At 55.6% G+C, this 67,586-nt stretch overlaps 5 protein-coding genes across 9 annotated transcripts in view; 2 read left to right on the top strand and 3 right to left on the bottom strand.

Annotated features, from left to right (window-relative positions):
* LOC308235862 (T-cell-interacting, activating receptor on myeloid cells protein 1-like) overlaps window positions 1–19,441 on the bottom strand; it is a 20,531-nt gene extending 1,090 nt beyond the window's left edge. The window contains exons 1-10 of the mRNA XM_080645039.1: window positions 19,274–19,441; window positions 12,186–12,218; window positions 11,760–12,065; window positions 11,146–11,442; window positions 4,696–4,806; window positions 2,777–2,815; window positions 2,288–2,371; window positions 2,152–2,179; window positions 1,691–1,728; window positions 1,209–1,246 (exon numbers count right to left, since the gene is read on the bottom strand). Coding sequence (XP_080501165.1) covers window positions 1,209–1,246; window positions 1,691–1,728; window positions 2,152–2,179; window positions 2,288–2,371; window positions 2,777–2,815; window positions 4,696–4,806; window positions 11,146–11,442; window positions 11,760–12,065; window positions 12,186–12,218; window positions 19,274–19,307 — 1,008 coding nt within the window. The 5' untranslated portion in view covers window positions 19,308–19,441. The remainder of the gene's footprint in view (window positions 1–1,208; window positions 1,247–1,690; window positions 1,729–2,151; window positions 2,180–2,287; window positions 2,372–2,776; window positions 2,816–4,695; window positions 4,807–11,145; window positions 11,443–11,759; window positions 12,066–12,185; window positions 12,219–19,273) is intronic.
* Window positions 19,442–35,113: 15,672 nt separating this feature from the next.
* OSCAR (osteoclast associated Ig-like receptor) lies at window positions 35,114–44,068 on the bottom strand. 2 transcript variants are annotated; one of them, XM_080644737.1, is made up of 5 exons: window positions 43,951–44,068; window positions 43,231–43,263; window positions 38,141–38,665; window positions 37,184–37,462; window positions 35,114–36,309 (listed from the first exon to the last, which is right to left on the bottom strand). In XM_080644737.1, exons 1-5 carry the CDS (start codon window positions 43,988–43,990, stop codon window positions 36,149–36,151), a joined length of 1,038 nt encoding a protein of 345 aa, XP_080500863.1. In that variant the 5' UTR covers window positions 43,991–44,068; the 3' UTR covers window positions 35,114–36,148. The 2 variants fall into 2 exon arrangements, with proteins under 2 accessions (XP_080500863.1, XP_080500864.1); XM_080644738.1 differs by having other exon boundaries at window positions 35,493–36,309; window positions 43,982–44,060.
* Window positions 44,069–44,802: 734 nt separating this feature from the next.
* On the top strand, window positions 44,803–47,885 carry NDUFA3 (NADH:ubiquinone oxidoreductase subunit A3). Its single transcript, XM_080645349.1, has 4 exons — window positions 44,803–44,927; window positions 45,143–45,217; window positions 47,446–47,523; window positions 47,731–47,885. Exons 1-4 carry the CDS (start codon window positions 44,918–44,920, stop codon window positions 47,820–47,822), a joined length of 255 nt encoding a protein of 84 aa, XP_080501475.1. The 5' UTR covers window positions 44,803–44,917; the 3' UTR covers window positions 47,823–47,885.
* Window positions 47,886–47,932: 47 nt separating this feature from the next.
* Window positions 47,933–52,270, bottom strand: TFPT (TCF3 fusion partner). The gene is made up of 6 exons (XM_080645348.1): window positions 51,871–52,270; window positions 51,221–51,479; window positions 50,790–50,860; window positions 48,680–48,749; window positions 48,387–48,605; window positions 47,933–48,086 (listed from the first exon to the last, which is right to left on the bottom strand). The coding sequence occupies exons 1-6, from the start codon at window positions 51,891–51,893 to the stop codon at window positions 47,967–47,969; spliced, it is 762 nt and encodes a 253-aa protein (XP_080501474.1). The 5' UTR covers window positions 51,894–52,270; the 3' UTR covers window positions 47,933–47,966.
* A 43-nt stretch (window positions 52,271–52,313) lies between these two features.
* On the top strand, window positions 52,314–67,238 carry PRPF31 (pre-mRNA processing factor 31). Of its 4 annotated transcripts, none has more exons than XM_080645344.1 (14): window positions 52,314–52,436; window positions 56,094–56,281; window positions 56,376–56,436; window positions 58,401–58,484; window positions 59,291–59,388; window positions 60,136–60,242; window positions 60,790–60,959; window positions 62,345–62,502; window positions 63,782–63,871; window positions 65,521–65,648; window positions 65,727–65,799; window positions 66,404–66,532; window positions 66,631–66,729; window positions 66,859–67,238. In XM_080645344.1, the coding sequence occupies exons 2-14, from the start codon at window positions 56,105–56,107 to the stop codon at window positions 66,982–66,984; spliced, it is 1,500 nt and encodes a 499-aa protein (XP_080501470.1). In that variant the 5' UTR covers window positions 52,314–52,436; window positions 56,094–56,104; the 3' UTR covers window positions 66,985–67,238. The 4 variants fall into 4 exon arrangements, with proteins under 4 accessions (XP_080501470.1, XP_080501471.1, XP_080501472.1 ...); XM_080645345.1 differs by having other exon boundaries at window positions 52,320–52,436; window positions 56,097–56,281; XM_080645346.1 differs by having other exon boundaries at window positions 52,418–52,539; window positions 56,097–56,281.
* Window positions 67,239–67,586: the final 348 nt, after the last annotated feature.

The raw sequence follows: 67,586 nt of genomic DNA, 5'->3' as shown, positions 1-67,586 counted from the left end.
ACATCTATCAAAGGAATGCAGGAAAAAAAAAAAAAGTACACCCAAATGACGGGATGTTATGGCAAAGATGAGCGAAGGAAGGACTGTGCCTTCTCTCATGCCCACTTCTCTGCTGTCCCTGGCTGTCCCAGGCTCGCTCATGCTGATGAAGCCAGCTTCCACGTGAGGAGCTGCCCTACGGAGAGCCCCCACGGCCAGCGTGGCCTCTGGCCAACAGCCAGCAAGGAAGTGAATCCTGGCAACAACCACCTGGGTGAGCGTGAAAGCACAACCTCTCCTGGCGAAGCCCCCATTCAGCCCTGGCCTCACAGCTCTGTGACCCCGAGGGAGACCCGGCTCAGCCGCTCCAGGTCCTCGCCACAGGGAGGTGGATCGATGGTGCTTTAAGCCGGTACGTTCAGGGATGACTGTTACGTAGCAATAGATCATTTATACAAACAGTTACCAAAATGAGTGTTAGTAGGAAACCCTCAGGATCGTAAATCCATAGGGACAGAGCAGGTTAGTTACTGCCAGGGGCTGGGGAGGGGAGGAGGGAATGAGGCGTGAATGCCCCAAGGGCATGGGGGTCCTTTGGGGGAAAATGTCTGGAACTAGATAATGGTGATGTGGCACAACATTGCGAGCTTACCAAATGTCGCTGAATCGTACACGTTACAACAGTGAATTTTCTGTTATGTGCATTTTGACAGTTTTTTAAAAATTGAATTATAAAGGGGAAAAAAATAAGGGTTACTTCTAATATTGCTACTGATAACTGATGCAGGGTCTGCTCTGTGGAGTAGTGTGGCAAGTGCTTTACACAGGGATCTTACCATATTTTCATCCAGAGGTGGCATTAGCCCTGGCTGGTTTGGCTCAGTGAGTAGAGCATCAGCCCACAGACTGAAGGGTCCTGGGTTCAATCCCTGTCAAGGGCATGTACCTGGGTTGCAGGTTCACCCCCACACTGTGAGCTCATTTAACCATCCCGTTAATCCTGTGAGGAAGTGCACCTCATTTAGGGACTGGGAAGTGTCCTCCCAAAGGCATCATGGGATGAGGGTCCGTCCCATGGCCAGAGTCGCATAGATGAGTTCAGACCCGGTTCTCCTGGAATGTAGAGGAAGGGCTGGGGCAGATGAGAGCAAAGGCCCAGACCGTTGACAAAACTAAAGGGGGTGGCGATGGAGAGCCTGGACTGAGCGAGGGGCTGATGGGAAACTCACCAGGGCAGGAGAGCAGCTCTTCATAGCTGGAGACACATCTGGAAGGGAGAAGATTCTACCATTTGTTCACTTCCAGTTCCAGGGTTCATGTCTACACACACATGCGCACAGCTACACATGTACTAGTATACTCACATAATGCACATGTGTGCACACACTAATGCAGGTATGCATGCAATATTCACATATACACACTCATACTTATATGCACACAAATATCCAATCTACTCGTGCACAAACAACATACAAACCACACAGATACACACATGCATACTCACACAAAGAGTGCACACATTGTACTCGTTCTGAATGTGTACATGTATGTGTTCACGTGAATATGTACCCAGTTACATGTGCAGACACGTGCACACAGCAACCATGTGTGCACACACCACATGCCTGCATCCCATACTCCTATACACATTTACAAACAGAACACACGGACCACCCCCCACCACCATTTTCTTTCCCGGGTTGATTACCTGTCACCACTTCTTCAGCTTTCTTAGAAGAATGGGAGCTGATAGAGAGAAACAGTTAAGTATTGGAGATCAAGGAAGCTGAGGGGAGAAATCAAGATCCTGTGTGGGAGGAGGTGAGACGCAAAGAAAGTCACCCGTCTCTCCACCTCCTCCCAGCTCAGACGCTCCCCCCCCCCCCCCCCGCCCCCGCCAAGGTCTCCAAGTCCTCACATGCTCAGGAAGGTCTTGAGAGCCAAGGAGAAGGAGGTGGTTGGGGACAGCACGGCCATGAGGAAAGAAGCCAAGGAAAGGCCATTGAGTGAGAAGTGGAGGGTGGTAGTAAGGAGAGAGAACATGGAGATTCGGGGTGGTCGTGGGAGCTGGTCTGAGGCACATAAAAGGTTGAAGTCACAAAGAAGAAGTAGCCCAGGGAGCGAGGGAGGACCAGTGACGTGCTGGCTGATGGGATTTGAGTGGCCTACCTTTTGGTCATCTTTTTAGGAGCTGCCCCTGGGGATGAAAAAAGAGAGAGAAGGGGAGGATGAACCCTGTGGTGGTAGCTTTGTCGTTAAGTTTCCCCCACTGCCCCCGGAAGACTCAGCCACTGTTCTGACTCACCACAGCAGGTGTATTTGCAGATGAGGAAGGCTGCGAGGAGGAAGAGCAGGGGTAAGATGACAGTGAGGATGATTTCAGTGGTCCCTGTGAGGGGAGAGCAGGGGAGAGGCCCAGTTGGTTTCCCGAGACCTGCTCTGATGCCTAACTATGTCTACCATTGATTGTGTTCCTGGGACATGCTGGGAACTCGCTACACCTCTCTCATACTCACAAGTATCCCGGAAGAGAGAAAGAATGATGCCCATTTTACAGAGGCACAACTGAGGGTCGGAGAGCTGAAAGGTTTCCAAAGGCACCCAACTACTGAGTACCCACAGCTGGGACTCCAACCCCACCCACCTCGAAAGACGTTGCATTGAACCACAATCTTCTGGCATCACCAGAATATAGAGGAGCATCCACGAGGACGTTCCCAGCAATAGAGAGCTCTCTGGGGGCCTCATCCCGTGTTTGAAGGACTCTGTATCTCAGGAGGGTCTCTTCTCTTACCTAGTGTCACTCCTGCTCTCTTGGGAGACTCCGTTTCACCTAGAAGACAGAACTCAAGTAGCAGAACAACCATCGCAGTATACCATTGGTGTGTAATTTTTAGAAGTCTATATCGCAGAGGTGTACCTATAATGTAAGCGTATTAAAAACATGCGCACAGCCGAAACCGGTTTGGCTCAGTGGATAGAGCGTCAGCCTGTGGACTGAAGGGTCCCAGGTTCGATTCCGGTCAAGGGCATGTACCTTGGTTGCGGGCACATCCCCAGTGGGGGGTGTGCAGGAGGCGGCTGATCAATGTTTCTCTCTCATCGATGTTTCTAACTCTCTATCCCTCTCCCTTCCTCTCTGTAAAAAATCAATAAAATATATTAAAAAAAAATAAAAATAAATAAAATATATTTAAAAAAAAACATGCACACAAATGGTAACACCAAGGTCAGGGTGGACGTTTCCACTGGAGGGGGCGAGATCACAGGCATGGTGTGGGGAGGAAAAGAGGACTTCATTTGTGGGAAGAAAGCAACTTGTAGCAAATATGACTAAATGGGACAAGTGTCATTCTGGGTGGTGATGCATGACTATCTGTTATCTTATTATTTCTATTCTGTTAGGTAATATTTTTCAAATTTCCAAAAGGAAACAAATATATATAGTATATTATTATATATAGGATATATGGTATATATTACAATAATTATAATTGAGATAATCTCTCTGTATGTGTACACTGATTGGCCAGATTATTATGATCTCTGAACACATAATAATCTGGCCACTCAGTGTACTTCTCTTGAGTACCTCATTTATTTGATATCAAAGATACTATAAATCGTGCACCTGATCAACTTTCCCCTTTGCACTGGCTGATAGAAAGCTCAGGGCAAATAGATGGTTGATCTCCAGCAGAAGTCTAGAATACTTTTGGTACCCATTTGAGATACAAATATACTGAGTTGACGGATTATTATGCATTCAGAGATCATCATAATCTGGCCACTCAGTGTATATGTACATATAATATATATAATAGCCCTGGCCAGTTAGCTCAGTTGGTTAAAGCACATCCCAATATGCCAAGGTTGTGGGTTTAGTCCCCAGTCAGGGCACATATAAGAATCAACCAGTGAATGCATGAGTGAGTGAAACAACAAATCAATGTTGCACTCTCTCCTTTCCTCTCTCAAATCAATAAATAAATTTTAAAAATTTTAACCATATATATACATATATATATATAAAACCCTAATATATATATATATATATATATATATATATATATATGGTGCAATTCAGCTGACCAACGGGCGCCAGACACTGGGCTCATGGCTGGCGAGCGCAGCTGCAGCAGGAGCCTCTCCTGACGCCGACACCACCACAGCAGCAGCCCTACCAGGGAGCAGCAGGCACAATGGGGCCAGGATGAGCAGAGCAGAGCAGCACGGCGCCCAGCCTGGGCTCAGGCTCCTCCCCGGGCTGCCTGCCACTTCACACACTATGACATCCCCTGAGGGGTCCCAGATTGTGAGAGGGTGCAGGCCAGGCTGAGGGACCCCACTGGTGCATGAATTTGTGCACTGGGCCTCTATATATGACACATGTTAATTGGTAATATTTCTCTGGAGAACCCAGGATAACACAGCTGGACAGAATTCTCTTACATCAGATGCAGCTGTGGTTCCAGGACAAACGGAGTCTCTCGCCCATTTTCTATCGTGCTTCTGAGGACAAAATAGTAAGAACCCAACCTAGTGTGTTTTGATTGCCTCCTCACATACCCAACATTTCTTCTTCCCCACAGCCACATGGCTGTTCTGTAACCCAACCACGGAGAGGTTAGAACAGAGGAAGCGTGGGCTTGGTTTTTTATCGATGAGCAAACCAAAGCTCCAAGAGGTTACTTGAGCTGCACCAGGTCACACCTGTGAGTAGCGGAGTGTGGCTGGAGCCACATTCCGACGTTGCTAGCTCTGCGTATGTGACACTCTTCGTTGCTTCATCATCCACGGTTGTGGTGTCCATGCCGTGGGTGCCTTGGAGTTGACAAAATAGAAGAAAATGGACCTGAGATCCCGGGAGCGCCCCTCCTTCAGTTCGTGCTTCCAAAGGAGTGGCCACAGGAAGCTCACCGTTTCCTCGCGACCTTCCTCGCGACCGTCCCACCACACATTTCCTCTCTTCCCCACGCTCCCGCCTCAGGGCCTTCACTTCTCTACCTCACCAGGCTTAGCTTCCTTCTCAGAGCACCGCCAGGAAGCGGGGTGCTAGTCATCATAACTCCTCCTGTGCACTCAGCCCTCCCCACCTGCTGTGCCCCGCTTTCTGCAGAGCCAGAGGCGGCATTGAAGTCGCTCAAGTTCAGAAGGAATGAATAACTGAGAAACTGTGGAGACAGATCGAACTTCGGAAGAAGGGAGAGAAACACACAAGTGACCTTAAAGACGGATGGTGCCAATTTAGGTGACAAATATTTCCTGAACAGCCACTGGTTTGGGACACACATTTTAAGAAATGAGAGGCTCCAGGGACCGGAGGAGAGTATGTTGTTGTCCCCAAAGTCCCTGCCAAGAACATAGGTATCTCACTGGAAACTATAGACGATGGGTTTACAGCAGGATTTCTCAACTTTTGCACTGTTGACATGTGGGACTGGATAATTCTTTATAGGGAGGGGGTCCTGTGCATCGTAAGGTACTTTACAGCATCTCTGGTCTCTGCCTCCTAGATGCCCCAGTTGTGACCTCCAAAAATGTCACCAGACATTGCCCTGTGTCACTGGGTTGAGAACCAATAGTCTACGGAAAACGAGGGATGAGGTTAAGGTCAGTTTCCTTTCTTCTCTTCTGTCGAGATTACTGTCACCCACCTTGCTCGGCCTCCCGCCTGGGCCAATCAGGTGACCCTCACATCTCCACAAGTTCAACGTGCTGGTGGGGAAGCAGGTCAGGGTTCTGGTCCCACAACAGCTGCGTAAAACTCAGGGGCTTATGAAAGGCCCTGGGGAAACCCCAAGGGGAACCCTTGGCCTGTTTCAGTAATATACCCCTGCACCTGCCCCCAGTCTTCTCCCCTCCAAGCACACCCCCACCGACATCCTCCTCTTCCCTCAGTGTGACCCCTGGTGACACTTTTCAGGACTTGGGCAGCAGCTGGAAGGTGTAGGTTGAGCTTGACAACAGCTGCCTCAGCCATTCCAGGTCGCCTTTTATATCGGCATCTGCATGTCAGACGCAGCAATAGTTATGAGCATCGAGTAAGACACTCACAAGGTTCCTCATATGCCAGAATAAATGCAGGAATTGAAAAAACGATTACAGTTGTTGAATAACCAAAAGTATTTAAAAGTTCCTCCTCCTGTGGAGAGCAGACCCAACGTATTATGTCTTTCTTCCCATTTTGCTTCTTTAATTTCAGAGAGGAAGCGAGAGGGAGAGAGATAGAAACATCAGTGATGAGAGAGAATCATTGATCGGCTGCCTCCTGCATGATCCCACTAGGATCAAGCCCACAACCCAGGCAGGTGCCCTGACCAGGAATCCAACCATGACCTCCTGGTTCATAAGTTGACGCTCAACCACGGAGCCACGCTGGATGGGATTTCCTCTCTGTTTTGTCACCCCTTTTGGAAAAGACCATCTCATCTGTGCTTAAGCTTGTCACATACGATTGAACTGAGTTAAAGAGACAGTCACTCACCTCTGACCTTTGTAGAACCTGGAAGACCTTAAACATCATATAATTTCCCACCGATCTTCCTAATTAATAGTAATGATGAGAACATTTACCATTATTATGAGAGGGAGACACATGTTCTCTGGCCTCCTGTTTTCTGGGAAGTCTTTCATTAGGAAAGTATTCCACCGAAACCGGTTTGGCTCAGTGGATAGAGCGTCGGCCTGTGGACTGAGGGGTCCCGGGTTCGATTCCGGTCAAGGGCATGTACCTTGGTTGCGGGAACATCCCCGGTGGGAGCTGTGCAGGAGGCAACTGATCGATGTTTCTCTCTCTCATCGATGTTTCTAGCTCTCTGTCCCTCTCCCTTCCTCTCTGTGAAATATCAATAAAATATATTAAAAAAAAAAAAAAGGAAAGTATTCCTTAATAAGACTCAGAATTCAGAGGAAGAAGTTTTGGATGTTCATGATGTTAATAACAGCCAATATTGGTATGGCATTTGCTATGGAAAGCATTCAGGTAAAATGACTCATCAGAGTCTGGCCATGAGTCCATCATGTTAGGTGCTACTGTCAACCCCATTTAACAGATGAGAAGACAGAGACAGGCTAAGTAATCTGGGAAAATGGGTTATTCGTTAATAGGCCCCAACTAAAACCCAAATGGTTATTATAATTATTTGCAAAACAAAACTCCCTTCACACCATTCCCAACCATGGGGCCATTTACCCAGGTGATGTGTGCTCGTTTCAAATGGTTCTGGTTGTTTGAATGTTTCCCCCCCAAATATCTATCCCTGGAAGGAACATTGACTATCTTTCCTATTGGCCTAGAAAACAGATGGGGGTAAATGGACCATAGAGCAGGAAAGGTGTCCCAACAACCAGGATTTGCTGCCTCACCTTGGGCTCCAGGGCCCCAACATGGGGTAGAGAGAACAGTTCTCCCTTTTGTCACTAGTCTCCACACCAGCATTAGTGCCCTGAGTTTCCTCCTATGGCTAGGGGTCTGTGACTCTGTGGCAAGCACCTTTGCTGAGCACAAGTCCCCCTCGTTAGATGCTCCAGTCCATCAGGCTACCATAACCACATACCTCAGGCTAGGCAACTTATAAACATCAGGCATTGTCCAATCACAGTGCTGGAGGTTGGAAGTCAGAGGTCAGGGTGACTTCCGGGAGGCAGACTTTATCTGTCCTCACATGGCACAATTGGACAGGGAGCTAGCTCTCTGGGGGGTCTCTTCTATAAGGGCACTAATACCATTCACGAGGGCTCCATCCTCATGACCTGAGCACCTCCCAGAGGCCGTACCTCCAAATACCATCACATTGGGGCACTAGGATTTCAACACATGGATGTGGGGAGACACAGACATTCAGATCATAGCACCCGAGAATAGCACCCTTCTTTCTCTTTGGAACTGCTCATCCCCCCCTGGATGGAGTGGGGGTTTTTCCTGCCTCACCCTCCAGTGAGCGCGTCCCCACGGTTGAGCCAGAGGCTGAACTGACCAGGACCATTCACAGTCCCTCCCCAGCTCTTCGAATGGGCTCTGGGACAGAGGGTCCGTCCCCTCTCCAAGGATAGAACTTGGGAGCTACAGAACTCATTTCTTGAAAGCCATGCTCTCTGCCCAACAGAGGAAGCTAGTCCAGATTCAAAGAGTGAGACCGACACAGTAGGAACACACGTGTCAGGAAAAGAATCAGGCAGAATGTCAGTCTTTGCTTCTGGTTCCTGAAGCCCACGCATCTCCCATAATTCACTAGTTCATTATCCTGTGGTTTCCAACCAGGTGTGATGTGGCCTCCCAGGGAGCATCTGGCAATGTCTAGAGACATTTTGGTTGTCACAAGTGGCAAGGGAGACATGTAGTGGGTAGGGCCCCAAAGAATTATCCAGCTCAATAAATATGTCAGCAGTGCCAGGTCGGACACTGAATGATCCCATTAATTCTGTGGTCCATGTATTAGCCTCCCCTGCCACACTTTTTCTAGGCTACTTCCAAGTAGATTTTTGTCACTTTGCAATGAAGTGGGTTTTTTTTGTTCTTGTTGTTAATCTTCACCTGAGGATATTTTTCCATTGATTTTTAAAGAAAGTGGAAGGGAGGGAGGAGAGAAACATCGATGTGAGAGAGAGACATCGATTGGTTGCCTCCCGCACGCACCCTGACCAGGGCCAGGGATTGAACCTGCAAGCGAGGTACATGCTCTTGACTGGAATCAAACTCGGGACCCTTCAGTCTGCGGGCCCACGCTCTATCCTCTGAGCCAAACCGGCTAGGGCAGTGGTCGGCAAACTGCGGCTTGCGAGCCACATGCGGCTCTTTGGCCCCTTGAGTTTTTAGCAAAGGCCAGCTTAGGAGTACCCTAATTAAGTTAATAATGTACCTACCTATATAGTTTAAGGTTAAAAAATTTGGCTCTCAAAAGAAATTTCAGTCATTGTACTGTTGATATTTGGCTCTGTTGACTAACAAGTTTGCCAACCACTGGGCTAGGGCAAAAATACAAATACTGTATGATTCCACTTATATGAGGTGTTCATACTAGTCAAATTCATAGAGACAGGAAGTAGAATGTGGGTGCCAGGGACTGAGGGAGGGAGACTGGGGAGGAGTTGTTTAATGGGGACAGAGTTTCAGTTTTGATTGGTGTGTGGTGGGGGGCGCAATCGGGCGTGGGGCTGCAGGCGGATGGCAGGCCAGCCCCACCCCCTGGTCAAACTTCTGGTCGAATTCCTGGTTGAGGGGACAATTTGCATATTAGCCTTTTATTATATAGGATAGCCAAAATATGGAAACAACCTAGGTGTTCATCAATATATGAATGGATAAAGCGGATGCAGAAATGTACGTGTGTGTGTGCGCATGCACGTGCACAGTGGATTATTATTCAACCATGAAAAAGATTGGAATCCTGCCACTTGTAACAACATGAATAGACCTAGGTGGTATTATGCTAAGTGAAATAAGTCAGAGAAAGACAAACACCATATCATTTCACTTATGTGTGAACTAAACAAAGGAACAAACTAAACAAACACACAGACTCATAAGATACAGAAACACTGATAGTTGTCAGAGGGTTGGGTGATGGGAGTATGGGCAAAAGGGTGAAGGGGATTAAGAGGTGCAAACTTGTAGTTATCATATAAGTAAGTCATGGGGATGTAAAGTACAGCATAGGAAATACAGCCAATAATCCTATATAATAAAAGGCTAATATGCAAATTGTCCCCTCGGGAGTTCGACCGCCCGCTATGACGTGCACAGACCACCAGGGGGTGGTGCAGAACGAAAGAAGACCCTGGCCGGCGGCCAGCAGCCGGCAGCCGTGGGAAGGAAGGCCCCGATTGGCCCTGATTGCCAGCCAGGCCTAGGGACCCTACCCATGCACAAATTTCGTGCACCAGGCCTCTAGTATCATAGTAACTGTGTATGGTGACAGATGAATAGTGGACTTTCTGTGGTGATCACTTTGTAAGGCATATAAATGTGAAATCACCCTGTGTTGTACACTTGAAACTAATATATTGTATATCAAGTATACTTTAATTTAAAAGAGCTTTACAGCAGTAGCCAGTTGGCAGGTGGTTAGAGCATCAGCCCGAGGACTAAAGGTCCCAGGTTTGATTCCAGTCAAGAGCAAGTACCTCGGTTGCAGGCTCAATCCCCGGCCCTGCCTGGTCGGAGTGTGTGCTGGAGGCAACCAATCAATGTGTCTCTCACATCGATGTTTCTCTCTCTGTGTTCCCCTCTGCCTTCCACTCACTCTAAAAATCAATGGAGGAAAATATCCTTGGGTGAGGCTTAACAAAAAAAAAACTTTTTAAATAAAAATAAAAGAGCTTGCCGAAACTGGTTTGGCTCAGTGCATAGAGCGTCAGCCTGCGGACTGAAAGGTCCCGGGTTCGATTCCGGTCAAGGTCATGTACCTTGGTTGCGGGCACATCCCCAGTGGGAGGTGTGCAGGAGGCAGCTGATTGATGTTTCTCTCTCATCGATATTTCTAGCTCTCTATCCCTCTCCCTTCCTCTCTGTAAAATATCAATAAAATCTATTTAAAAAATAAAAATAAAAGAGCTTTACATTCCAGAATTTTTAAAAGTGGTTAAAATGGTAACTTTCATATTATGCATTTTTACCACAATTTTTTTAAAAAATCATCCCTTTAAAGAACAGTCCAGGCAGGAAAAGAAAACTTCCACTTGGCTGAGCTAAAAGGCATGAATGGTAAATAATGAAAATGAAACGCATCTTTCTGGAGGCCCCTGAGTATGTCTGGGAAAGGTATTTCCCAGGCCCTTTCCTATTCTCCCTCCTCCTCTACCTTCTTTCTAGAACCTTCTACTGTATAACTCTAGGCGGTGTCATGCACACTTCAGTCTAAATGAGTGGTGCCCTGCCGGGCAGGGACTTTGTGGTTAGATCTTGTTTTCCTGGTGGGGCCGGGTATCACAGACCCCCCCAGCCTCCTGTCTTGTCATTCTCCACCACGCACACTCCCTCTGTTAGCGGAAGATCCTGTCCATTCCTCCACAGGATCCTGGCCCTGACTTCCTTTCCCCCACGTGACTTTCCCAAGCTCCAGAGGCCTGTAGGGACGGAGCCTCGCTCCGATGTACTCCAGGCGGCAGAACGTTCGCTGGCAGATAACCTAGCCATCGTCCCCCTGATGGTCAAAACCTTACCTGTCACCGAGATGGCGAGCTGATCACTGGGCTCTGAGGCGCGGAAAGGAGCCCCTGTTTGGAAGTACACACAGCTGTAGTTCCCAGTGTCACTGCCTGTCACACGGGGAAGGGAGAAGTCTGTCTCCATTCTTATTGGACCCTGGACCTTTATGGGTATTGACGTTCCTTCCTTCAGTAGAGCAAACGTGTGAGATTCGATCACATGCCTGGGCTGCTGGCACTGCAGACTCACGGTTTCTCCTGCAGTCACCTCACCCCTTTGGTGGGCGTGGAGGGAAGGTTTAGGTAATTCTCCTGCAAGAGAAGGAAGCTCAGAAGCCATGGGCAGAAGCCTTGGGTCCCTGTCAGGCTTGTTGTCCCGGCAGGTTCCCAGGGAGTGTGGGAAGTGACAGACACCTGACCTCACCCTCTTTCTGCTCCGACTCCGGGAAGGAGATGTCCCCCCTACAAGCCCTGGATGAAGGCAGGGTCCTCAGCTCTGTTCCTGTCCTTCCCCATCTCACCTCCCCATCTACACTGGAGGTGAGACCCCTGCTCCACTCTCATTCTCTGGATCCTCCCTCATCCCTGTCCCAGGGAGATGGTGTGTCAATCTGAGCACCCGTCCTCACCTGTCACCAGTAGGAGAAGGACATCACTGGGCGGTGACCTTCTTTGGGGGCTCCCACTTCTGTAATACTCACAGGTGTACTCTCCAGCGTCACTGGTTTTTAGGTCAGGGAGGTGAAACTCTGCCAGGCCCTCTGGGGAATCAGGAGATGGCCAGGACTCCAAAGGAGCATTGTTCTTTCTGAGAGCAAACTTGATGTCCCTGAAGTCTACCTCCCCAGTAGGAGTGGAGCATCGCAGTGTCAGATGACTGTTGGCAGGAAGCACCCAGCTGGGCCAGGCACGGATGGAGGGCCTGGGAAGTGATGCTGGAAGGAAGCAGAGTCCAGAGCTGGATTAGATTTACTCACCTGCTCTTCTGAAGAAAGAGAAGGGTGAGGGGAATTTGGAGTGAAGGAGAAGTAAGGTTTTACTTCAGAAACACTCACCATTTCTTCTTAGGTCTAGGCCAGCACACAGCCCTGCAAAGGAATCGTCCATGAGACAGAAGCTCCTATGTGGAACCCACATCATCACCCTGACCTGGTCCCTGAGGGACTACCCAGGACTTTTGCTGCGAATGGACCCCTCATCACCCTATTCCCCATCAGTTCCAATTCCCTCCCCGAGAACCCAACTGGCATCACAGTCTATTCGCAGCTTCTGTTAGTGGCCTAGGGCTGGTCTAACAAATTACACAGAGTCTGGCTTATCACAACAGTGTCTCATCCTGCCATTCGGTCCGTGTGAGAAATCCAGCATCGTGGTCTCACTGGCCAAAATCAAGATGTCAGCAGGATTGCATTCCTTCTGGAGGCTCGAGGGGAGAATCCATCCCTTGCCTTCCTTAGTTTCTAGACGTGCTTGCATTGGCTTGTGGCCTCTTCCCCCATCTTCTTTTATTTTTATTTTTTATTTTTATTTTTATTTTTATTCTCACCTGAGGATATTTTTCCATTGATTTTAGAGGGAAATATCCATGTGAGAGAAGCACATCAATTGGTTGCCTCCTGCATGTGCCCTGACCAGGCCCCGGGCCGAGGAGGAGCCTGCAACTGAGGTACATGCCCTTGACCAGAATCGAACCCAGAACCCTTCGATCCACAGGCCAACACTCTATCCACTGAACCAAACTGGCTAGGGTGTCTCTTCCCCCATCTTTGCACCCAGCAAAGGTTGGTCGAGTCTGACTTCCTCTTCTGCCCCGACATTGGGACCAACCAGATAATTCAGGATCCTCTCTCAGGTCAGCTGCTTAGCAACTTTGGGTCCATCTGCCACCTTAGTTCTCCTTTGCCACCAAAGGAGACATATTCACAGATTCCGGGAATCAGGACGCGGACAACTTGGGGGAGCCTACTACACAGTGTCTCTACCTTTCTCACTCGTCCCACTTCTCCTCTCACAATGCCCTCATGATGTTGGTGGCCTTTCTATTTTCCTTCAGAACTGACCCACTTCTTCCCATCATTCATCCTTTCTTATTGAATTTATTGGGGTCACATCCTATATAATGAAGAGATAATTTGCTAATTAGACCAGATGGCAAAACAACCTTCCTGAAGGACCAGTGGGCGGGGCCGTGGAGCCGTGAAGCAGCCAGGGGCACGAGGGCCGAGCGCCTTGCACAAATTTCGTGCATCGGGCCTCTAGTCTGATGATAATAAAAGGGTAATATGCTAATTAGACTGGACATCTTCCAGATGTCATTCCGGATGTCCTTTCTGACCATGCTGGGGCCTGAGGGAAGCCAGCCCGGGTCCTGGGTGCCTGCCGGCAGCCAGAGGAAGGAAGCGCGTGTCCCAGGTGCCGAAGGGAAGCTGGTCCGCAGCCTAGGGGGAGGAAGGCCTACTCTTGCATGAATTTTTGTGCATCGGGCCTCTAGTTGGTTAATAAAATTATATAGGTTTCAGGGGCACAATTTTATAATACATCGTCAGTATATCGTATTGTGTGTTCATCACCTCAAGTCAAGTCTCCTTCCACCACCACTCATTCCCCCTTTACCCTCTCCTACCTTCCCTCACCCCCGCTTCCCTCTGGCCCATCATCCATCCTTTACCTATCTTTTTTTAAAAATATATTTTATTGATTTTTTACAGAGAAGAAGGGAGAGGGATAGAGAGTTAGAAACATTGATGAGAGAGAAACATCGATCAGCTGCCTTCTACACACACTCTACTGGGGGTGTGCCCGCAACCAAGGTACATGCCCTTGACCAGAATCGAACCTGGGACCCTTGAGTCTACAGGCCGACACTCTATCCACTGAGCCAAACCAGTCAGGGCCATCCTTTGCCCATCCTCTTCTACCATATTCTGCCATGTTGTCTCTAGATTTCATGGTGGAGGAGACTAAGAGACACGACCACCTCTGAATGTCTCTATCACCCCAAGTGGTCACTGTGGTGTCTCCTGATGTGTCAACATTGTAGAGGTCAAAGGACCCCTCCCCTCCCCTGGTGCTGTCGATTCTAGACCGAGAGAGACATCAATGGTGACAAAAGCCATTTGGAAAAGACACCTCGGTTTTAATGACACCTGTTATTTCTCATGCCCTGGGGAAAGTTTCTATCTGGAGTCACTAGAACTTGCGCCCCTCGAGGGCAGAGAATATATCCTCGGTGCCTGGGACAGCGCCTAGGTTTCTGCAAAGGTTCGATAATTTCGTGTTGACTGAGTTGAAGCTTTATGAGCAGTGGGGGGAGGGTCATTTGCAAAGATTTTTGATGAACAGAAATAGCAATGATCTCCCCAAACCCCCTCTCAGCACAACACCATACCCACCCACAGCAACTGAGAGGGAGAAGGAGGTGGGGAGACCCCAAGCCTGTGGCAAGGGCACCGGCTGCTGAAGACCCGGTCCTTTGCCCTGGGGTGCTCCTTCCTGCTCTGGGAGGATACCTACGTGTCTCTGGCTCTACCCTGGGCCGTGGGTAACCTCCTTGGTGCTCCAGAGCAAATCTCGAAAATCCAAAGTCCATCTGACTCGGAGGAGTGACGCTGTGTCCCCCACCTTTCCCATCTGGTGGCTGTCCTTACAGCTCTAGACCAAACTGGCCCCAGGAAGTGTGCCTTTAGACACCAAGGTAGGTGGTCTCATTTGATTAGCTGGAACAGTGATTCTCTACAGGGGACATTGGGCCACATCCTAGCAACTTGCAAATACACAATACAGTATCGTTAACTCTAGTCACCATGCTGGTATAACAGACCCCCCAGAACTTACTCACGTTATAGCTGGAAGTTTGTACCCTTTGACCAACATCTCCCATTTCTCTCACACACTCCCAGCCCCTGGTAACCACCATTCCTCTCTTTGTATGAGTTCGGCATTTTTAGATTCCACATATGAATGAGAACATGCAGTATTTGTTCTCTTAGTCTGACTTATCTCACTTAGCATAATACCACCAAGGTCCATCCACATTGTTGCAAATGACAGAATTCCTCTTTCTCACGGCTGAACAATATTACGTTATCTAGCTACATGGCAGGTGGATAGAGAGATGACAGATCTCCTTTAGCCACTCATCTATTGATGGACACAAGTTTTTTTGTGTTTTCGCTATTGTAAATAACGCTGCGATGAACATAGGGGTGCAGATATCTCTGTGAGGTCGTGTTTTCACGCCCCTCAGATATACACCGAATGGCCAGATTATGATGACCACCTGACATTTGTAGGCAAATTAGCCGTACGCTGCATTGTATGGGATATGGAAGCCGAGGGCCTGTTCGAACACCTTTGCTGTTTGCAGTTACCAAGATAAAACGTCTCCAATTCACACAGGAACACAGGATTGGACAGCTGAGCATTGGAAAAAAGTCATGCGGTCCGATGAATCACGTTTCCAGTGCATCATGCAGATGGCAGAGTGAGAATTTCGAGGGAACAGCATGAAAGCATGCACCCCACATGCATGAGTACAACCCTTCAACTGGTGGGGGCAGTGTTATGGTTTGGGGCATGTTTTCCTGGCATGATTTGGGCCCTTTAATTCATGTGGAACAATGTCTGAATAGCACAACATACCTAAGTATCGTTGCTGATCAAGTTCATCCTATCATGGTGATGGTATATCCCAGTGGTCGGCAAACTCATTAGTCAGCAGAGCAAAATATCAACAGTACAATAATTGAAATTTCTTTTGAGAGCCAAATTTTTTAAACTTAAACAACTTCTAACGCCACTTCTTCAAAATAGACTCGCCCAGGCCGTGGCATTTTGTGGAAGAGCCACACTCAAGGGGCCAAAGAGCCGCATGTGGCTCGCGAGCCGCAGTTTGCCAACCACGGGTGTATCCCAATGGAGATGGATTCTTCCAACAATGGAGCAAGGCAATGCTCCATGCCACGGTTGCTCATACTTTGCACGAGTGGTTTCAAGAACATGAGGGAGACTTGACCTTGCTTAGGTGGCCCCCACCATCACCAGATCTCAATCCAAGGGAGCATTTGTGGGGCGAAGTTAAAAGAGCCATCAGGCAGCTGGTTCCACCACCATCCAATCTCACAGAACTGGACAGTGCTATTCATCAGGCATGGGGTCAGATTCCTCGCATCACCTTTCAACATCTCGTGGAGTCAATGCCAAGAATCACCGCAGTATTGAAGGCAAAAGGTGGCCCAACGAAGTACTGCTGGGGTGGTCATAATAATCTGGCCACTCGGTGTATATGCCCAGAAGCAAATTGCTGGGTCATGTGGCAATCCTATTTTTAATTTTTGGAGGAACTTACATTTCCACCAGCAGTTCCCTTTTCTTCACCCCTCTCCCAACAGGGATCGCATCTCCTCGGCAGTGGATCTCATCTCCTTTCACCAGGTGGTGAGTGGTTGTACAGAGCCCTCGTGGCCCACAGAGCCGCTGCCACTCGGGCCTCTACACAAAAAGCTTGCCAGCACCTACTGAGCTCATCGGATCCTCTGTCACTTCCCTGCTGTAGGTTTTCCCAGCCGTGGCTCCCTTCATGCACCCTCCAAATCTTTCCACCGCGAGCTGTCACCTTTTATTCTTATTCTTTGGGCACCTTTATACGTTTATTGATTTGAGAGAGAGAAACATCGACTGATTGCCCCTGCATGTGTCCCGACCAGGGGTCAAACCTGAAACCGGGGTATGTGGCCCGACCGGAAATCAAACTGGAGACCTTTTGGTGCATTGGACAGCGCTCCAATCACCTGAGCCGCACTGGCCAGGGCAGATCATGACCTTTTACGTTCCTCAGCCTGGTCCAGTGGGAACGTGCTGTCTTTGGAACCGTGCAGACCCGAATTTGAATTGAACTTCTCCATTTAGTAGCCAAGTGGCTTTCTGTGTCACATCTGTTGTCAGCCTCAGATGCCTCACAGGCAATATGGGGATGTGACTCTTCTGCAGAATTCTTCTAAGACCCATAACATGAGGTCATACAAAGACACAGATTGACATTGACTCTGTGTGAGAAAGCTGTTCTCATTCTATCTCTGTCTTTTCATCCTCACCTGAGGATATGTGTTTATTGATTTTTTAGAAAGAGAGAAAACACATTGATGTGAGAGAGAAACATTGATTGGTTGCCCCCCATACGCACCCTGACTGGGGATCGAACCCGCAACCTGGGAATGTGCCCTGACTGGGAAACCAGAAACCTTCTTGGTGTGTGGGTCAACGCTCCAGCCACCTGAGCCACCCAGCCAGGGCCTGGTCTCTGTCTTGATCACAGAAGAATACCACAGCTGGATACGAATTTCCAACCCATTTTCCTCTTTTTTAATTTTTATTTATTGTTTTAAGAGAGAGAGAGAGAGAAACAGCAATCTGTTGTTCCACTTATCTGTGCATTCATTGGTTGGTTCTTGTATGTGCCCTGACCAGTGAGCAAACCCACAACCTTGGCGTATCAGGGTGATGCTCTAACCACCTGAGCCACCTGGCCAAGGCTCCAACCCAGCCGTGGGCAAACTACGGCCCGCGGGCTGGATCCGGCCCGTTCAGCTGTTCTATCCGGCCCGCGGAGCCGAAAGAGCGGAGGGTTCTCTTGCTCTCCCCTCCGCTCCTTTACTTTGAATTTATATTAGTTCACACAAACACTCCATCCATGCTTTTGTTCCGGCCCTCCGGTCCAGTTTAAGAACCCATTGTGGCCCTCGAGTCAGAAAGTTTGCCCACCCCTGCTCCAACCCATTTGTGTGTTCACTCCTATCTCCTAGAAAAAATGACGGGGATTGTGGCCTAGTGTCTACAGTCAGGAGCAGTAGCTATTAAAACTTACTTGTACTGTTTCCCCCATTGACTATATACTGACAACTATATTCTGTTTTTGATGAAAGATACTGATTTTCCATTAATAGAAGTGTTTTACAAATCTTTAAAATAGCTTTGAGCATAAAAATAATATATGACCTGGCCGGTGGCTCAGTAGAGCATCGTCCCAATATGCCAAGGTTCGAGCCCTGGTCAGGGCACATACAACAGTCAACCAATGGATGCATAAATAAGTGGAACAACAGATTTCCCTCTCTCTCTCCCTCTTTCTCCCTCTCTCTCCCCCTTTCTTTCTCTCTGAAATAAATCAATGGCCCGGCCTTTGAGCGACAACCCATGAACCAGGAGGTCATGGTTCAATCCCTGGTCATGGCACAATCCCAGGTTGCCAGCTTGATCCCCAGTAGGGGGCGTGCAGGAGGCAGCCGGTCAATGATTCCCTCTGATCACTCATGTTTCTCTCTCTCCCTCTCCCTTCCTCTCTGAAATAAAATATATTTTAAAATCAATAAAAATTTGAAGAATAAAAACCTGAAGCAATTTGAAGAAGAATATCACTTATGAAAGAACAGACATGTGCCCCTACTGGTGTGGTTCAGTGGTTAGCAGGGGTGGTCAAACTTTTTGACTCGATGGCCACAATGGGTTCTTAAACTGGACCGGAGGGCCGGAACAAAAGCATGGATGGAGTGTTTGTGTGAACTAATATAAATTCAAAGTAAAGGAGCGGAGGGGAGAGCAAGAGAACCCTCCGCTCTTTCGGCTCCGCGGGCCGGATAGAACAGCCGAACGGGCCGTTTGCCCACGGCTGAAACCTGTCAGTCCGAGAATTGAAGGGTCTCAGGTTTGATTTATGAACCTGGGTTGCAGGTTCAATCCCCAGCTGGGTCTGGGTATGTGTAGGGGGCAGCCTGTCGATGTGTCTCTCTCACATCAATGTTTCTCTTTCTCCCCAGCCTCCCCTCCTTTCCACGTGCTCTAAAAATCAATGGGAAAAAATATTCTCGGGTGAGGATTAACAACAAAAAGTTATACAGGCTTGTGACATGCATCTGGCAAAATGCTATTGGGAAGTTCAGGAGTAACTGAGTTGGGGAAACACACAGAGGAAAATGTGTATAAAGCACCTGGCACATTCCTCGTATGTAACACGTATTCAGGAAATGAAAGTGTCTGCTCCTTGCATACCCGTCCAACCCCATTACCTACCTCCACAAGTCGCCCCAAGTCCAGTTGCCTCCATAGCCCAACTCATCACCACCCTCAATGGCCTTCCCCTGCCCCTTACCAACACAGAGCAGAGCCAGGAATGGGAGGGTCATGGTGGCCCCGAAGCCTCCTTCAAGGATCTTGCTTGAGTTTTGCTGTTTGTCAAAATGGGTCTCTTGACTCCTGCATGTGCAAAAACAGCGCCGCTCTTAATGCTTCACTGATACGTACCCCCCGTTTCTGCCTCGCAGTCAAAATCAGGAAGTTAGGGCTATTTATTGCAACACATTCTCAAGCCACTTCCCACAGGCTTGACTCACAGAGACCCTGGCGGCAGAGGCCAGCTAGCCCAACGTTAAGGCACATTCACAAGTGTGAGAACCTGCTCGCCGGGTTATTTTATAGCCCTCGTCCCCTTATACATAGCGACAGAATTCAGCTGGACCTATGGCAGCCAGAATAGCAACGCCGTGTCTCTCTGGTCAGCAGGACTTGCATGGATGTGACATGTACAAGTTCAGAGTTAGGCCTCTCTGAATGTCAGAGGGCTGGAGCTGGGCCAGAGCTGATAACAAAGAGAGGAGACATTGTGGTGGCATGGGGAGGGAGGGGGAAGCCGGGAGGATGAGAAAACGGAGCCTGTAAAGGAAAGCTAAGAAAAAATATTCCTTGCCCGGCCAGTGAGGCTCAGTGGTTGAGCATCGAGCTATGTACCAGGAGGTCAGGGTTCAGTCCCCGGTCAGGGCACATAACAAGAAGCAACCAGGGAATGCATAAGTGAGTGGAACAACAAGCCCATGTGCTTCTGTGGAAGCGCTGGGGACTTCCTGACCTGGGAGCAGCCCTTCAGCAACATCGGCCACGAGTGGACATATAAATACCTCAGCCCCTTTGACTGTTGGGAAATAACTGTGAAGTGTGTGTTCCTTGCTAGCCCCTAAAGCTCAATCAGTACTAAGTACCACAATATTAGGTACCAGCCATACTGAGCCCCAGCGGGATCGGTACCGGCAGCGCTGAGCCCCAGCAGGATCGGTACCGGCAGCGCTGAGCCCCAGCAGGATCGGTACCGGCAGCGCTGAGCCCCAGCAGGATCGGTACCGGAAGCACTGAGCCCCAGCAGGATCGGTACCAGCAGCGCTGAGCCCCAGCAGGATCGGTACCGGAAGCACTGAGCCCCAGCAGGATCGGTACCGGCAGCGCTGAGCCCCAGCAGGATCGGTACCGGCAGCGCTGAGCCCCAGCAGGATCGGTACCGGAAGCACTGAGCCCCAGCAGGATCGGTACCGGAAGCGCTGAGCCCCAGCAGGATCGGTACCAGCAGCGCTGAGCCCCAGCAGGATCGGTACCGGCAGCGCTGAGCCCCAGCACGATCGGTACCGGCAGCGCTGAGCCCCAGCAGGATCGGTACCGGAAGTGCTGAGCCCCAGCAGGATCGGTACCGGAACCCCTGAGCCCCAGCAGGATCGGTACTGGAACCCCTGAGCCCCAGCAGGATCGGTACCGGCAGCACTGAGCCCCAGCAGGATCGGTACTGGAACCCCTGAGCCCCAGCAGGATCGGTACCGGAAGCACTGAGCCCCAGCAGGATCGGTACCGGAAGCACAGCCCCAGCAGGATCGGTACCGGAAGCACAGCCCCAGCAGGATCGGTACCGGAAGCACTGAGCCCCAGCAGGATCGGTACCGGAAGCACAGCCCCAGCAGGATTGCTACCGGAAGCGCTGAGCCCCAGCAGGATCGGTACCGGCAGCGCTGAGCCCCAGCAGGATCGGTACCGGAAGCACAGCCCCAGCAGGATCGGTACGGGAAGCACAGCCCCAGCAGGATCGGTACCGGAAGCACTGAGCCCCAGCAGGATCGGTACCGGAAGCACTGAGCCCCAGCAGGATCGGTACCGGAAGCACTGAGCCCCAGCAGGATCGGTACGGGAAGCGCTGAGCCCCAGCAGGATCGGTACGGGAAGCACAGCCCCAGCAGGATCGGTACCGGAAGCACAGCCCCAGCAGGATCGGTACGGGAAGCGCTGAGCCCCAGCAGGATCGGTACCGGAAGCCCTGAGCCCCAGCAGGATCGGTACCGGCAGCGCTGAGCCCCAGCAGGATCGGTACCGGAAGCGCTGAGCCCCAGCAGGATCGGTACCGGAAGCGCTGAGCCCCAGCAGGATCGGTACGGGAAGCGCTGAGCCCCAGCAGGATCGGTACGGGAAGCGCTGAGCCCCAGCAGGATCGGTACCGGAAGCACAGCCCCAGCAGGATCGGTACCGGCAGCACTGAGCCCCAGCAGGATCGGTACGGGAAGCCCTGAGCCCCAGCAGGATCGGTACGGGAAGCCCTGAGCCCCAGCAGGATCCGTACGGGAGGCCTGAGCCCCAGCAGGATCGGTACGGGAAGCCCTGAGCCCCAGCAGGATCCGTACGGGAAGCCCTGAGCCCCACCAGGATCCGTACGGGAAGCCCTGAGCCCCAGCAGGATCCGTATGGGCAGCACTGAGCCCCAGCAGGATCGGTACCGGAAGCACTGAGCCCCAGCAGGATCGGTACCGGAAGCGCTGAGCCCCAGCAGGATCGGTACCAGCAGCGCTGAGCCCCAGCAGGATCGGTACCGGCAGCGCTGAGCCCCAGCACGATCGGTACCGGCAGCGCTGAGCCCCAGCAGGATCGGTACCGGAAGTGCTGAGCCCCAGCAGGATCAGTACCGGAAGCACTGAGCCCCAGCAGGATCGGTACCGGAACCCCTGAGCCCCAGCAGGATCGGTACTGGAACCCCTGAGCCCCAGCAGGATCGGTACCGGAAGCACTGAGCCCCAGCAGGATCGGTACCGGAAGCACAGCCCCAGCAGGATCGGTACGGGAAGCCCTGAGCCCCAGCAGGATCCGTACGGGAGGCCTGAGCCCCAGCAGGATCGGTACGGGAAGCCCTGAGCCCCAGCAGGATCCGTACGGGAAGCCCTGAGCCCCACCAGGATCCGTACGGGAAGCCCTGAGCCCCAGCAGGATCCGTATGGGCAGCACTGAGCCCCACCAGGATAGGTACCGGAAGCACTGAGCCCCAGCAGGATCGGTACCGGAAGCACTGAGCCCCAGCAGGATCGGTACCGGCAGCACTGAGCCCCAGCGGGATCGGTACGGGAAGCCCTGAGCCCCAGCAGGATCCATATGGGCAGCACTGAGCCCCAGCAGGATCGGTACCGGAAGCACTGAGCCCCAGCAGGATCGGTACCGGAAGCACTGAGCCCCAGCAGGATCGGTACCGGAAGCACAGCCCCAGCAGGATCGGTACCGGAAGCGCTGAGCCCCAGCAGGATCGGTACCGGAAGCACTGAGCCCCAGCAGGATCGGTACCGGAAGCGCTGAGCCCCAGCAGGATCGGTACGGGAAGCCCTGAGCCCCAGCAGGATCGGTACCGGAAGCACTGAGCCCCAGCAGGATCGGTACCGGAAGCGCTGAGCCCCAGCAGGATCGGTACCGGAAGCCCTGAGCCCCAGCAGGATCGGTACCGGAAGCACAGCCCCAGCAGGATCGGTACCGGAAGCACAGCCCCAGCAGGATCGGTACCGGAAGCGCTGAGCCCCAGCAGGATCGGTATGGAAAGCCCTGAGCCCCAGCAGGATCGGTACGGGAAGCACAGCCCCAGCAGGATCGGTACCGGAAGCGCTGAGCCCCAGCAGGATCGGTACCGGAAGCACAGCCCCAGCAGGATCGGTACCGGCAGCACTGAGCCCCAGCAGGATCGGTATGGAAAGCCCTGAGCCCCAGCAGGATCCGTATGGGCAGCACTGAGCCCCAGCAGGATCGGTACCGGAAGCACTGAGCCCCAGCAGGATCAGTACGGGAAGCCCTGAGCCCCAGCAGGATCGGTACGGGAAGCCCTGAGCCCCAGCAGGATCGGTACGGGAAGCCCTGAGCCCCAGCAGGATCGGTACGGGAAGCCCTGAGCCCCAGCAGGATCGGTACCGGCAGCGCTGAGCCCCAGCAGGATCGGTACCGGAAGCACTGAGCCCCAGCAGGATCGGTACCGGAAGCGCTGAGCCCCAGCAGGATCGGTACCAGCAGCGCTGAGCCCCAGCAGGATCGGTACCGGCAGCGCTGAGCCCCAGCACGATCGGTACCGGCAGCGCTGAGCCCCAGCAGGATCGGTACCGGCAGCGCTGAGCCCCAGCAGGATCGGTACCGGAAGTGCTGAGCCCCAGCAGGATCGGTACCAGCAGCGCTGAGCCCCAGCAGGATCGGTACCGGAAGCGCTGAGCCCCAGCAGGATCGGTACCAGCAGCGCTGAGCCCCAGCAGGATCGGTACCGGAAGCGCTGAGCCCCAGCAGGATCGGTACCAGCAGCGCTGAGCCCCAGCAGGATCGGTACCGGCAGCGCTGAGCCCCAGCACGATCGGTACCGGCAGCGCTGAGCCCCAGCAGGATCGGTACCGGCAGCGCTGAGCCCCAGCACGATCGGTACCGGAAGTGCTGAGCCCCAGCAGGATCGGTACCAGCAGCGCTGAGCCCCAGCAGGATCGGTACCGGAAGCACTGAGCCCCAGCAGGATCGGTACCGGCAGCGCTGAGCCCCAGCAGGATCGGTACCGGCAGCGCTGAGCCCCAGCAGGATCGGTACCGGAAGCACTGAGCCCCAGCAGGATCGGTACCGGAAGCGCTGAGCCCCAGCAGGATCGGTACCAGCAGCGCTGAGCCCCAGCAGGATCGGTACCGGCAGCGCTGAGCCCCAGCACGATCGGTACCGGCAGCGCTGAGCCCCAGCAGGATCGGTACCGGAAGTGCTGAGCCCCAGCAGGATCGGTACCGGAACCCCTGAGCCCCAGCAGGATCGGTACTGGAACCCCTGAGCCCCAGCAGGATCGGTACCGGCAGCACTGAGCCCCAGCAGGATCGGTACTGGAACCCCTGAGCCCCAGCAGGATCGGTACCGGCAGCGCTGAGCCCCAGCACGATCGGTACCGGCAGCGCTGAGCCCCAGCAGGATCGGTACCGGAAGCGCTGAGCCCCAGCAGGATCGGTACCGGAAGCACTGAGCCCCAGCAGGATCGGTACCGGAAGCACAGCCCCAGCAGGATTGCTACCGGAAGCGCTGAGCCCCAGCAGGATCGGTACCGGCAGCGCTGAGCCCCAGCAGGATCGGTACCGGAAGCACAGCCCCAGCAGGATCGGTACGGGAAGCACAGCCCCAGCAGGATCGGTACCGGAAGCACTGAGCCCCAGCAGGATCGGTACCGGAAGCACTGAGCCCCAGCAGGATCGGTACCGGAAGCACTGAGCCCCAGCAGGATCGGTACGGGAAGCGCTGAGCCCCAGCAGGATCGGTACGGGAAGCACAGCCCCAGCAGGATCGGTACCGGAAGCACAGCCCCAGCAGGATCGGTACGGGAAGCGCTGAGCCCCAGCAGGATCGGTACCGGAAGCCCTGAGCCCCAGCAGGATCGGTACCGGCAGCGCTGAGCCCCAGCAGGATCGGTACCGGAAGCGCTGAGCCCCAGCAGGATCGGTACCGGAAGCGCTGAGCCCCAGCAGGATCGGTACGGGAAGCGCTGAGCCCCAGCAGGATCGGTACGGGAAGCGCTGAGCCCCAGCAGGATCGGTACCGGAAGCACAGCCCCAGCAGGATCGGTACCGGCAGCACTGAGCCCCAGCAGGATCGGTACGGGAAGCCCTGAGCCCCAGCAGGATCGGTACGGGAAGCCCTGAGCCCCAGCAGGATCCGTACGGGAGGCCTGAGCCCCAGCAGGATCGGTACGGGAAGCCCTGAGCCCCAGCAGGATCCGTACGGGAAGCCCTGAGCCCCAGCAGGATCCGTACGGGAAGCCCTGAGCCCCAGCAGGATCCGTATGGGCAGCACTGAGCCCCACCAGGATAGGTACCGGAAGCACTGAGCCCCAGCAGGATCGGTACCGGAAGCACTGAGCCCCAGCAGGATCGGTACCGGCAGCACTGAGCCCCAGCGGGATCGGTACGGGAAGCCCTGAGCCCCAGCAGGATCCATATGGGCAGCACTGAGCCCCAGCAGGATCGGTACCGGAAGCACTGAGCCCCAGCAGGATCGGTACCGGAAGCACTGAGCCCCAGCAGGATCGGTACCGGAAGCACAGCCCCAGCAGGATCGGTACCGGAAGCGCTGAGCCCCAGCAGGATCGGTACCGGAAGCACTGAGCCCCAGCAGGATCGGTACCGGAAGCGCTGAGCCCCAGCAGGATCGGTACGGGAAGCCCTGAGCCCCAGCAGGATCGGTACCGGAAGCACTGAGCCCCAGCAGGATCGGTACCGGAAGCGCTGAGCCCCAGCAGGATCGGTACCGGAAGCCCTGAGCCCCAGCAGGATCGGTACCGGAAGCACAGCCCCAGCAGGATCGGTACCGGAAGCACAGCCCCAGCAGGATCGGTACCGGAAGCGCTGAGCCCCAGCAGGATCGGTATGGAAAGCCCTGAGCCCCAGCAGGATCGGTACGGGAAGCACAGCCCCAGCAGGATCGGTACCGGAAGCGCTGAGCCCCAGCAGGATCGGTACCGGCAGCACAGCCCCAGCAGGATCGGTACCGGCAGCACTGAGCCCCAGCAGGATCGGTATGGAAAGCCCTGAGCCCCAGCAGGATCCGTATGGGCAGCACTGAGCCCCAGCAGGATCGGTACCGGAAGCACTGAGCCCCAGCAGGATCAGTACGGGAAGCCCTGAGCCCCAGCAGGATCGGTACGGGAAGCCCTGAGCCCCAGCAGGATCGGTACGGGAAGCCCTGAGCCCCAGCAGGATCGGTACGGGAAGCCCTGAGCCCCAGCAGGATCGGTACCGGCAGCGCTGAGCCCCAGCAGGATCGGTACCGGAAGCACTGAGCCCCAGCAGGATCGGTACCGGAAGCGCTGAGCCCCAGCAGGATCGGTACCAGCAGCGCTGAGCCCCAGCAGGATCGGTACCGGCAGCGCTGAGCCCCAGCACGATCGGTACCGGCAGCGCTGAGCCCCAGCAGGATCGGTACCGGCAGCGCTGAGCCCCAGCAGGATCGGTACCGGAAGTGCTGAGCCCCAGCAGGATCGGTACCGGAAGCACTGAGCCCCAGCAGGATCGGTACCGGAACCCCTGAGCCCCAGCAGGATCGGTACTGGAACCCCTGAGCCCCAGCAGGATCGGTACCGGAAGCACTGAGCCCCAGCAGGATCGGTACCGGAAGCACAGCCCCAGCAGGATCGGTACGGGAAGCCCTGAGCCCCAGCAGGATCCGTACGGGAGGCCTGAGCCCCAGCAGGATCAGTACGGGAAGCCCTGAGCCCCAGCAGGATCCGTACGGGAAGCCCTGAGCCCCACCAGGATCCGTACGGGAAGCCCTGAGCCCCAGCAGGATCCGTATGGGCAGCACTGAGCCCCACCAGGATAGGTACCGGAAGCACTGAGCCCCAGCAGGATCGGTACCGGAAGCACTGAGCCCCAGCAGGATCGGTACCGGCAGCACTGAGCCCCAGCGGGATCGGTACGGGAAGCCCTGAGCCCCAGCAGGATCCATATGGGCAGCACTGAGCCCCAGCAGGATCGGTACCGGAAGCACTGAGCCCCAGCAGGATCGGTACCGGAAGCACTGAGCCCCAGCAGGATCGGTACCGGAAGCACAGCCCCAGCAGGATCGGTACCGGAAGCGCTGAGCCCCAGCAGGATCGGTACCGGAAGCACTGAGCCCCAGCAGGATCGGTACCGGAAGCGCTGAGCCCCAGCAGGATCGGTACGGGAAGCCCTGAGCCCCAGCAGGATCGGTACCGGAAGCACTGAGCCCCAGCAGGATCGGTACCGGAAGCGCTGAGCCCCAGCAGGATCGGTACCGGAAGCCCTGAGCCCCAGCAGGATCGGTACCGGAAGCACAGCCCCAGCAGGATCGGTACCGGAAGCGCTGAGCCCCAGCAGGATCGGTATGGAAAGCCCTGAGCCCCAGCAGGATCGGTACGGGAAGCACAGCCCCAGCAGGATCGGTACCGGAAGCGCTGAGCCCCAGCAGGATCGGTACCGGAAGCACAGCCCCAGCAGGATCGGTACCGGCAGCACTGAGCCCCAGCAGGATCGGTATGGAAAGCCCTGAGCCCCAGCAGGATCCGTATGGGCAGCACTGAGCCCCAGCAGGATCGGTACCGGAAGCACTGAGCCCCAGCAGGATCGGTACGGGAAGCACAGCCCCAGCAGGATCGGTACCGGAAGCGCTGAGCCCCAGCAGGATCGGTACCGGAACCCCTGAGCCCCAGCAGGATCGGTACCGGAACCCCTGAGCCCCAGCAGGATCGGTACCGGAAGCGCTGAGCCCCAGCAGGATCGGTACCGGAAGCACTGAGCCCCAGCAGGATCGGTACCGGAAGCACTGAGCCCCAGCAGGATCCGTACCGGAAGCACTGAGCCCCAGCAGGATCGGTACGGGAAGCCCTGAGCCCCAGCAGGATCGGTACGGGAAGCCCTGAGCCCCAGCAGGATCGGTACGGGAAGCCCTGAGCCCCAGCAGGATCGGTACGGGAAGCCCTGAGCCCCAGCAGGATCGGTACCGGAAGCGCTGAGCCCCAGCAGGATCGGTACCGGAAGCACAGCCCCAGCAGGATCGGTACCGGAAGCCCTGAGCTGGGGATCAAGCCCACAACCTGAGTATGTGCCTTGACCAGGAATCGAACCAGTGACCTCTTGTTTCATGAGACGACGCTCAACCACTGGCCATGCCAGCTGTGCTCTATCAGTTTAAAAAAATTAAAATCCAAATCTTCAAAATGGAGATATTGGAGCCACATTTAACAGATATGCTAATTGAAGACAAAATACTCCATCTCTCTGCTAAAATAAGAACCCAAGGCCCTAGCTCCGTGGTCGGCAAACTGCGGCTCGCGAGCCACATGCGGCTCTTTGGCTCCTTGAGTGTGGCTCTTCCACAAAATACCATGGCCTGGGCGAGTCTGTTTTGAAGAAGTGGCGTTAGAAGAAGTTTAAGTTTAAAAAATTTGGCTCTCAAAAGAAATTTCAGTCATTGTACTGTTGATATCTGGCTCTGTGGACTAATGAGTTTGCCGCCCACTGCCCTAGCTGGTGTTGCTCAGTGGATAGAGCATTGGCCTGCGGACTGAAGGATCCTGGGTTTGATTCCAATCAAGGGCACATGCCCAGGTTGCAGGCTGGGTTGCAGCCTCGATCCCCATTGGGAGACAACAAAGATCTCTCTCTTCCTCTCCCTTCCTCCCTACTTTCTTTTCTCCCTCCTTTCTCCCCCGCGCCCCCCCCCCCATGTGAGGATACAACAGAAGGCACTGTCTACAAGCTGGAAAGAGCGCTCTCACCAGAACCATGACCCCGGACATCCCAGCCTCCTGAGCTGTGACGAACGAGCTGCTGTTGCACCCAGTCTGCGGTACTTTGTTATAAAAACCCAAGTTGGCTGAGACAGATGTACATGAAGCTGGTAACATGGGTGGGTTCCTGGTGGGGAGCTACGTGCCCGGAGCCAGGAGGGGCAGGGAGACTGTCATGGAGACATCAGGAGACAGGGGACATCTGTTCACGTCCCTGTCACTCAGGCACCGAGACCGATGGAGCGGCCAACACTTCAAACATCAAACATCGTTGGCCCCGGCGCCAAGGAGAAGAGAGAGCTCTGGGTGGGGGGAGGGAGTGCTTACGATGAAAGATCCATCCTGCAAGGGAAACTTGTCGATGCCCTCGACAGCTCAAGGGCGGGACTACCAGGAGGCCATAGTTCCTTCGGGAATTCTGCGTTGGAAAACGATATGGCCATTACTAGTAAGTGGCAGTAGCCCACGGCGAGTTTCATTGGCGTTGACAGATTTGCATGTAGGGAAGTCCCTTGCTTGCAGTGTGACACCTTTCAAAGGCGGGGGAAGGAGAGGAGGACAAGGGAACGGGTTAGAGGGATATTAGAGAGAGGGCTCCTGTGTCTCAGCAATGTCGCTCCGAAGTGCTTGTCTCTGGGTTTACCTACGGCCGAAGGTCTGTCCCCCTAGGCCTGTCTCATCCACACACACTTCGGCCTCTAACCAGCCTTGGGCAAACTACGGCCCACAGGCCGGATCCGGCTGTTGTATCCGGTTCTCTTGCTCTCCCCTCCGCTCCTTTACTTTGAATTTATATTAGTTCACACAAACATTCCATCCATGCTTTTGTTCTGGCCCTCCGGTCCAGTTTAAGAACCCATTGTGGCCCTCGAGTCAAAAAGTTTGCCCACCCCTGACCACTCAACACTCCCGTGTTCCTTTCGTGACTTTACCTAATTTCAGTGGGGCACACATCTTGTTATTAAATTTTCTAACTTCCCTCTAGCCGGTGTGGCTCAGTGGATAGAGCGTCAGCCTGCACACTGAAGGGTCCTGGTTCAATTCCAGTCAAAGGCACATGCCCAGGTTGCGGGCTCGAAGCAATATTTACTGCCACGAGGATGCACATGAACATATTCTATTTTATTAAAAATGCTGCCTTCTCGAGTCATGACCCCCATGTGTAGCACACACTCGTACAGGTGCCCAATTTGCGGGAGGATGAGCAGTCTCTGCTGGGGTGAGCTCTTGTTTCAGAAACTGATCTAAACCAGGACAGGTATTTTGATTGGGAAATTTATAATATGAGTAAATGGTATAAAATGATATTATTTTTTTAAAAAAGAAATGCGTGTGTGTGTGTGTGTGTGTTTATTGCCCTAGCCGGTTTGACTCAGCAGATAGAGCATAGGCCTGGAGACTGAAAGGTCCCAGGTTCAGTTCCAGTCAAGAGCACATGCCCTGGTTGCAGGCTTGATTCCCAGTAGGGAGTGTGCAGGAGGCAGCCCATCAATGATTCTCTCTCATCATTGATGTTTCTATCTCTCTCTCCCTTCCTCTCTGTAATATATATATTCCAGTCAAGGGCACATGCCTGGGTTGCATATATATGTTTTTGTTGATTTGAGAGAGAGATAGAAACACCCCCTCCTGCACACTCCCTCTTGGGGATTGAGGCTGCTACCCTGGCATGTGCTCTGACCGGGAATCGGAATCCAAACAGTGACCTGTTGGTGCACGGAATGACGCTCCACCAACTGGGCCACACCGGGCTGACATGATGTTCCTTCAACACCCAGTTCTCTCAGTGGACGAGACCAGGGGAGTCATTAGTTAAGCAGAACTGAATTTTGAAGTCAAATTAGCCGCCCGTGTGCATTGACTTGATGAAGAGATGAGAAGAGACACTTGGAGCAGAACTTTCTGGGTTTGGTCTTAGTTACCAATGATAGACCCTGGCAGATGTATCCAGGACAACCCGCCTGGTACATGTGGATGTGGGAGATCAAGGGAGAGGAAGGAACCTGGGGTATAAAGAGAGAACCAGGCCTGGGAAGGGCTGCAAAGTCAAGTTTGTACTTTAACTTACTTCATCTGTTCATTCACTCATTCAGCCACTCATCAGGCATTCGTTCTCACACCCATGTATCCATTCCTCCCTTCATTAATCAGTTCATCAATGTGTTAATCCACTCACCCATTCACTTACTCAATATCCATCCATCTGCTTATGTATTTATCCAATATTTTTCCCAATGGTGAGCAGAGATCAAGTGTTCAATGAATGTTTATTGAGTGGATAGCAGTCATAATGCCAATTTCACTACCATTGATCATGTCTCCATCCCAGTCTTTGTTGCCAGGCAATCCACATGCGATGTGTCTTCTAAGATCCATACAGGAGTTTAACCTGTTGGGTTTCTTTTTCTCCCTGTGGCTGCCTCTTAGAAACAACAACAGTCTGTTCCATGTTTCCATGCTTGTGTGTTGAGCCTCTGCCCCCTGGTGGTCAGGGCGTGTCATAACAGCACCACAACCTCTTCCAGTTTGTTGAGTCAAGACTTCTGGGTTTTACTGGCTTTAGTCTCCTCTGTCACTTTCATTTTTAAGGGAGAAAGAGAAAGGGGAATGTTTAACATTTAACAATTGCAAAGCAATTTATGATCTTCGAGGCAGTCGTTCCTTTTATTCGTCACCCGTGAAGGCTCCAAGTTGGTCTCTGCTCTCTATTCCCGCTTGCCTGGCTAACTCTTCAGGTCTCAGATTAGATGCTGTTTCCCCTGCAAACTCTTGCCTGACCCATCTGTGCTTCCCTGGTGCCTTATTACACCCTAACTGAGTACACAGCATACTGTATTCTTCTTTAAAAATTTGATTTTTTTTTTGAAAGGGAGAGAGAGAGAAACATAGATGGGAGAGCAAACATTGATCACTGCCTCCTACAGCACCCCCTCCTGTGGATCAAGTCTGAAACCCAGACATGTGCCCTGACTGGGAATCGAACTGGCAACCTCTCTGTACATGGGACAATGCCCAACCAACTGAGCCACACTGCCCAGGGCTAGTGTACTGTATTCTGACTTTCTCTCTCCTGGACCAGACCACGAGCTCCTCACAAGGGACCAGGTTGTTTTATCCCTACATCCCCAGGGCTTGGGAAACATGCCCAGTGTGGCTGCATGAGCTCACCACACTGAGGATGCCATAAGCAGTACTTTTGCCCTTCAGTGGTAGGCAGAATAGTGGTTCTGCTGACCATGTGAAGTGCCAGTTTCTGGAACCTGTGGATGTTATATCTGGCAAAAAGGGACTTCACACATGTGATTAAATAAAAACTCATAAGATGGGGAAAGTATTCTGGATTATCTGGGTGGGTTTAATGTCAACACTAGGGTCCTTGTAAGAGGGAGGCATAGCCCGACCTGGTTTAGCTCAGTGGATAGAGTGTCAGCCTGCGGACTGAAAGATCCTGGTTCGATTCTGGCCAAGGGCACATGCCCGGGTTGCGGGCTCAGTCTCCAGTAGGCAGGAGGCAGCCAATCAGTGATTCTCTCTCATCATTGATGTTTCTGTCTCTCCCTCTCCCTTCCTCTCTGAAATTACATATATATATAATGTACAAGAGGCCTGGTGCATGGATTTGTGCACCAATGGGGTCCCTCAGCCTGGCCTGTGCCCTCTTGTAGTCTGGGACCCCTTGGGGGATGTCGGACTGCCAGTTTCAACCCGATCCATGCAGGCCAGGCCGAAGGACCCCACCAGTGCATGAATGCATGCATCAGTCTGTTCCATGTTTCCATGCCTGTGTGTTGAGCCTCTGCCTCCTGGTGGTCAGGGTGTGTCATAGCTACCGGTTGAATAGTCAGACACTTAGCATATTAGGCTTTTATATATATATATATATATATATATATATATATATATATATATATATATATATATATATGTGTGTGTGTGTGTGTGTGTGTGTGTGTGTGTGTGTGTATGAAAAAAATACTGCTCTGGCCAGGTGGCTCAGTTGGTTAGAGTTTTGTCCCGTGCACCAAAAGATTTCAGGTTCAATTCCCAGTCAGGGCACATACCTAGATTTTGGGTTCAGTCCCTGGTTGGGGCATGTACAGGAGGCAGCTAATTGATGTTTCCCCCTCACATTGATGTTTCTCTCTCTCTCTCTCCCTCCCTCCCTTTTTCTCTAAAATCAATAAATGTATCCCCAGGTGAGAATTTGAAAAAGAAAGAATAATGAATACTATTAGCTTCACTTGTGTCCCACAAACCCAGGGACTCACACTTGGGACTTCTACTTTTGTCCCTGCCCCTCCTTGTCCACTTTTCACACATTAATTTAAGCCCCTCAATGTGCCAGACCCTGTGCCAGGTGCTGGGGACCCAGGGAGAAGTAACAGCAGACATGAACCCTACTCTCATGAGGTTCACAGAGAGACCGTAGCAGGAACCAAATGACAATTCACTGTGTTGATCAGGGAGCACTTGAAGCTGGTGTGACAGAGACACCCCAAGAAAAGAACCCTAGATCTAATTTAATTTCTCTCACTTAACAGTGACAGAGACACCCCCAGAAAAGAACACTAGATCTAATTTAATTTCTCTCACTTAACAGTGACAGAGACACCCCAAGAAAAGAACACTAGATCTAATTTAATTTCTCTCACTTAACAGTGTATAGTTGAAAAGTCTAGGGCTGCTTATCAACAGCTTTGCTTTTTATCAAAATGTAGGTTTGAAATCTGGTTCTGAGACCATGGGAAAGGAGGGAGGGGGAGAGGGAGGGTCTAGCAGCAGAAGTGGGGGGGGGGGGGGGGGGGGGGAAATACGGGCTGTAGCGTGTGTCCTTCCAAAAATGGGAAAGGAGTTTTCTCTTAGCTGAGGAAGACGGGATATTGGGATGCTGGGAAACCATTAGCCATGTCCACCCCTGCAACTATAGCAAAGAAAAAACGTTTTGAAAGCCTGTCATCGGAGGGTTTGAGCTGAGCAGGGAGATCGCTGGTGGCTTGGCTGAAGAAGTGATGTGAGATCTGAAAGTTGGGCGCACCTTAACTAGGTGAAGAAGGGCTGGAACGGTGTTCCAGGCAGAGGGAACAGCATTGACAAAGCCCAGTGGAGGAGGACCGCCAGGTGACTGTGCTGAGGGACTAAACATTGTGCGCTTACTGCCACCTAGTGGCCACATCTCTTTCCTACATCAGCGCTGAAATTCTGAACTCGCTACAGGTCCCCACTGGAAAGATGGTCAGCGCGGCTGAACCAGAGACTGTAAAGATGAGAGAAATGTAGGAAGGCAGGGCTGAGGCGTCAGCCAGGCTGTTCTTTGTTATAATAACGTCTGAGCTGGGCATGTGAACCTGACAAGTAAGGTCCTGGCCCCTATGGACATTAGAGTCTACGAAGGGCCCTCGCCGGTTTGGCTCCGTGGATAGAGCACTGGCCTATGAACCAAAGGGTCCCGGGTTCAATTCCAGTCAAGGGCACGTACCTTGGTTGCAGGCTCCTCCCCGGCCCGAGCCCTGGTCGGGTGCATGCAGGAGGCAACCAGTGGATGTGTTTCTCTCTCATCGATGTTCCTCTGCCTTTCCCTCTCTCTCCCACTCTTCCTAAAAATCAATGGAAAAATATCCTCTGATGAGGATTAACAACAACAAAAATCAATTAAAAAATAATATTAGCCCTAGCCGGTGTGGCTCAGTGGATAGAGCATTGGCCTATGGACTGAAGGGTCCTGGATTCAGTTCTGGTCAAGGGCACATGCCCGGGTTGCAGGCGCAATCCCCAGTGTGGGGTGTGCAGGAGGCAGCCAATCAATGATTCTCATCATTGATATTTCTATCTCTCCCTCTCCCTTCCTCTCTGAAATCAATAAAAATTTATTATTAATAATAATATTTTAAAAAAACAATCTAAGAAGGATTTTCCGCAAAAGCCTTCGTTTAACTCTCCGCGTAGGCCCACATCCCCCTTAAGCTGCGTTAAGAATTGGCTTACTTCGCCCTAACCGGTTTGGCTCAGTGGATAGAGCGTTGGTCTGCGGACTCAAGGGTCCCAGGTTCGATTCCGGTCAAGGGCATGTACCTTGGTTGCGGGCACATACCCAGTAGGGAGTGTGCAGGAGGCAGCTGGTCGATGTTTCTCTCTCATTGATGTTTCTAACTCTCTATCCCTCTCCCTTTCTCTCTGTTAAAAAATCAATAAAAAAAAGAATTGGCTTACTTCGTTTCTCTCTAGGGCAATAAAACACTGTGAACACTGTTCTCCAACACAAACGTTTACATAGCCAATTATTTTAAACGAAGCCCACATAAGCAGATTTTCGGACGAGGTAGACAGAGCCTGCCTGCTTGGCATGCCCCGTGGGGTCCATGAGAAGGCATCGATGTTGGCAGACGGAAACAGAACTTGGATTCATGGACTCGGAAGAGACTGTGCTTGTAGCCCGGCCTTGGAAGTTGAGAGGCCAGACAAGGAGGGCAAACGGGCCGCGCTAGTTTCAGCACAATGGTGAGGGCAGACCCGCTGAAGTTGATTGTGTCCGTACCAAGGTTCAGCTGCCCACACACGCTACTGGCTGTTGCCATGGCAACAGACCCCCGCTTAACGAAAATGATGGCGCAAGCAAATGAAGCTGTGCAAATGAAGCTGCGATTTTTTTTTTTTTTTTGAGAGAGAGTAGAAGGGAAGGAGGGGGGAGAGAGAAACATCAATGTGAGAGAGAGGGAGAGCTATTGATTGGTTGCCCCCCAGCAGGGCCAGGGATCAGACCTGCAAGTGAGGTACACGTGCCCTTGACGGAGAATGAACCCGCGACCCTTGGCTCCGCAGGCCGACGCTCTAACCACTGAGCAACCGGCCAGGGCTACCAGGTCCATCCGGGTTTTCCTTCGGGGAAGGTTTGAGGAGGCATTTAAGGAGTTTGCTCGGGAACCAGGTGTGAGGCCGCGACGGGAATGACATCACTGAGTTGCTGAAGGATGAGCTGGAGCATTGGGAAAAAGACTCGAACTCCCTTCAGATCCCGAGACTTTTTATTTAAAATGTCCTCTTGGGTTTGTTTTAGAGAGAGGAAGCGTGGGGGAGAGAGAGAGAGAAACCGATGAGAGAGAATCATTGATCCCGCTGCCTCCTGCACGCTCCCTACTGGGGATCGCACCCCGAAATCCGCGCATGTGCCCTGACCGGGAATCCAACCGTCACTGACCTCTTGTTGCTCAACCAACCGAGCCACAGGGGCCAGGGCAAAACCACGAGACTTTGATAGAAATCTGTTCTGCAGTAGCTAACACGGAGCATTGACTACAGGTCAGTCACTGTTTAAAATGCTTCCAGCGTCATGTCCGCTTAACTCCACACAGGTCCCAAGGGGTGAGCCCATTTTACAGCCAAGGCCAGCGAGGCATAGAAGGTCACTTTCCTCCCGTCACACGGTGGGTGAGCAGCAGCGCTGGGACTCGAACCCAGGCCTTCTGGCGAGGATCGCGCTCTCCCCGATCCGGGAGAAAGGACCCAGAGGAAGAGGCCGTGCGCGTGCGCGGGGCAGAGGTGGTTATTACTGTTATTGGGGGGAAGCTGGGCTCAGCCGGAGGCCGGGCTGCGAGGCCGCTGGAAGGGGCAGGCCAGCCCAGCCCGGGGCGTCCTGCTGCCTCTCTGCCCCTCTGGCAAGTCTTCTCACGCCACAGGGTCCAGCTCCAGGCCTCCCGGTCTCCGGTCGGACGCTCGCCGCCAGCTGCGCCACTCCCAGCCCACCAGCGCGGCCAGCAGGATGAGGACCAGGCCGGCCAGCACCAGGCGGACCACGTTGCCCTTGGTGTAGTCCACGGAGCCGGAGCCTGCGGGGCCAGCGGAGCCGGAGCCCGCAAGGGAGGCGGGCGGTCAGTATCCCCACCCCAGGTCTCTAACCTCCAGGGTGAAGTGGGGACTCAACTCCCTCCAAGTGGAGAGGGGTCGATGAGGGGGGCGCAAGGGTGGGAGAGCTCCACTCCCGGGTCTGAGGGAGGAGGCTGGGGGCCTGGGCTCCTGGGTGTGAGGGAGGAGGGGCTGGGGGCCTGGAGTCCTGGGTCTGAGGGAGGAGGGGCTGGGGGCCTGGGCTCCTGGGTCTGAGGGAGGAGGGGCTGGGGGCCTGGAGTCCTGGGTCTGAGGGAGGAGGGAGGAGGGCTGGGGGCCTGGGCTCCCGGGTGTGAGGGAGGAGGGCTGGGGACCTGGACTCCTGGGTGTGAGGGAGGAGGGGCTGGGGGCCTGGGCTCCTGGGTGTGAGGGAGGAGGGGCTGGGGACCTGGACTCCCGGGTCTGAGGGAGGAGGGGCTGGGGACCTGGACTCCCGGGTCTGAGGGAGGAGGGGCTGGGGGCCTGGACTCCCGGGTCTGAGGGAGGAGGGGCTGGGGGCCTGGACTCCCGGGTCTGAGGGAGGAGGGGCTGGGGGCCTGGACTCCCGGGTCTGAGGGAGGAGGGGCTGGGGGCCTGGACTCCCGGGTCTGAGGGAGGAGGGGCTGGGGACCTGGACTCCCGGGTCTGAGGGAGGAGGGGCTGGGGGCCTGGACTCCCGGGTCTGAGGGAGGAGGGGCTGGGGGCCTGGGCTCCTGGGTCTGAGGGAGGAGGGGCTGGGGGCCTGGGCTCCTGGGTCTGAGGGAGGAGGGGCTGGGGGCCTGGGCTCCCGAATCCGAGGGAGGAGGTGGACTGGCTGGGGGGCGGGGCGGGGACCCTCACCCTCCAGGCTGATGACCAGCGGCTCGCTGCGCGGGGACAGCACGTAGGGCGCGGCGGGCGTGTGGTAGTAGCAGGTGTAGGTGCCCGGGGCCTGCGCGCGGGGCAGCGGGAAGTCGGCCCACGGCTGCTCCGACAAGCGGAACTGCAGCGGCGTCGCCTCGCCCGCGCGGTACAGCGCGAAGCTCATGTTGCGCACGTGGCCGGTGCAGCGCAGGCTCATGGGGGCGCCGGGCGCCTGGGGACCGGGCAGCGCCTCCAGCGACGGGCGGGGCAGCAGGTCTGCGAGGCGGGAGGACGGCGGGACCGAGTGGGCGCCGCCCTGGCCCGGGTCCCCGCCCTCCCTCCCTCCCTCCTCCTCCCTCCCCCCCCGCCGGCGCCTGAGATGCTGGGTCTCTGTTCACCTCCCTGCCTGCTCCCCTCTCCCCGCACCCCAGGGGCATGTCCCCGCTTCTTCTCCCCGCGTTGGTGACTCTCCCAGGGTCTCTGCTCCGCACCGGCCGCTCTGTTGTGTGGGCGGCGCTGTCCTGCGCGCGGGGGGCTGTTTGGCAGCGTCTGTGGGCTCCACTGGGAAGGTCCCAGGTCCAGCCAGAGCTCGGGGTGGGGGTGTGCGCCCCCGATTGAAAACTTCCCTCCCTCCCTTTCTTCCTTTCTTCCTTCCTTCCTTCCTTCCCTCCCTCCCTCCCTCCCTCCCTCCCTCCCTCCCTCCCTCCCTCCCTCCCTCCCTCCTTCCTTCCTTCCTTCCTTCCTTCCTTCCTTCCTTCCTTCCTTCCTTCTTTCCTTCCTCCCTTCCTCCCTCCCTCCTTCCCTTCCTTCCATCCTTCCTTCCTCCCTCCCTCCCCCTTCCCCTCTCTCTCTTTTGTGTGTGCATGCCCGCCTATGCCTCTCGGATCGTCCCTGTCCCTCCTCCCCCTCCCTCACCCCCCCCCCCCGTGGCCTCCTCCCGCCCCCGGACCTCACCTGTCACCATCAGCTCCAAGGCATCGCTGGGGTGGGACCACCCCCAGTTGTGGTACTCGCAGCGATAACTGCCCCCCTGCGCCTCGGTCACCGCCTCCAGGAAGAACCGGGCCAGCGCCAGGGACGCGTCCGGGTACTGGTACTGCACCGGGGAGCCCTCTCCCCACTTGAGCACAAACTTGGAGGCGGGCTGGGGCGCCCGGCACGTCAAAGTCACGTTGATCCCGGGGGTCACAACTGCGGCAGGCTGAGCCGCCAGGGACGGCTTGGGGGGCTTGGGGAGTGAGGTTGGGGGGACTGAATAAGTGGGCCGCCTGGGCTTGGGGTATGGGAAGGGGAAGGGAGGATTCAAGGGCCTGGGATGCATGATGTTGGGGTGAGAGAGTGAGGGGGCTGGACGCAAGGGCCCGGGCCCGCTGCGCCTAGGTGGCGGGGCCCTGGTGGGGGAGTCTGGGAGTGGCGTCAAGCCCCGCCTGTGCCCGGGGAACGAGGCGGGGGGCCTGGGTCCTTGGGCTTCCTGGGTGCCTGCGGACAGGAAGGGGAAGCTGGGGTGAGAGGAGAGTCGCCGGGACAATAGCGCTCCCTTCCTCAGCCTCAGTTCCCTCTCGGGAGCCGGGCATCACCTCCCACACTGGCCTCCCCGTGTGGGCTGTTGTTTTTAATATTTTTTTAAATATATTTTATTGATTTTTTACAGAGAGGAAGGAAGAAGGATAGATAGTCAGAAACATCGATGAGAGAGAAACATCGATCAGCTGCCTCTTGCACACCTCCTACTGGGGATGTGCCCGCAACCAAGTCACATGCCCTTGACCGGAATCGAACCCGGGACCTTTCAGTCCGCAGGCTGACGCTCTATCCACTGAGCCAAACCGGTTTTGGCGGTTTTTAATATTTTTTTAAAAATTGATTTCAGAGAGGAAGAGAGAAACATCAATGATGAGAGAGAATCGTGGATCGGCTGCCTCCTGCTCGCCCCACACTGGGGATCGAGCCCGCAACCCGGGCATGTGCCCTGACCGGGAATCGAACCCGGGAATCGAACCCGGGACCTCCTGGTTCATAGGTCAACGCTCTACCACTGAGCCCCTCTGGCTGGGCTCCTCCCCGATTTTTAAACATCACGTCAAGGAGTTGGGTCCCGGAAACCTGTCATTTTAAATTGTTCTCCAGAATATTTGTGACGCACCCAACAGAATTCAACGGTTGCCAAACTTGCTCTCAGGTTAGAGGGAGGAGGGGATGTTGGATCTCCATCCACCTCACACCCTTTCCCAAAACCATTTCCCCATTAATGAAAGACCTACGTGTATCCTAAACACTAAAAGTATCAGAAGAAAACATAGGAAAATATATTTGTCTTGGGGTACAGAAGGCTGTCTTAAAACACAAAATGAAAAGTTCGGAAGGAATAAGGTTAGTAAATTTGACCTCTGACATTTTCCAGTCGTGTCTGAGAAAGGTCAAATAAATTAGAGCACTGGCTGAAATGATGTGGAGTAAGGGTATAGAAAGAGACCTGCCGGTGTTGCTCAGCGGTTAGCGCGTTGGCCAGAACACCGCAGGGTCAAGGGCATGTACCCGGGTTGCAGGTTCAATCCCCCATCACCATAAGGCGTGTGGGTGAGTTCAGGAGGCAACCAATCTGTGTCTCTCTCACACTGATGTTTCTCTCTCTCTCTCTCTCTCTCTCTCTCTCTCTCTCTCTCTCTCTCTCCCCCCACTCTCTTCCACTCTCTCTAAAAATCAATGGGAGCCCTAACCAGTTTGGCTCAGTGGATAGAGCGTCAGCCTGCGGACTCAAGGGTCCCAGGTTCGATTCAGGTCAAGGGCATGTGCCTTGGTTGTGGGCACATCCCCAGTGGGAGGTGTGCAGGAGGCAGTTGATCGATGTTTCTCATCGATGTTTCTGACTCTCTATCCCTCTCCCTTCCTCTCTGTAAAAAATCAATAAAATATATTTAAAAAAAATAAAAATCAATGGGAAAAATATTCTCGATGAGGACTAATAAACAAAAGAGTCGTCTAGAAAGAAACCCAAGGGCCAACCCAATGGAAAGTTGGGTAAAACATGACTAGTCATTTCCCAGAACAGGAAGTACAATTGACCAATACACATCTGGTGGTGCTGGGAAGGGTTGTTCAACCTTAGCAGTGATCATCTAAAAACCAAAACAGGCCTGGCCGGTGTGGCTCAGTGGATAGAGCGTGGGCCTGCGGACTGAAGGGTCCCAGGTTCGATTCCGGTCAAGGGCATGTACCTTGGTTGTGGGCACATCCCCAGAAGGAGGTGTGTAGGAAGCAGCTGATGGATGTTTCTCTCTCATCGATGTTTTTAACTATCTCTCTCCCTTCCTCTCTGTAAAAAAAAAAAAAATCAATAAAATATATTTAAAAAACTAAAACAGACCCTAGCTCTGTAGCACAGGTGGTTAGAATGTCATCCCAATACGCCAAGGTTGCGGGTTCGATTCCCAGTCAGGGCACATACAATAATCAACCTATGAATGCATAAGTAAGGGGAACAACAAATTAGTGTCCTCTCTCTCTCTTTCTTTAAAAATCAATTTAGCCAAAACCGGTTTGGCTCAGTGGATAGAGCGTCGGCCTGCGGACTGAAAGGTCCCAGGTTCGATTCCGGTCAAGGGCATGTACCTTGGTTGCGGGCACATCCCCAGTGGGAGGTGTGCAGGAGGCAGCTGGTCGATGTTTCTCTCTCATCGATGTTTCTGACTATCTATCACTCTTCCTTCCTCTCTGTAAAAAATCAATAAAATATATTAAAAAAAAAAATTTTTTTTAAAAAATCAATTTAAGCCCTAACCGGTTTGGCTCAGTGGATAGAGCGTCGGCCTGCAGACTCAAGGGTCCCGGGTTCGATTCCGGTCAAGGGCATGTACATTGGTTGTGGGCACATCCCTGGTGGGAGGTGTGCAGGAGGCAGCTGATCGATGTTTCTCTCTCATCGATGTTTCTAGCTCTCTATCCCTCTCCCTTCCTCTCTGTAAAATATCAATAAAATATATTTTAAAAAAAAATAAAAATAAAAATCAACTTAAAAATTAAAACAAAAGCCCTGGATGGTGTGCTCAGTGGTTAGAGCATCGGCCTGCACACCAAGGGTCATGGGTTCAATTCCTGGTCAAGGGCATGTACCTGGGTTGCAGGTTTGATTGTGGGGGAGGCAACCCATCAATGTGTTCCTCTCACATCGATATTTCTCTCTACCCCCAGCCCTCCCTCCGTCCCTTCCACTCTCTCTAAAGATTAAAGGGGGAAATATCCTCAGGGGAGGGTTAACAACAACAACAAAAATGGAAACAACAATAAGATATTTTTGACGATCAGGTTGTCCAAACTAAACAACGGCAGTATTCCACGTGGGTGAAGATGTGGAGCACAGGCAATCAGGTACACTTGAGTGTGCCTTGTGAGAAGGCAATTTGCCAGTTTCCATCAAGATACAAGGGCATGTACCCAGCCTGGCTCAGTGGACAGAGCATCGGCCTGCGGGCGTAAGGGTCCCGGGTCCGACTCCGGTCAAGGGCACATGCCTAGGTTGTGGGCTCAATCCCCAGTAGGGGGCATGCAGGAGGCAGCCGATTAATGTTTCTCTTTCATCATCGATGTTTCTATCTCTCCCTCTCCCTTCCTCTCTGAAATCAATAAAGAAATATATATTTTTTAAAAAGATACACAAAGAGGCCCTAGCCGGCCTGGCTCAGTGGTAAGGGTGCCCGGTCCGACTCCGGTCAAGGGCACATGCCCGGGTCGCTGACAGAAAGCTCAAGCAGAAGCATTCCCTACAGCACTGGTGGGGAGTGGGGTGGGGACTGGAAACAACCTAAATGTACATCAAGAGGAACAAACAAATGAGAATCCAGCCCTACAATGGCAAGTGCTTAAATGTCAGCAGTTAAAAGGGGCGGGGGGTGGGGAGGGGAGCCCTAGCTGGTTTGGCTCAGTGGATAGAGTGTCAGCCCGTGGACTGAAGGGTTCTGGGTTCAATCTCGGTCAAGGGCACGTACCTCGGTTGCAGGCTTGATCCCGGGCCCTGGTCAGGGTATGTGCAGGAGGCAACCAATCGATGTGTGTCTCCCACATCCATGTTTCTCTCTGTGTGTGTCTTTCCCCTCCCACCCCCTTCCACTGTCTAAAAAAAATCAATGGAAAAATATACTCCAGTGAGGATTAACAAAAAATAAAATAAAAAAGGGGGGGGGAGGAAGAGCTAGCTAAATAACATGGAAATAGCTCCAAGAGAGATTGTAAAATGGAAAACGTAAGATGCAGAACAGAGTGAGTCACGAAACATCAAGTTTTCCTTGGCAAGAAAACCAAGAAGTATGTAAATATGCCTATGTGTTTGAATGCCTGGAAATTTTTGGGAAGGATTCAGAGATTATTTAAGGAAGAGGAGGAAGGGGAAGAGAGAGACTGTTACACGTCCTTCAGCCATGATCGGATTTTTAAAACCATGAACATATTTTCGCTTTGTCTTTTAAACACCGTAATTGAAAATAAACTGATAGCTTATGTATTAATGGCTTTCTAGGTGGTTCTTATTTAAAATTTGAGTGTTGTGGCTGGGGGGAGGTTTGAGAGAAAGAAGAGATCTCACTTTCAGAAGATCTGGAAAGAAACCCAAGGCTACTTCAGAGTGAGGGATCCTACTTTCTAAATAAGGGAATAATTAGTGTTGCCAGAAACCCTATCTCTTGAGCCCCGAGCTATGCCAAATTCTGAGCCTCGGGGTTGACACCCGTGGTGTTATTAAATCCTCACAATGGCCCATTTCACAGGGAAGGAAACTGAGTCTCAGCATGCCGTGATTTGTTCCAGTTCACAAGTGAATTAAAATGGTGAACGTGGCATTCCAGTTTAGATCTCTTTAGCTTTAAAGTTCATGGTCTCACTACTCACCGACACTGGTCACTAAAGGGAGTGAGAAGAAAAGAAAGAAAGGAGGAGGAGGGAGAGAAATAAGGAAATCTTGGGGTGAGGTGGACAGCAAAAATAAAATAAGAGTAGTTGGAAATGGGATGTCAGCAACACACAGGGGAATAGATGGGGGGAGGGGGTGTACTCACCATTCGCAGTGACGCCCGTGTGACACAGAGGCCCTGTGGAAGGTTGAGGGGGCTCGATCTTGTCAAAGCCCCACCTCAGGGACAAACCCAGAACCTAAGTCCCCAGGCCCTCTTTCCCCTGAGTGAATCTTGGCCACACGTCCTCCTGTCTCGGGAGCCGTAAAACCAGACTTCCACCTGTTTAAGCCAGAAATCTGAACCCAGGACCCTCTTGCCTCTGTACCCAAGAGTTAAGCCCTTGGACCCCACCTTTTACAGGAGATAGTAATCTGAGCCCACAGTTCCTCCTTGCTGGGGTTCCGGAGTCTGGGCTTCAGCTCCCCCTGTTCCCAGGGACCACCCAGGTGTCCTGGCTTCCACCTCCCCACCCACCTCAGAATCTGGGACTTTATACTCCGTCCCCAGGAGTTCAGGCATCTAGCTCTCTCCTGCCTCAAGAGCCAGAGAATCCTGCCCCCAACTTCCTCTTCTTCCAGGAACCCGGGGATTCGGGGCCCCTGTGTTCTCATGCTTTAGGACCCCTGGGTCTGGGCCCCCTTCCTGTCCCATTATTCTGGCCTGGAGTTCTGAACCCTTAGCTAATTCTGCCTGATCACCCTGCACCTGCCCCCAGGGAGACCCAGTAGTTCGGTCCCTTGCTAGGTGTCTGGGTCCCCAGAGCCTGTCTTTCTGTACCCCAGCCCCGCTAGGGACCCAGAGAGCGGGCGTGGGGAAGCTCACACGAGAGGGCCAACAGCTGGAGGATCAGTACCAGGGCCATGGTGGGCAGGTCTGGCTGGAGCTGGAGCCGAAGTCAGGGCTCAGCTGGGCCCTCTTACCTCCCAGGAAGTGAGGCAACATCAGAAAGTCAGAGTCAGAACCCTGTTGCGGGAGGGGCGCGGGGGAGCCCGGAGGACTGTGTCACAGCCGCATAGTGCGGTGGGAAAAGTTGGATTGGGGCAGGCAATTAAAGTTTAAAAACAAGTAGCACCTGACCTGTGCCCAGACTCTGCTGCGTGATTCTGGGGGGCACAGAGAGGAGTCAAGATCCGGCTGCTGCCTTCCAGCAGCTCCCAGCCCGAGGGAAGGACAGATGCGGACCAGGTCAGTTTAGAAACAGGTGATGTGCGCTGTCATGGAGATGGAGACCGCCTAGGGCACTGTGAGCGTCCACGGAAGACCCCTGTGATGAGAGTTGGGGTTTCAGGACGAAGTGATTTTGAGCTGCGACCTCAAATGAAAACTCGGGTCATTCGTACTCTCCCAGCCTCCATCTCCCCATCTGTAAAATGGGCTTTCATAGGTAAACTCTGAAATGAGGACTAGTGCAGTCCGCCTCGGGTGAGGTGCAGCAGCAGGAGTGGGGAGAAGTTACTCCCCTAGAGCGATGTCTAGGCGGAGAGAGGAAAGAGGGCGGCGGCAGGTGTACCGAGATGAACTTGCCCTCAAATGAGGAACGCCGCTTCGTTTCCTGCCGCCGCCGCAGACTTCTGTTCTGCGTCAGTGCGCACGCGTGGAATCCGGGGCTACTTGGGTACAGGGACCACAACTCCCAGAGTGCTCCGCGCCCTCGCCGCTGCTTTGGATCGCTGTTCTGCGCCAGTACGCACGCGCAGACTCAGACCGCCGAGCCTCGGGAGCAGGGACTACAATACCCAGGGTGCTCCGCGCCCTCGCCACCGCCGCTGCCGCTGCCGCCGAGACCAAGATGGCCGGGAGTAAGTTCTGGTGCAGCTGGAGCGTGGGGCGCGGGGCGAACCCGGGCGGTGCGGGGCTGGGGCGCGGCGGTGCCCCCGTGGAGGCGGTGGGGTCGTGGCCGGAGGGGGTCGCTGAGGTCACCAGAGGGCTCCTCCAGGGCCGGGGTGGCGCGAGAGGGCTAGAGGTCACCGGGGGCATTCCCTGCGGGAGTGACCCTGCCCGCACACCCCTCCAGGAATCGGCGCCTTCATCAAGGATGCCTGGGCCAAGGAGCCGGTGCTGGTCGCGTCCTGCGCTTTCGGGAGCCTCTGTGCGTGAGAGCGAACGTGCATCACCCCAACCGGCGTCCAGTCAGCCTTACCTTCCCCACCCGCCCCAAAGGTCCCGTGGCCCCCTACGGGGTTCCGTCCTGACCCCCAGACCCCTGGCCGCCCTCGATGGTCCGTGTCCCCTCCCACCTGTGTGTCAACACCCTCACGGGGTCCCCTGGCCTACCCCCATCCCTAATACTATGATCCCTTCCCCACCCCCCTCCTTCTCCACCTCGAGGTCCACAATCCCTTTCAAGGAGGGTGCCCAGCACTGGCTGCGCATGAAAACCCCCTGAGCGATAAATAATAACGATGTAGAATCCTCCCCGCGTTCACCCTCCCCCCTTTCCCCCCCCCCCCAGCGACTTTTAATGTGCGCCCATTGAGACCCTCTGCTCTGGGACAGGGTTGCGCATACTTGAAGGTGTACCGGGGTCACTTGGGGGCGCGATGGCTCACTTTGGACGAAGGGTCCCAGTTCCATTTTGGTCAAGGGCACGCACCTTGGCTGCAGGCTCAGGCTCCTCCCCGGCGGGGTGCGTGCTGGAGGCAACCAATCCATGTGTTTCTCTCACATTGATGTTCCTGTCTTTCCCTCTCTCTAAAAATCAATGGAAAAATGTCCTCCGATGAGGATTAAAAAAAATGTTAAAAAAGGCAGGCTCGGATTCAGGGCAGGGGGCGGGGGGCCTGGGCTACTGCCTTTCAGTGTCCCCAGTCTTGCCAGCGCTGTGTCTGCAGGCCATTGGGCCAGGCTCTTAGAAGACAGTTGTCCCATTAGCCACGGAGCAGCCCTTGAAATGCTAGACTTAACTATGACAAAAGGTATGTAAAATGTCTGGTGTGTTGAAACAATGATCTGGATATACCAGGTTAAATATACCTTAAAAACCATCTTGTTTTGCCCTAGCTGGTTTGGCTCAGCGGATAGAGCGTGGCCTGTGGGCCGAGGGGTTCTATTCCCGTCAAGGGCACTGGTGTGTGCAGGCTCCATCCCGGGCCTGGTCTGGGCATGTCCAGGAGGCAACCACTCCATGATGTGTCTCTCTCACATCCATGTTTCTCGGTCTCCCCCCCTCCCATGCACTCTCCCTAAAAATAAATAAAAATCAATGGGAAAAATATCCTGGGGTGAGGACTAACAAAGAAGATACATACTAGAGCAGGGGTCCTCAAAATTTTTAAACAGGGGGCCAGTTCACTGTCCCTCAGACCGTTGGGAGGGCCGGACTATAGTTTAAAAAAAAAAACTATGAATAAATTCCTATGTGCACTGCGGGTCTGGGACGAGTTGGCTGCTAAGCAGGACAGGCAGTGGCACCCGGCGGGCTGGATAAATGTCCTCGGCGGGCTGCATGTGGCCCGCAGGCTGTAGTTTGAGGACCCCTGTACTAGAGGCACAGTGCACGAATTTGTGCATGGGTGGGGCCCGGCTGGCCTGCCCTGATTGGGCGGGAGGAGGGGCCGGATGGTTAGTGGGCTGGCCTTGCCCCCCCCCCAGTGGAACTCCCAGTTGAGGGGGCAATTTGCATATTAGCCCTTTATTATATAGGATATCTAACTTGTTTCAACTGCAATGTGGCTATTAGAAATGTAGTCATATGTCAGACAGTGTTGGCCTAGGGCAGTGGTTGGCAAACTCATGAGTCAACAGAGCCAAATATCAACAGTACGAAGATGGAAATTTCTTTTGAGAGCCAAATTTTTTAAACTTCTTCGAACGCCACTTCTTCAACATAGACTCGCCCAGGCCGTGGTATTTTGTGGAAGAGCCACACTCAAGGGGCCAAAGAGCCGCATGTGGCTCGCGAGCCGTGGTTTGCCGACCACTGGCCTAGAGCGTCCCTCTCTGTGCCCTGCCCCACCCCCATGACTCCTGGCTCCCACCCTGGTGGACTGTTCCTGCACAGCCCCTCCCTCAGCGTGTCCAGGGTTCCCCGGAAACATTCCCAAGACACCCCCCCACCTCGTGCTCCGGGACCCCCTTTCCACGCCAGCCCTCAGTCCACCCCACCCCACCTCCCTCTGTGCCCTCTAGGTCCCACCTCCAAAAAAATGATAAACCCTTCTGAGAAGTGGGGACCCTGGGGTGCCCAGGGGCCTCCTGCAGGTGCTGTACCCTCCGCTCCCCTCCCCCCATGCACTCAGCCCCTTTGCCAGGGTTCGGCTTCTGCCCCTCCCCCTTCCAGAGCCATCTTTCCCGGGCCTCACTCCCGTGTCTCCACAGCTTTGCTTCTGCCCTTCCTCAGCCCCTACACCAAGTACGCCATCATGATCAATGAGGTCACACCCTACACCTACCCAGGTGAGTGGGGCTGTCAGTCTGTCTGCTTTCCCATGTCTCTAGGTCTCCGTGTCACCGATTGTCTCTGTGTCATGCTCTGACCCTCACTCTCCTGTCTTCTCGCCCCTGGGGCCCCAGTTCCCTCTTTGAATGTTCACTGACAGGCCAGCCCTTCTCTAGGGCCCCGGAGACCGGCTGGTCTCAGTGGCCCACCCTCCTGTCCCGCAGTGCCCGTCCGAGATGATGGGAACATGCCCGACGTGCCCAGCCACCCCCAGGACCCCCAGGGCCGAAGCCTGGAGTGGCTGAAGAAACTGTGAACGCCCCCCACTGACAGGGAGGAGGTCCCCTCCCCTGTGACCCCAATAAAATGTGGAAACCGACCCCAGAGTCCAGTGTGTGTGATTAGAGGTGGGAGCAGCAGACAGTGGCCGAGGAGAGCATGGGGTCCATTTATTGGGGGGTCAGTCAAAGGGGGGGCTGGCTAGGGTGGGGTAGGGCAGCAGCTTGTCTGGCCCCCGAGAAACCCAACTTGAGTCCAGGGCCTCGTCCGCTTCGAAGCCAAAGTCTTCCTCCACCTTTATCTGGGGGCGAAAAGCTCCATGTAAGTAGGCCTGGGTCTGGGGAAGGCTCTTGGGCCCCACCATTCCTGCACTCCGGGGCCAGACAGCCTCCTGGTGCACCCCAGAAAGTCCAAGCGTTCCTGGGTCCCCGTGGTCTCCAGCCGCCGTCTCCCCTCCCATCTCTTCCCCCAGCCTCCCCCAGGTCTTCCTCCTTCCACCCCAGCCTTCTTGGCTTTCCCCAACTTCCTCCTTCCAACCCAAACCCTCTGCCGGCCCCACTGTGAAGCCCTGGCCCCGGCCCCTGGGCTCCGGGCCTCCCACCTGCACGGGGGCCAGCTCCGGAGTCAGCGGAACTCCCGCTCGGCGTCCTTCCCGGGGCGCTCGCCGCCTCTTCCGCCCGCTGGGCCCCTCGCCAGGGGCCGGGCTGCTGGCTTCTGCGGGTGCTGGCGTCCTCCTGGGCGGGGACAGCCCCTCTTTCTCCGGAGGCTCGTTCTCAGCGTTGCCCGGGGTGGGGGCATCTGTGCCCTGGCTGCCCTCGTCCTGGAGGGAGACGGGAGGCAGGTGAAGACCGTGTCCTGGGCTCCTGGCTCCCCCGGCCCCCGGCCCCTGCTCACCTCCAGTAAGATGGTGAACTGGCTGGCCCGGTAGTCATCGCCGTAGGAGTCCAGCACCCTCATGAGGAACCTGCGCCCGGAGAGGAGCCGCCGGGGGACACCTTGGTCTCTGGCGGGCAGGGGAAGGGGCCCCCGACAGCCCGGCTCTGGCTCCCTCTGAAGCCAGAAGCTCGGGTCTGAGAGACCTGGGTGCCAAGCGCCTGACCAGCCAGTGGACTTTGGGCAAGAGAAGGTGACTCTACACCAGGGGTGGGCAAACTTTTTGACTCGAGGGCCACAATGGGTTCTTAAATTGGACCGGAGGGCCGGAACAAAAGCATGGATGGAGTGTTTGTGTGAACTAATATAAATTCAAAGTAAAGGAGCGGAGGGGAGAGCAAGAGAACCAGATAGAACAGCCGGATCCGGCCCGCGGGCCGTAGTTTGCCCAAGGCTGTCTACACCTTAGCTTCCCGCTGTCAATGGGAGGGGACAACCCCGACTGCAGGGACGGCTGTGACACCACAACCAGACCTGACCACACAGGGGGATGTGGGCTTAGCCAACGCTCACGTGGCCGTTGTCTTTATTAGTAACTAAAGGGCCAGAGAGGCGTGTGCAGGACACCCCGGGTGACCTCAGCTCTCACGGGCTCTGCCTGCTCCTCTCCCCGTCCCTGCTTCTAAAAGCTCCCTGTCTTGCCCTAGCCGGTTTGGCTCAATGGATAGTGTCAGCCTGCGGACTGAAGGGTCCTGGGTTCAATTCCGGTCAATTTCGGTTGCAGGCTCCTCCCCGACCCAGGCCCCGGTTGGGGCACGTGCAGGAGGCAACCAATGGATGTTTCTCTCACATCGATATTTCTCTCCTCCTTTCCCTCTCTCTTCCACTCTCTCTAAAAAATCATTTATTTTTCAAAATTGTGGTAAGATATAAAATGTACTAATTTAAGCATTTTCTGTTGTCATTAATCCTCGCCTGAGGATATTTTTTCCATTGATTTTTAGAGGAAGTAGAAGGGAGGGAAGACAAGAAAGTGAGAGAGAGAGAAACTTCAATGTGAGAGAGATACATCGTTAGGCTGCCTCCTGCACGTGCCCTGACCGGGGCCAGGAATCGAACTCAAGCCCCTCCGGAGCAACACTGGCCAGGGCTAACTTCAGCATATTGACGTGTACACGCAGCCGCATGAGGTAGCATTCACACAGCTGTGCAAGCATCACCCGTCCATCTCAGAACTCTCTTCATCTTTCCCAAGTGCGGCTCTGTCCCCGTGAAACGAGAACTCCCAGTCGCCTGCCCCCAGCAACCACCACGCCTCTCTCTCTGACTTGGTTACTCTAAGTACCTCACCGTGGAGGCCTTCAGTATAAGGCCCGTTCTGCCCATTTTCCTGAGGGGGACACAGAGAGTGACAGTCGGCATCTGATCCCGAGCAGCCGAGACTCACACCCACCGTGTCCTGGTGACCCGAGGCGGGATGCTCTGAGCTGAGCTCATTCTGGGGCCCCCGCTTACTCCTCAGCAGCCTTCTGGCTTCGGCATGACCTTTGCATCACCCTTAGTTGTCAGGAAATGGGGGCTCAGAGCTTGAAACTAGGTCTGTGACCTTTTTTTTGTATGTCTTCACACAAGAATATTTTCCCATTGATTTTGAGGAAGAGTGGAAGGGAGAGGGAAAAAGAAACATCGCTGTGAGAGAAATACACTGATTGGCTGCCTCTGGCAGGAGCCCCGACCAGGACCCAGGCTGGGCCGGAACCTGCAACCAAGTACATGCTCTTGACCAGAATCGAACCCAGGACCCTTTGGTTCGCAGGTTGATGCTCTATCCACTGAGCCAAACCAGCTAGGGCTGGGTCTGTGACTCTGAAGGCCAGGACCCCTTCCTTTGCTGCCCTCTCCACTCAGAGGGTGTACACCCGCTCCCCCAGCCCCCGGCAGCTCTTTCCTGCTGCAAGACCCAATCCCACTCCTGGTCCCTGCCGGCCTCAGCCCCCCACCCTCTGCAGCCTCGTCTCCTCCTGGCCCCAGATGGCCAGCCGGGCAGACCGGCAAGGTGGAGAAATGAGAAGCATGTGGAAACGAGGTCTGGGGCAGAGGCATGACGGCCCGTCAGGTGCTCAAGGGTTACCTCCGCTCCTGCTGGAGTCTCCGTGTTATCCTCTGTACCTGATGGAGCCTGTTCAGGACCCGCTCGTTCACCTGCGGGGAGATGGAGAGCACAGGTCAGCTGCACCCACTCAACCGAGGGTGCAGCCAGCCCTGCTGGGGACCAGGGAGCCAGCCCGAAGGTCATCTGTGGACCGTAAGGGGCTGTCCCTCCTGCATCTGCCCACACCGGCCTCCGAGATGCAGGACGGGCACCTGTGAGGCATCAGCGAGCTGATCTGGGCTGTCCCGGGAGCTCCTAGAGGAGACAGCACTCCAGGTGCGGAATAAACGAATGATTCATGAAAGACTCATGCTGCTGGGCAAGAGAGGCTGTGCCCGCACACAGGCAGAGCCTGGGAGGGGGTGGGCACTTAGCCAGGGGACCCCAAAACGGAATCCACACTCACCTACCTGCTCGATCTCCCTGCAGCGCCGACCTAGCGCCTGGTACTTCCTGCGATTGAGCTCCCTTTGGCGCCGCCGCCGGCCTCGGGCTGCCTCTTCCTCTTCATCGCGCTCGCGGAGGCTGGAGCTGCCCAGACCCCCGGACACGAACTCCACTTCAGTCTCAAGCTCGCTCTCCAGAATGTGACCACCGAACAGCGGAGGCAGCGCCAGCTCCGAGCCTGGAGGTGCCGAGAACTCTTCAAAGCCCACGGCTGCCATGGTCCTGTGGGGTCAGGGCGACTCAGGGACCCTGAACCTCTGGTCCCCTGCTCCTCCCTCCAAGCCGGGAGGCCAGGCCCCGAGCCTCTCCTTCAGAGGATCCAGAGTTCAAGCCCTGCCCCCCGAGAGAGTTCAGACCCCAGGTTCCTCCTCCTAAGTATTTAGGGAAGTTCAAGGCCTCAACCCCTCACTGAGACCCAGGAGTCCAGGCCTCCAACCTAGACCCCCAGCCTCATCCCCCAGGATGCCTAAGTACAGACCCCAGTCCCTAATAAGAATTCTAACCCAAAGCCATTGCACGAACTACAACCCCCATCAGCCCTCAGGGCAAAGCGTGGATGGTTGCACATACTGCAGCCGCACTGTCTCTTGGGATTTTCCCCAAAGCCACTTACCCCTCTCTCTGCTCCAGCTCCATTTCTCCCCGCTCCCGGCGTAGAACTCCCAACCTTGTAAACCTCTAGGTTAAAGTGGTTCGCAAAACGACACGCCCCATCAGATTTCACGGCCAAGCAACCGGGACTCGGCCGCTAAGCCTCCTGGGAGTCGTAGTTCTCTATTTCCGGCTTTCCTTCCTCGCCCCACCCCCACCCCGAGTCCCGGCTGAAAGGCCTTGCTCTCTGGTCTAACGCCGCCACCAGTCGTCTGAGTCGCCTCCGTCTTTATTCTGGTCCCGACGCCGCGCCGTCTGACCACGGCGACTCTCCGCTTGGGAGGCTCGGTCCTCCGCGGGCCGTGGGCCGGGGGAGCCCCTCGCCTCGCGCCTGCTCACCCCGTCTCCGCCTAGCGGCCAGTGCTAATAAAGTTGTTGTTCCAACCGCGGGCCTGAGGGACAAGGCGCGGGGACCAATCAGAGCGCAGCTCTGAGTCGGCCGCGGCGCGAGGACGAGACGTCATCAGTTCGCGTCGAGCGGCGTCCGAAGCTGATTTCCTAGGAACCGTGGTGCGCGGAGGGAAAGTGGTGAGTGTGGCGGCGGCGAGGGGAGGGCGGGGGCCGGCGCGCCTGTCGGGGTGCGGCCGAGGGCGAGGACGCAGGCGGCCTCTGCCAGGCTGACCGCCCGAAGGTCGGTGCCCCCGCGACGTCAGGGCCCCCTGCCCTCAGTGCCCTCCGCCTGGGGAGGCGGGTGCTGAAGTAACGACTTTAATCACAAGTATATGGGGTGCCGCGGGCGTGCGGGCTGTCACCGAGAGTGGGGTGCGGGGGTCAGGGAGCTGGGGTGCAAGGCGAGAACGGGAAGCTGAGAAGGGGCTGAGCCCGTAAAAGTGGGGGAGACGTTGGTGAGGCGAGGGGGACCGGTGAGGAGGACCCGTGGGCGGGGGATGGTGGCAGGTTGGGGTCAGGCGACGGCTTGGTACCTGCTCCGCGCCGGGCGCTGCGTGCAATGAACAAAACTGGCGCTTTCTCAAGGACACGTTAGTTTCATGGGCAAGACGGGCATTAAACGAAGTGTTAGAAATTTAATTTTGTTGTTGTTAATCCTCACCAGAGAGCATTTCCCCCATTGCTTTTTAGAGACAGTGGAAGGGAGGGAGGGGGAGAGGAGAGAGAGAGAGAGAGAGAGAGAGAGAGAGAGAGAGAGAGAGAGAGAGAAACATCGATTGGCTGCCTCCCACACGCATCCGGACCAGGGCCGGAGATCCAACCTGCAACCCAGGGACGTGCCCTTGACCGGGAATCGAACCCGCGACCCTTCAGTGCACAGGCTGACAAATGTTGGGAATTTAGGGTCTCCTAAGTGTTGAGGCAAACGAGCGAATTCACAGATGTATAAACAAGGGAATAGGGTCCAGTCTTGGGGGGCGGGGTGCGGGGAGCTGGTGTCACAGAAAAACCCATGTCTCCAGACATAACAGTTTATGCTTCTACCATATATTGAAAGTAATAAATTCACAGACCTGGAGAAAAGAGACGATAATGTGGTGGGTGTAAGGATTCAATAAAATTGTTGATTCATTTACCCAATACTTCTTTTTTTAAAAATATATTTTTATTGATTTCAGAGAGGAAGGGAGAGAGATAGAAACATCAGTGATGAGAGAGAATCATTGATTGTCTGCCTCCTGCACATCCCCTACAGGGGGGTATCGAGCCCACAACGCAGGCATGTGCCCTTGGCTGGAATCAAACCTGGGACCGTTTAATCCGTAGGCCGACGCTCTATCCACTGAGCTGAACCAGCTAGGGCACTTACCCAATATTTCCTGAATGCCTACTCTGTGCTGGGTGCTCTGCTAGAGGGTGGGGATACAGCAGCGAGCAGGCAGATGTGGTCCCCAGGTTTGCTCACAGCTCGCCTGGGGGAACAGAAAGAGGATTTGAGGAGACACCAGAGTGTTGTATATGGCGACGGGGGTGCGCTCTGCAAAGAGGAAGCGTTCCTCCCACAGAGAGTGAGTGAGTGAGGGGCGTTTTGGAGAAAGGCGTGTGTGGGATGATAAAGGGGCGGTTAGGGGGGAAACGTGTGTCTTAGAGAAGTGAGTATGCGGGAGGCACTGTATCCCGGAGAGAGGGGGGACGAGGGGAGACTGTCCTAGAGGCAGCTGGACATCCAGGGGTCTCAAACCGCAGCTCAAGGGCCACTGCCCTGTTTTCGACTGTTCGGTGTGGCCTGTGCCATGGTGGTGGTTGGTGAGTTTTGCGAAATCTAAATTATCCATTTAAATAATAAACCTTTAGCCCTAGCCAGTTTAGCTCAGTGGATACAGAGCATCAGCCTGCAGACCGAAGGGTCCCGGGTTCGATTCTGGTCGAGGGCATGTACCTGGTCGGGGCGCGTGCAGGAAGCAACCGATTGATGTGTCCCTCTCACGTCAATATTTCTCTCTGTCTTTCCCTCTATCTTCCACTCTGTCTAAAAGTCAAGGGAAAAATATCCTCGGGTGTGGATTAAAAAACTAAGTAAAACTTATAAAAAATTAATAATAAGCATTTCAAACTGGGAGATTCCCGCCGCGCCCCCCCCACCCCCACCCCACCCCCCGCCACACACCCACACAAAATCCTGAATTTCTTGCTTCTCTTAAAAAAAAATTGGAAAACCTGGCAATGTGGAGCCCACGTCCCCGCTGGCCGGGCGTGTCAAGCTGAGCACCAGCCCTGCCTGTACATCGGGCATGAGTTCTCTGGGTCTCCAGGCTCCACGCCTCCCTATTCCCACCCCCAGCTCCCACGTGGGAGCCTCTGAGCATCGGAGTATGCAGCCTCCGTTTCCATACGCTAGACTGAGGAAGGCGGAAGGGACAGGAGGAGGGAAAGATCGCTTATTGAAAAAAAAAGGCAGCGTGGATGGCAGAGTGGTGGGGATCGGACCTTGTAGAGAAAGTAGTGCTTCCCAACCATTTCATGGGACTCAGAAAATGCTAACATTTCTGCAGCACCTGGGGAGTTGAGGAGGCTGCCTGTGGCTAGAGGTGATGAGCCCAGGGACTCCAGACATGTGAGGCCTGCCTGGTTGCCCTGATGGCTGAGCAGATCAGTATTTTAGGAAATCTGTCACCCATTTGGGGCCCAACAATCGGGGGATGGGGAAGCTCTGTTATAGAAAAAAAATAAAAGTTGCATCTCATCATAGGGAGGATGCATCTTTTTTTAAAATATATTTTTATTGATTTCAGAGAGGAAGGGAGAGAGAGAGATAGAAACATCAATGATGAGAGAGAATCATAGATGGGCTGCCTCCTGCACGCCCCACACTGGGGATCGAACCCACAACCCGGGCATGTGCCCTGATCAGGAATCGAACCGTGACCTCCTGGTTCATAGGTTGACGCTCAACCACTGAACCACACCAGCCAGGCAGGAGGATGTATCTTTTTTTTTTTTTTAAAGATGTTTTGTTTTCTTTTAATTTTTATTTTTAATATATATATATATTTTTTAATATATTTTATTGATATTTTTACAGAGCGGAAGGGAGAGGGATAGAGAGCTAGAAACATCGATGAGAGAGAAACATCGATCAGCTGCCTCCCGCACACCCCCCACTGGGGATGTGCCCGCAACCAAGGTACATGCCCTTGACCGGAATCGAACCCCGCGGACCCTTCAGTCCGCAGGCCGATGCTCTATCCACTGAGCCAAACCGGTTTCGGCTTTAATATATATTTTTATTGATTTCAGAGAGGGAGAGAGAGAGAGAGAGAGAGAGAGAGAAACATCAGTGATGAGAGAGAATCAATCAGCTGCCTCCTGCATGCCCCACACTGGGGATTGAGCCCACAACCTGGGCATGTACCCTTGACCAGAATCGAACCTGGGACCCTTCAGTCCGCTGGCCAACACTCTATCCACTGAGACACACCAGCCAGGCAGGATGTATCTTTTAAGCCTTAATGAAGGGGTGTGCTGTGTCTTGTCAATGAAGTGACTATGAGAGGGTAGGTGGTGTGAGTTATGGCTGGAGATTATCTGGGTTCTGGGGGGTTTGTTCATGGATTAATTCAGTTGGTGTTTATTGAGCACCTACTATGTGCCAGGCACAGTTAGGAGCTGGAGAGCAACGCAAATGAAAATGCCGGTCCTTGTGGAGCCTGCGTGCTAGTGGGGTGGACGAGGATGGACCGGGGCCTTCTGGGGGGAAGCCCCTCGGTAATGAGGGGAACCCTGCTCTCCCCACAGTAGGCCTCGGGATGTCTCTGGCAGACGAGCTCCTGGCCGACCTCGAGGAGGCGGCGGAAGAGGAAGAAGGAGGAAGCTATGGGGAGGAAGAAGAGGAGCCGGCGATCGAGGATGTGCAGGAGGAGACACAGCTGGATCTTTCCGGGGATTCGGTCAAGAGCATCGCCAAGCTGTGGGACAGCAAGATGGTGAGCGGCCGCGGATGGGAGCTTGGAGGGCAGGGCGCGGGGGGCAGGGCCTCTCTCCCACCGTCCTGGGAGCTGACCCGCCTCTCCTCCTCAGTTTGCTGAGATCATGATGAAGATTGAGGAGTACATCAGCAAGCAAGCCAAAGCTTCGGAAGGTACCCTTTGCCTCCCCTCAGCCTCACCCTGCCCGGTCCCCGCCAGGCCCCTGGGCCCCTGCTGCTGCTTGCAGCTTTGAAAGCTGGGTCACTCTCCCTCCCGGCCTTTTCCTGAGCCCTCTTCCTCCTCCATCCCAGCCCAGTCCCCTTCTCTCCCGAAAAGATGCTGCATTTTATAGCGCTCGCCCATCGCCTAGGCCTTCTGTCCAGGTTTCTAAGTGGGTCACATGACCAGTTACTGGGGTTTCGCTACTTGTCCTGTTTACTTTATGTTTCTTGTTTGGTTGGGTTTTTTTAGCACCCAGTTTTATGTTTTATTTTTCAATTACGTTGACATACAGTATTATATTAGTTCCAGGTGTATAGCATAGTGGTTAGACATGTACCTTACAGAGTGACCCCCTGATAAGTCTAGTGCCCACTGGCACCATCCACAGTTATTATAATACTAGAGGCCCGGTGCACGAAATTCGTGCATGGGGGTTGGGGGTGTCCCTCAGCCCAGCCTGCACCCTCTCCAATCTGGGACCCCTCGAGGGATGTCCGACTGCCCGTTTAGGCCCGATCCTACCTAAATGGGCAGTCGGACATCCCTCTCACGAACCAGGACTGCTGGCTCCCAACTGCTCGCCTGCCTGCCTTCCTGATTGCCCCCAACCACTTCTGCTTACCAGCCTGATCACCCTCTAACCACTCCCCTGCCAGCCTGATTGATGCCTAACCACTCCCCTGCCAGCCTAATTGCCCCTAACTGCCCTCCCCTGCAGGCCTGGTCACCCCCAACTTCCCTACCCTGCAGGCCTGGTCACCCCTAACTGCTCTCCTCTACTGGCCTGATCGCCCCCAACTGCCCTCCCTTGCAGGCCTGGTCCCTCCCAACTGCCCTCCCCTGCTGGTCATCTTGTGATGACCATCTTTGACCACATGGGGGCAGCCATCTTGTGTGTTGGAGTGATGGTCAATTTGCATATTACTCTTTTATTAGATAGGATTATTGACAATATTCCCTGGGCTATACTCTGCATCCCCCTGACTATTTTGTTTTGGTGTGGGGTTTTTAAAATATATATTTTATTGATTTCAGAGAGGAAGGGAGAGGAGGGAGAGATAGAAACATCAGTGATGAGAGAGAATCACTGGGATCCAGCCCAAAAACCGGGCTTGTGCCCTTGACCAGGAATTGAACTGTGACCTCCTGGTTCATTGGTCGACACTCAACCATTGAGCCACACCGGCCGGGCTCCCCTGACTACTTTGTAACTGCCAGTTTGCACTTCTTAATCCCTTCACCTTCTCCACCCAACCTCCCAACCCCCATCCCACATTTTCTTTAAATCAGCGTACTTTTTCCGTTACATTTATCTCAGAAGGAAAGCTGTGTTACTGTGAGTAGAAAGCTGGTGCCATGTGGTAGACAGGAGGTACCTGCAAACGTGCACGATTACTAAGCATCGCCTAAGGCCTCTCCCTCCCAGCTGAGGGCAGCGCTGGGTTAGCTCTTGACCATCCAGGCCAGCTCTCAGGGGCAGTCCTGTTGCTGCCCATTCTTCCCACCAGGGTGGGGCTTTGGGATTCGGTGGCTGGGAGGTTGTCAGGCACAGGGGTGTCATCAGAGCGGAGTGTCAGGGACATTCACTCTTCCTTTCTGCAAAGGGAAGACTGAGGCACCTCGGGGCAGGCATGTGGGTGCTGGGCACCCAGAGGGTCAGCCGAGGTCAGCAGGTCCCCGACAGCAATTGGGGGGCAGTGCCAGCTGGGAGGGAGTGAGCTGGGGACCCTCTGGAGCCTCCGGAGGGCCAGCTGACCCTGCCTCGGGTCAGGGAAGAAGTGATACCTGGATTGGATGTGGAAGTGTGAATGCATGTGTCAGGTGCATGGGGGGGGGGGGGTGTGCCCAGGGAAAGAGAGCTGTGTGGGCAGAGCCCCGGGCATGGGCACCCACCGGCTGTTTCTCGCCCTCACAGTGATGGGACCGGTGGAGGCGGCGCCCGAATACCGGGTCATCGTGGACGCCAACAACCTGACCGTGGAGATTGAGAACGAGCTGAGTGAGTGTGGGGGAAAGCAGACAGCCCTGCCTGGGGTGGGGGGGACAGGCAGGGTCCCACAGGCCTCTCCCCGAGCCCCTCCTGTTGCCCGAGTCCAGCCTCTGCTGCTGTGACAGGGGCTGCATTAAGAAGGAAGTGCACTTCCCTCCGCGTGGAAGTCCGGGCGAGCGGTCCAGGCTGGGGCCTGGTGTAGGAGTGTCTGCTGCCCAGGCTTTTTACTTATTTGTTTTCTTAAATGGTTTTTATTGGTTTTTAGAGAGAGAGGAAGGGAGAGGGATAGAGAGATAGGAACATCGATGAGAGAGAGACATCGATTGGCTGCCTCCTGCGCGTCCCCCGCTTCCTCCCTGGGGATCGAGCCCACAACCTGGGCATGGTCCCTGACTGGGAATCGAACCAGGGACCTTTTGGTTCATGGGTCAGCGCTCAACCACTGAGCCACACTGGCCAGACCAGGCTCTTTTATCTTGTTGATCTGCTGCCTGTTTCGTGGTACAAGGTGACTAACTGCCCATTTCCAGCCATCGCCTCCACATCCCCACCAGCAAGACGGGCCGAGCCGAGGGCACAGCTCTCCTCTTTAAGGGGTGCCCTGGAAGCTGCACACCTCACCTCTGGACCAGAACTGGCTCATTCCGGCCTGTCCAGCAGTGAGGGAGCGGGAACGGGCCCTTTATTCTGGGTGTCCTTGCGCCCCGCTAAGCTCAGGGGTTCGGTTACTAAAGCGAGAAGGGGAAGTGGATGTGGGGGACAGCCAGCCGTCCGCCTGTCCCCTCATCAGATGCCTCCCGCCCTGCCCACCTCAGACATCATCCATAAGTTCATCCGGGACAAGTACTCGAAGCGGTTCCCCGAGCTGGAGTCGCTGGTCCCCAACGCACTGGATTACATCCGCACGGTCAAGGTGGGTACGGATGGGGCTCCCCATCCGTGTGAAGGGAGGCCCCGCCCTCGGAACCTGGTGGGGAAAGGCTACCCTAGATGGTGACCCAGTGCGTGAGGGCGGAGCCTGGAAAGGAGATTGGCACGGCTCCTCTGCCCCTCCCTCAGCTCCCTGGCTCTCTGGAGAGGGGTCTCCCGAGGGGGGCGTGGCCCAGGGAGCAGGGAGGGAGGTGAGGGGTGCCCACTCCCTCTGGTGGACGGAGCAGGTGGTGTGGAGAGCTGACGGCAGCCGGGCAGAGATTCGGGGAAGAGGGTTAAGTGTCAGGACCCCAACGGGTAAGGAGCCCTGGGGGGTTCAGGGAACCAGAAATAGGAAGTGAGGAGGCAGAGGTGATGAGGTCTGGTCACATCTGACCTCTAAGCCCCGGGGCTCAGTGCAGGTGAACGCAGGCTCCAGCCAGGAGGCTCCCACGTGTCCCCGAGGTGCGGGCGGCGGCCAGGGACGTCAGTGCAGGGAGGCGATGGGTCCGATTCGCGCCCTGAGTGGTCAGTTGCTCTGGTCAATTTCTGCATCAGCCAGCGCAGGCGGACGGAGCCGGTGCTCTGAGCACTGACGCTCTCGGAGGCGGTGGGGGCGGGAGAGGCGCCTGCGCACAGACCCCAGCTTTCCCAGCACCCGGAAGGGACCGGAGCGGGGGCAGGAGCAAGAGGGTCTGGAGCCTCCCCGGGCCTCCGTGCCGCCCGTCCATTGCCGCCGCCTCACCCCCAGGAGCTGGGCAACAGCCTGGACAAGTGCAAGAACAACGAGAACCTGCAGCAGATCCTGACCAACGCCACCATCATGGTGGTCAGCGTGACCGCCTCGACCACCCAGGGGTGCGTACGCCGCGGGGAGGGGAGGAGGCGCGATCCCGGGGTCCCGGTGGCACCGGTGTCAGTCTCGGGGGACAGTTCACTTCAGTGCCAGCCAGGCAGCAGGCTGGGCTCGGGGGTCCCCACCGAGTGAGGAGCCAGCCTAGTGCTGTGGGAGGGAGCGCTCCCTCGGGCTGTCATCCTGGTCACCGAACAAGTGAACAAGCATTAGCAGGTTCCCGGACGGGGGCACAGAACTAGCAGCTGGAGGTGGCCCTGGCCTCTCAGAGCTCCTGTCTGGGAGGAGGAAGTGCACGCACAGGTCAAAGGCCAAAGGGCGCATGTCAGACACAGGAGGGGCTGGAGGAGGTGGTGGCTCAGCCGCAGGCAGGACCGAGCTCTCTGTGGGGGAACAGCAAGCCCCCAGCTTGCCACTGCCGGGGGTGATTGTCCTGAAGCTGCACACGCCTGCATGCGTGCACACGAACACGCATGTGCACACAGCTGGGGCCGGGGGCTCCCACAGCAGGCAGGCAGGGAACCTAGCCATGTGGTCCCCCCTTCCCTGCAGGCAGCAGCTGTCGGAGGAGGAGCTGGAGCGGCTGGAGGAGGCCTGTGACATGGCGTTGGAGCTGAATTCCTCCAAGCACCGCATCTACGAGTATGTGGAGTCCCGCATGTCCTTCATCGCACCCAACCTCTCCATCATCATCGGGGCATCCACGGCCGCCAAGATCATGGGTGAGCCCGGGGCCGGGAGGGGCGCCCCGTGTCCTCCCCGAGATGGGGCCTGGTCCTGGCAGGGCGTCCCCGGACTCCTGGCTCCTTTAACCAGAAACACTCGCGGGGCGTTGGGTAAAGCAGCCGTGTTCTCGGGCCTGGTCTGCCACCAGAAAGGTTTCAACCACCAAGACTTATTGTCTCTGAGATCCAGGTGCGGGCAGGGCTGGTCCCCATGAGGATGTAGATGGCCGTCTCCCTGTGCAGGCACATGGCCGTCCCTCTGAGTGGCCACATGGCCGTCCCTCTGAGTGGCCACATGGTTGTCTCCTGAATTGAATTGGGGCCAATCCTGTGATGTCACGTCACCTTAATCACCTCTTTAAAGGCCCCACTTCCAGATACGGTCTCTTTCTGAGTACGGGGTGGGGTGAGGACGCCAACACGTGAAGTTTGGGGCCAGAGTCGGGCCCCTCGCAGCCGCCTTCAGGGCAGGTGTGTGCAGGTCGGAACTCGGTGTGGGTCCTGCTCCCTCTCACTGGCCTCACAGCCTTGGGCAGGCGACCTCACGTGCCTCAGTTTCCCCAGGGGTGACTGGGGGCGCCTTGGTTTCCTGTGGCGGCTGCGACAAATGACTGCAAAGCGAGCTCCTGAAGCAGCTCACACACAGCCCCCACCCCGTCACCTCATGACTCTGGACATACCTTCACGGAGGCTCGGAGGACCGGCTCCTGGCCTGTTCCTGCCTGTAGAGGCGCCCGCGTCCCTGGCTCCTGGCCCTGCCCCCGTGCACAGTCCGCTGTCACGGCTGTGACTGACCCTGCCTTTCTCTTCCACCTCGAGGGGCCCTTTGTGGTGGCATTGAGCCCGGGGCCTCCAGGGCAGTCACCCCAACGCGGGGTCCTTCACTTAGTTGTCTGCAGAGGCCCTTTGGCCACGGAAGGCACCCTGGAGACTGCGATGGCCTCTCGGGGCTGTTCTGCCCCCAGGGGGTGGCACGCTCTTTGAGGCTCATTTTAGGGGTTCGGGTGGTTGCTGACAGTTTCCCTTAAAGACACCAAGCTCCAGCTCACAGCAGGCCCCTCAGCGGGAGAGTATTTTCCTCAGACAGCCCTCTTCCCACCCCCGCCCGGCAGACCAGCTCGGGGGACCCCGGAGTCGGGCCTGTGGTCAGCGTGCCCCAGGGCGTGCTGTGCTGCTTCTCTGACTTGAGTTAGGCTCCTTTGGGGCCATCTGCTCGCTGTGCACCCTCAGGCACGTTGCTCACCTCTCTGAGCTTCCCCCGCCTCCCCCCTCTGAAATGAGGGGCCCTGGCGGGGCCACCATGGCATCCAACCGGAGACTCAGTAAAGGCACATGGACAGAGGCCCCTGCTCTGCTCACCGCCTCCCTCCCGCCCGCTGCAGGGGTGGCCGGCGGCCTGACCAACCTCTCCAAGATGCCCGCCTGCAACATCATGCTGCTGGGGGCCCAGCGCAGGACGCTGTCGGGCTTCTCGTCCACCTCCGTGCTGCCCCACACCGGCTACATCTACCACAGCGACATCGTGCAGTCCCTGCCCCCGGTGAGCGCCGCTGCGCCGGGAGGGGCCTCGGCCTGGGCACCCGCCCATCCGCTGGGGACTGGTGGGGACCCTGGGGACGGTGGTGTGCAGTGAGAACAGGGCCGCTGGAGCACATGCGCTGGGGTTGGGATCCCGCAGCGCCACTTGCCAGCTGGGTGGCCTCGGGCAGGAGGCCTGAGCTCTGCCTCGGTCTTCCCATCTGCAAAGTGGGGAGAACAGAGCCTGCTTCTCGGTCGTGATGCCCACTCATCCGGGCAGCCTCGCACCTGATGAGTGACGTCGCCTTAGCCTGCGCGTCCGGGCTTCCCCAAACCACCCTCAGGCTCAGCGACCCACGAGGAGAACTCGCAGAACTCGCGAGAGTGACCCACTCGGGGTCACAGTTCACCACAGGAGAGGGCAGTCACGTCAGCCCAGGGAAGACGCGTGAGGGCAGGGCCCAGGAGTACCCGCCGTCCGGCCACGGTCCTCTCCCAGCACCAGTGTGTGACCACAGACAGAGCGCCCGCAGTCTGCTGGGCTTGGTTACACAGTGTGGCTGAGCCCCGTCTCCGGGTTGACCCCATACCCTGTAACCCAGAGACCCCCCCTAAATCACAGGGCTCCTGCCTGGCCAGGGTCAGACCCCTTAGGGGCAGGCTAGGTCTTCACTGCACTAGCTGTTGCTGACTTCATTGTTTTTATTTTTTTAAATATATTTTCATTGATTTCAGAGAGGAAGGGAGAGAGAGAGAGATAGAAACATCAATGATGAGAGGGAACCATTGATTGGCTGCCTCCTGCACGCCCCCTACCGGGGATTGAGCCTGCCACAGAATCGAACCTGGGACCGTTCAGTCCGGAGGCCGACGCTCTATCCGCTGAGCCAAACCGGCCAGGGCGACTTCATTGTTTTTATAACTATTACTAACGAGAGCTGTGGCCACAGGCTTTACGCACGCCATCGTGGTGTCCCCAAAGCACAGGCCACCTTTTCCCTCGCGTTCCCAGTGGTGACCTGCACGCTTCCTGTTTAATCATAACACACTTAGCCTCGGGTCTGTGATGCTCTCCCTTCTGGAGCAGTATTTAGGTGTCTCTCAAGCCAGAGTACGTTTTTAAAAAGTACTTTGAAGAAAGCGTTGACGACGATGCCTTGCTACCATAACATGCGGTCACAGTGACACGTGGCGGGGGGTGGAGCACTGCCAGGCAGGAACGGGCCGTGGGGCTAGCGTTCGGGAGCCCCGTGGCCTCGGCGATCCTCACCTTGACCCGGCCACCGTTTCCGTTCTTCCAGGATCTCCGGCGGAAAGCGGCCCGCCTGGTGGCCGCCAAGTGCACGCTGGCAGCCCGCGTGGACAGCTTCCACGAGAGCACGGAGGGGAAGGTGAGGCGGCCGGCGGCTGGGCTCGTGGGCTGTGGGCTGTCCCGGGAGAGCCGTTGTCCTGACGGGTGGTGTCTGTGTGGCCCCGCCGAGGTCACCGTCTCCCCCCTGCCCCCCTCCCCCCCCCCCCCCCGATCTGCTTCCTGTCGCCGCTGCTCTTACCAAATGACCACAAGCCAGTGGCTCAGCGCAGCACAGGAGCAGGAGCCCACAGGCCTCGGGTCAGGGTCCAGAATGGGTTCCGCTGGGTTAGACCAAGGTGTCGGCCGAGTTGTTCCTTCGGGGCCCCAGGGAGGTGGGTCCCGTGCCCTCTCCCACTTCCAGAGGCCCCTCCCCCCACAGTGTGGCCTCCCAGCTGCCTCTGAAGGACCTGGTGACGACATTGGCCCACACCCTCCCCATCTCCTGACCTTAACCTGGAATGTTCACAGGGACCAGAGACTCCTGCGTGGACCCTTTGGGGACGGGGTGGGGCCGCTATTCTTTGCTGCTGGACTAGGACCGGTCCCCCCACCAGCTAACCCGTCTTCTAGGCTGACTTGTTCTGAGAGAGGAGAGACGTTTCCTGTCTTGTGCATTGTTGCCCAAGCACCCAGCCTGGCAGCAGCCAGGGCTTCAGGCTCTGTCTCTGTCTCTGTCTCTCTCTCTCTCCCCTCTCCACTCTCCCCTCTCCCCCCTTCTCTCCCCCCTCCCTCCCTCTCCCTCCCTCTCCTTCCCTCTTTCTCTCCCTCCCTCTCCCTCCCTCTCCCTCCCTCTCCCTCCCTCTTCCTCCCTCTCCCTCTCTCTCCCTCTCCCTCCCTCTCCCTCTCTCTCCCCCCTCCCTCCCTCTCCCTCCCTCTCCTTCCCTCTTTCTCTCCCTCCCTCTTCCTCCCTCTCCCTCCCTCTCCCTCCCTCTCCTTCCCTCTTTCTCTCCCTCCCTCTTCCTCCCTCTCCCTCCCTCTCCCTCTCTCTCCCTCTCTCTCCCTCTCTCTCCCTCTCCCTCTCTCTCCCTCTCCCTCTCCCCCTGCTCTGATCTGGAGGCCGGGGTGCAGGGTGAGCAGCACAGACAAATGCCCTGCCTCGGGCCTTCATCTTCCAGGTGGGGAGTGGGGAGACAGCAGGTGAACCTGTGGGTGTCCCGTGTGCCCTATGCCGGGTCAGTGCCAGGAGAGAAGCGAGGGCTGTGGGTGCCCAGGGAGCTGCCTCGGGGCGGGAGGGCTCACAGGGACCTGAGTGAAGTTAGCAGGTGGATCTCGGACCTCGTGCGCACTGGGGTGGTCAGTGCCAAGGCCCCGAGGCGGGCGCACAGCCAGCCTGGGAGGGGGGCCGCAGGCAGACCAGGGGCTGTGGGCCTCGGGTGCTTGGGCTCAGCGGACGTGCTGAGAAGAGGCCGATTGGGGTCTTTCCTGAAGAAGAGCCCTTGGGAATGGCAGGGTGAGAGAGAAGCGGGGCCAAGGCTGACCGACTCCCGGGCGTCCCCCCTTGCTGACCTGCGGGGAGCGAGGGTGGGAGGTGGGGCGGGCAGGCGTTCTCGGGGGCCGTGGTATCTGGGTGTCAAGGAGACCGTTGTCTCTGGGATCGGCCGGGGATCGGCGGGTCTCGGGTGGAGCTTGCCCCCGAGAGCCAGTCGCGCTGAGGTCCCAGGCAGCCGCGGCCTCTCCCGTGCCCCGCAGGTGGGCTACGAACTCAAGGACGAGATCGAGCGGAAGTTCGACAAGTGGCAGGAGCCCCCCCCCGTGAAGCAGGTGAAGCCGCTGCCTGCGCCCCTCGACGGGCAGCGCAAGAAGCGAGGCGGCCGCAGGTGGGGCGCTGGCGGACGGCAGGGCGGGCAGGGAGGGGTCCCCCTGTCCCAGCTGACTCCCGGGTGCCCTGTCCTCAGGTATCGGAAAATGAAGGAGCGGCTGGGGCTGACAGAGATCCGGAAGCAGGCCAACCGCATGAGCTTTGGAGAGGTGGGCCCCGGGCCCTCCCAGCCGGCCCTGTCCCTGCTGCGCTCCTGGCTGGCTGTCTATGGCCCCTCAGATCTGGGGCACCACCCAGCTTCCTCCCTGGTCCCCAGCCCTGGGCCCCTCACCCAGAGGCTCTCCATCAACCCAGGATCCTGGTCTGGGCCCTGCTGGCCACCCCAGCCCCTCCTCCCTGCCCTTCCCATGCCCTGCGTCGCATGCCCTTCCCCAGTCTCATCTGAGCATCCTCCTGGTCCCACAAGAAACACACACACACACACACACACACACATACACACACACACACGCATCCTCCTGGTCCCACGACAGACACACACACACACACACACACACACACACACACACGCATCTTCCTGGTCCCATGACACACACACACACACACACACCCCCCCCCAACTGTCAGCTTGGGAAGCAGTCACAGGACCCAGCTCCTCACGGGCCCCCACCGCTCCTGGGGCCTCAGCAAGGCTCACTGCTCTCAGGGCCCGCGGGTGCCTGAACAGGGGCCCGGGACGGGCTGGTGGGGCGGATGCCGGGGGTTCTAGCTGACCGAGGGGTGACTGACTCCAGGACGCCTCGCCCCCCCCAGATCGAGGAGGACGCCTACCAGGAGGACCTGGGCTTCAGCCTGGGCCACCTGGGCAAGTCGGGCAGCGGGCGCGTGCGGCAGACGCAGGTGAACGAGGCCACCAAGGCCAGGATCTCCAAGACGCTGCAGGTGCGGCTGGGCCCGGGGGGACTGAGGCGGCCTGGGGGAGGGCCCGGGTGGGTGAGCCCAGGTCACAGCCGCCCTCCCTCCCTCCCTCCCTCCCACAGCGGACCCTGCAGAAGCAGAGTGTGGTGTACGGCGGGAAGTCCACCATCCGCGACCGCTCCTCGGGCACCGCCTCCAGTGTGGCCTTCACCCCGCTCCAGGTACCGGGACCCCCCTCCCCGGGCTTCGGCTTCGCCTTTCACCCAGGGGTGTGTGTGGGGGGTGGGGGGCTGATGTCAAGGGGCCAGGCCATCTCCTCACCCAGCTGTCCGTCTCCCTCACCTGCCCAGGGCCTGGAGATTGTGAACCCACAAGCAGCCGAGAAGAAGGTGGCTGAGGCCAACCAGAAGTACTTCTCCAGCATGGCCGAGTTCCTCAAGGTCAAGGGCGAGAAGAACGGCATCATGTCCACCTGAGGGCGCACCCTGGGTGGCCGCCCACGGCAGACGTGGAGGCCATGTGCACCCGAGGGGTCAGGGCCGGGGGCTCCGACAGGGGGAGCCGGCCATTGCCCCGTGCCCGGACTGACCAGGGGGGCACCGAGGCCCCCGCACCGAGGTCGCCACCCCAGTCGGGGGCAGAACGGTCCCCACCACACCTCGTCTTTGTTACTTTAACCGGGAAAGGAGATACTTTGGGGAAAAGTGTGATTAAAAGGACATTGTCAGAATCTGTGATCGTTTGTCAAGCGCTGGAGGAGTCAGAGCTCCCGGGTTTGGGGGACAGAGCCTGGGCCCCCGATCCAGGTGGGCTCCCGGCCCTGGCAGTCCCCATCATGGATCCCAGGAAGAGGAGCACCCCCTCCGTCCCACACGCCTCGGGGCACCTGTCATTTCACACCCAAGCGAGGAGTCTGCGGAAGGCCCAGCTTCCCGTATAGGCCCACCTGGGCGGTCACCACACGCTCCCTCCACGGGATGCCAGGAGGCACTCGGCACAGGATGGCCCCCACCGGGGACTGGCACTGTTCTGACCGTCCGCTGGGAGCTCCCGCTGCTGTGCCACCTCAGCTGCTCAC

The sequence above is a fragment of the Plecotus auritus genome (genome assembly GCF_963455305.1).
Source record: "Plecotus auritus genome assembly, chromosome: 10".
In the NCBI taxonomy this organism is placed as follows: Eukaryota; Metazoa; Chordata; class Mammalia; order Chiroptera; family Vespertilionidae; genus Plecotus; species Plecotus auritus.
Note: the sequence above shows the minus strand (reverse complement) of the source record. Positions and strands in the feature narration are given on the sequence as shown.

Bases quoted from the DNA above. Each gene is read 5' to 3' on its own strand.
- PRPF31 (XM_080645344.1), top strand. From the start codon at position 56,105: ATGTCTCTGGCAGACGAGCTCCTGGCCGACCTCGAGGAGGCGGCGGAA. The intron at 62,503-63,781 runs GTGAGCGCCGCT...CCGTTCTTCCAG, and splicing joins TCGTGCAGTCCCTGCCCCCG to GATCTCCGGCGGAAAGCGGC. The intron at 65,649-65,726 runs GTGGGGCGCTGG...CCCTGTCCTCAG, and splicing joins AAGAAGCGAGGCGGCCGCAG to GTATCGGAAAATGAAGGAGC.
- NDUFA3 (XM_080645349.1), top strand. The intron at 45,218-47,445 runs GTGCGTGAGAGC...GTGTCTCCACAG, and splicing joins CTGCGCTTTCGGGAGCCTCT to CTTTGCTTCTGCCCTTCCTC. The intron at 47,524-47,730 runs GTGAGTGGGGCT...CCTGTCCCGCAG, and splicing joins CACACCCTACACCTACCCAG to TGCCCGTCCGAGATGATGGG.
- OSCAR (XM_080644737.1), bottom strand. From the start codon at position 43,990: ATGGCCCTGGTACTGATCCTCCAGCTGTTGGCCCTCTCGT. The intron at 43,264-43,950 runs GTGAGCTTCCCC...AACCTTCCACAG, and splicing joins CCAGCTGTTGGCCCTCTCGT to GGCCTCTGTGTCACACGGGC. The intron at 37,463-38,140 runs GTGAGGTCCGGG...CCCGCCTCGCAG, and splicing joins CTTGGAGCTGATGGTGACAG to ACCTGCTGCCCCGCCCGTCG.
- TFPT (XM_080645348.1), bottom strand. From the start codon at position 51,893: ATGGAGCTGGAGCAGAGAGAGGG. The intron at 50,861-51,220 runs GTAGGTGAGTGT...ATCTCCCCGCAG, and splicing joins GCTGCAGGGAGATCGAGCAG to GTGAACGAGCGGGTCCTGAA. The intron at 48,087-48,386 runs GTGGGAGGCCCG...TTTCGCCCCCAG, and splicing joins CGGAGCTGGCCCCCGTGCAG to ATAAAGGTGGAGGAAGACTT.